A 53,261-nucleotide genomic window follows, 5' to 3' on the forward strand; every position below is an offset into this window, starting at 1 on the left:
AATAGACAAAGACTGTCACATCCCCTCCAGCCCACCCACTCACAATCTGCCTAAGTTAATAAAATCAGGGTTTCTGTCAGATGACTATCCAGCCTCTGCTTAAAAACTTCCAAAGAAGGAGAACTCACCACCTCCTGAGGAAGTCTGTTCCGCCGAGGAACTGCTCTTTCAGGAACTTCTTCCGGATGTTTAGCTGAAAATTCTTTTGAAATGATTTCAACCCATTGGTTCTGGTCTGACTCTCTGGGGCAACAGAAAACAACTCTGCTCCATCTTCTGCATGACAGCCCTTCAAGTCTTTGAAGATGGTTTTCATATCACCTCTTAGTCGTCTTCCCTCCAGGCTAAGCAGACCAAGCTCTCTCAACCTTTCCTCATACGACTTTGAACTCCAGGGACTAGAGTCCCACACGAATGCCTCAGTTGCTTTTGTTTTCCTGAAAAACATAGGCTGAGCAAAGAGCAAAAATACTAGCCCTGCTCATGGTTGTCTGTTCAGTGTGATCTTACCTATTAAACCTCCTTTCAGGACCCACAAGAGGACTACAGAACAATAACACAATTAATCTCATGGGCACTCAAACGTCATGATCAGCTCCTGAATCTGTCTTGGTTAGAAGCATTTCAGAGGACTGATCTAATTACAATAGTCAGTTTATTAATACTTAGCTAACTTTCAAAGCATAAGACTTTCATCTGTTGTTGGAAACTTTTGAATTGCCTCTGTTTATTGCATTTCATTGAACATTTGTATCCAGCTTTGCCTGAGTCAGTCCGAGTCAGTGGTTTACTTGTTTGTCTCCCAGTGGTTACATATTACATAAGACTTTATTGTTTCCAGCCATAGGCCATTGCAATGCGATCAATATCACATCAGTTGATATACAAACAGTAAAAGAATTAGAACAATACATGCGGTAGTCCATAGATAATAAAAAACAATAGGGCTGGAAGGGACATCACAGTCTTTGTCTATTATTATTATTATTATTATTATTATTATTATTATTATTATTATTATTATTATTATTATTATTATTATTATTATTATTATTATTATCTTTCGATTTATTGCCCGCCACTCCCTTACGGCTCGTGGCGGGTTACAACATTTTAAAACCCCCAATAAAAACCATTTAAAATCCCTCAGCATCAATTACAATATAACATTATCGGCTAGCAAGCTAACCTGGCAAGATGGCTAATCAGCCTCCCCCTCCTACTACAAGCAGGTGGAGAGGGGATACTGATGGTACTAATCCCCAATCTCAATCCCTGGTCCCGGGTCTTGGGGGGGGCATAGATGTTAGCCTCGGCCTCAACTGTAAACTTGGCAGAAGAGCTCCGTCTTGCAGGCCCTGCGGAACGTTGGAAGATCCCGCAGGGCCCGCAGTTCTCCTGGGAGCTCATTCCACCAGGTAGGGGCCAGGACCTAAAAGGCCCTGGCCCTGGTTGAGGCCAGGCGTGCTTCCCTAGGGCCGGGAACGACCAACAGGTTTTCTCCTGCAGAGCGTAAGGCATAGGGCGATAGGCAGTCCCTCAGGTATGTGGGTCCCAACTCACGTAAAGCCTTGAAGGTTAAAACCAGAACCTTGAACCAGATCCGGGCAGCAATTGGCAACCAGTGCAGCTGCCTCAGCACTGGCTGAATGTGGGCCCTCCAAGGTGTACCAGTGAGGACCCTGGCAGCTGCGTTTTGCACTAGCTGGAGTTTCCGGACCAGGGACAAGGGAAGGCCCGCGTAGAGCGAGTTACAGAAATCTATTCTGGAGGTGACCGTTGCATGGATCACTGTGGCTAGGTGTTCGGGGGACAGGTAGGGCGCTAGTAGTCGGGCCTGGCGAAGCTGAAAAAATGCCTGGCCCGCTACTCTTTTGACCTGTGCACCCAAGGTCAGGGAGGCATCAATGATCACACCCAAGTTCCTGGCCTGGGACGCGATGGTAAGGTGCGTCCCCCCCAGGGTGGGTAAACGCGCTTCCTGTTCCCGCCCCCTACGTCCCAACCACAGGACCTCCGTCTTGGAGGGGTTGAGTTTCAGGCGACTCTGCTCGAACCATTCTGTCACTGCTTCCAAACATCTGGCAAATGGTTCCGGGGGAGAGTCCGGGCGACCGTCCATGAGGAGATAGAGCTGGATGTCATCAGCGTACTGGTGGCAACCCAGCCCAAAACTCCGCACCAGCTGGGCCAGAGGGCGCATAAAGACGTTAAACAATGTGGGAGAGAGGACCGCGCCCTGTGGGACTCCACAAGGAAGTCTGTAAGGGCGCGAGAGCTCATCTCCCACTGCTACCCTCTGGGTCCGGTCCTGGAGAAAGGAGCGTATCCAGCATAAAGATGTGCCCCGTATCCCCGTTTTGGCGAGGCGGTGGACCAGTAGTTCGTGGTCCACGGTGTCAAAAGCAGCCGACAGGTCCAGAAGAACCAGCACTGCCAACCCGCCTCTATCCAGCTGGCGACGGAGGTCATCCAACAGGGTGACCAACACCGTCTTCACCCCGTGGCCAGGTCAGAAGCCAGACTGATATGGATCAAGTGCTGAAGTTTCTTCCAAGAATGCCAGGAGCTGGTCTACCGCGGCCCTTTCAACCACCTTGACCAGGAATGCCAATGCGACACCGGGCAGTAGTTGTCTGGGTCCCGCGGGTCCCGCGTGGATCTTTTCAGGAGAGGGTGAACCATTGCCTCCTTCAGCTGCCCAGGGAACTCCCCGGAATCCAGGGAGAGATTGATGATATCCCTGAGCTGGCCTCCTATCCTCTGGCCACCTCCCTTGAGGAGCCAGGATGGACAGGGGTCAAGGGGGCAAGTGGTCGCCCTAACTGAACATAGCAACTTGTCCACTTCGGGTAAAGAGAGCCGTCTGAAGCCATTGAATGTCACCTCCAAAGGCGGCCAACGGGTCTCCAGTTCATTTACTGTATTAACTGTGGCGGGAAGAGCGCGGCGGAGTGACGAGACTTTGTCCGCAAAATGGCTCGCTAAAGCCTCGCAGCCTAGTTCCAATTTGCTACTATTTTGGCGCCCCTCAAGGGCGGTAAGAGATCTAACTGTCCTAAATAGTTGGGCTGGGCGAGAGCTTGCGGACGCGATCTCCATGGCAAAATACTCCCGTTTTGCCACTTTCACCGCCATCTCATACGCCCTCATAAGCGTGCGATGAGATGTTCTCGTAGCTTCGTCGCGATTCTTCCGCCACACTCGCTCCAGTCGTCTCACTTCCCTTTTCCTCTCCCGTTTGAGTCGAGGGCAGAGAGGACGTTTAGGGGCGATCTCATCTATAGCAGCCGATAGGCGTGACTGCCAGTCCGCCACCAAGGCCGCTAGTGAGTCGCCAGGAGGCATCGGGTCCCGCAGAGCATTCTGGAATCCAACTGGATCCATGAGTCTCCGTGGACAGGCTAAAATACGCCCGCCGCCCAACTGGGGAGGAGGTGGCATCTTGAGCCGGGCCCGCAGGGTGTAGTGGTCTGACCACGGCACAGCTAATGCTGTATCCAGCTCCACTTCTATCCCAGCGCCGAAAATCAAGTCAAGTGTGTGGCCGGCGTGATGGGTAGGCACAGCAACAAATTGCGAGAGTCCTAGTGTCGCCATGGATGACACCAGGTCTCCGCCATGGACTGGAGAGGGCGCATCCACGTGAACGTTGAAGTCACCCAGGATCAGAAGCCTGGGGTACTGCAACACCCAGGTGGCCGCCGCCTCCAGCAGGCGGGGCAGGACATCTGGCGGCGCGTTGGGCGGACGGTATACCAACCAGATAGCCACACTCTCGACCGAGTCCCAACCTATACCGACACACTCTACCCCCTTGATTTCCGGCGCCGGGAGAGCCCTGTGGGTGAGGACCTCCCGGACCACAATAGCCACCCCCCCTCCCCTCTTGTGGGTCCGAGATTGGTGAAGGACCGAGTAACCTGGTGGGGCCAGTTCTTTCAAGGCCGCTGTCTCGCCTTCCCTCTCCCAGGTCTCGGTCACGTAAGCAAGGTCTGCCTTCGACTCTGCGATGAAATGTTGCAGAGTCGAGGCCTTGTTCTTAATCAACCTTGCATTGCACAAGACCATTGTTGGACCCTGTACCCTAGCCTCCACCCTCACATTCCTAGGGATGGGACGGAGGTTAGAAGGGGATCGAGCACACCCAGGACGCCGGCCGTGTCTCCACGGCCGGGCCCTATACGGGACACCAGTGCTCCCACCCCTTCTCTTGTCCAACCTCCTCCCCCGACCGTAGCACCCCTGGCCCATGATCGTTTGAATCCCGGCCCCAGGAACAAGCCCCCCCCCCTGTTTGGGCCTCCCTCTCCATAATCCTGCTCCCCAGAGAGAATAACCACTAATATCCTATCTACTCCCCCACCTGGCTGCACTAACCCACCCTAACCCTCCCTACCCTATTTAACTATCACCACCCAACCCTCCCTCCCCCCACCCTACTCTGACTCGCAGCTAGTGGGTACAGGCTATGCTGCAAGGGTGAGATCCCATCTGTAAGGGGTTTCTCCCAACCCTTACAGTTCGCTCCCCAGCACTGCTTAGTTTTTCCCTACTGTCTATTCCTCTCTGGGTATAATCCCTATCCCTATCTACTAGCCCATCCTGATACCAGGAGGGCTAAGCCAACAGCCACAGGAAGAAAGAAAAAGAAGAATAGGTTAATATTCTCCACTTGGCCACCAGATGGAGCTAAAGAGTGATTTTCCAAGCAAGTCCTTGTAGTTCGTCCGATCGCCACTGGGTGGTGTCTAAGGCCAGTTCTTCATTCCGAGTCCCGATCTTAAAGAGGAAGCACCGGTGTCTTCGCTCTCTTCGCAGCAGCAGCCCCACCGATCGCGATGGAAAAGTGGAGGGCAAGCCCCAATGCGCCGCTGTCAATGGGAGCCCCAAAAAGCCACCCACCGCCAGCTGATGGATCTTTGGCTGCAGGGCCTATGCGCCGCTCTGGGGCCTCGCGGCAGGGGCCGGGGTCCAAGTGAAGGCCCCGACCGTCGCCACGCCCCGCTGCAACTCTCTGCCTCGGCGAAGCCCAGGGTTGCGGGTCCGAAGGTCCTATTGTGGATCTTCCTTGCATACCCAGGGGATTACTGATGGCCACTGTGGTATGGTAGGTGAATTTAGGATGTTTAGGGTTGATCCTGCATTGAGCCGGGGGTTGGACTAGATGGCCTGTATGGCCCTTTCCAACTCTATGGTCCTATGATTCTATGATTCTATGAATTCAGGTTTCTAGTTCTCTGGTGGCGTCAATTTGGGCTCGAATTTTCCTTGCTGCTAATGCAAATAGTGAAACATTATAACTATTGAGGGGGGTTGGTATCCGATAATAAAAAGACTATTTTGTCCAAATTTGCAGGGAAGTTCTGGCCAGTCAAACATCTCTCAATATATTTGGTTCTTGGCTCCAAGTATAGTGGGCAATCTAAAACATAATGGTAAAGGTCTTCAACAGCAGGTTCTCCACAAATACATAGGCGAAGGGCAAAAGGGTACACCGGAAAAACGGACTGAGTGTAGGGCTGATGGCATAACTTGAAAGCATAAATGAGCAAACGCCATTCAAAGTTTTTGTGAAGAAATGGTTACTGATCTGAGATGGATTGTCTCTCAGTGTGCTGTCCCAATGGGATTGATGTTGTTGTTGTTGTTGTTGTTATGTGCGAAGTCGTGTCCGACCCATCGCGACCTCATGGACAATGATCCTCCAGGCCTTCCTGTCCTCTACCATTCCCCGGAGTCCATTTAAGTTTGCACCTACTGCTTCAGTGACTCCATCCAGCCACCTCATTCTCTGTCGTCCCCTTCTTCTTTTGCCCTCGATCGCTCCCAGTATTAGGCTCTTCTCCAGGGAGTCCTTCCTTCTCATGAGGTGGCCAAAGTATTTGAGTTTCATCTTCAGGATCTGGCCTTCTAAAGAGCAGTCATGGTTGATCTCCTCTAGGACTGACCGGTTTGTTCGCCTCGCAGTCCAAGGGACTCGCAAGAGTCTTCTCCAGCACCAGAGTTCAAAAGCCTCAATTCTTTGACACTCGGCCTTCCTTATGGTCCAACTTTCGCAGCCATACATTGCAACTGGGAAGACCATAGCCTTGACTAAACACACTTTTGTTGGCAGGGTGATGTCTCTGCTTTTTAGGATGCTGTCTAGATTTGCCATAGCTTTCCTCCCCAGGAGCAAGCGTCTTCTAATTTCTTTGCTGCAGTCCCCATCTGCAGTGATCTTGGAGCCCAGGAAAATAAAATCTGTCACTACCTCCATTTCTTCCCCATCTATTTGCCAGGAATTGAGAGGGCCGGATGCCATGATCTTTGTTTTCTTGATGTTGAGTTTTAAACCAACTTTTGCACTCTCCTCCTTCACCCGCATCAACAGGCTCTTTAGTTCCTCTTCACTTTCTGCCATTAGAGTGGTATCATCTGCATATCTGAGGTTGTTGATATTTCTCCCTGCAATCTTGATCCCAATTTGTGACTCCTCTAATCCCGCATTTCTCATGATGTGCTCTGCATACAAGTTAAATAGGCAAGGCGACAGTATACAGCCTTGCCAAACTCCTTTCTCAATTTTGAACCAGTCAGTGATTCCATGTTCAGTTCTCACTATTGCTTCTTGACCTGCATATACATTTCTCAAGAGACGAATAAGATGCTCTGGTATTCCCATCTCTTTAAGAACTTGCCACAATTTTTTGTGCTCCACACAATCAAAGGCTTTAGCATAGTCAATGAAGCAGAAGTAGACGTTCTTCTGGTACTCCCTAGCTTTCTCCATGATCCAGCGTATGTTGGCAATTTGATCCCTAGTTCCTCTGCCTCTTCGAAATCCTGCCTGTACTTCTGGAAGTTCTCGGTCCACATATTGCTGGAGCCTAGCTTGTAGGATTTTGAGCATAACTTTGCTAACATGAGAAATGAGTGCAATGGTGCGGTAGTTTGAACATTCTTTGGCATTGCCCTTCTTTGGGATTGGAATGTAAACTGACCTTTTCCAATCCTGTGGCCATTGTTGAGTTTTCCAAATTTGCTGGCATATTGAGTGTAGCACTTTTACTGCATCGTCCTTTAAGATTTTGAATAGTTCAACTGGAATGCTGTCACCACCACTAGCTTTATTGTTGCTCAGACTTCCTAAGGCCCATTTGGCTTCACATTCCAGGATATCTGGCTCCAGGTCAGTAACTACCCCACTGTGGTCATCAGGGATGTTAAGCTTGCTCTTGTATAGTTGTTCTGTATAATTTTGCCACCTTTGTTTAATCTCTTCTGCTTCTTTGAGGTCCCTACCATTTTGGTCCCTTATCATACCCAACTTTGCATGAAACGTTCTCTTCATATCTCCAATTTTCTTGAAAAGATCTCTGGTCCTCCCCATTCTATTGTTTTCTATTTGTTTGCACTGTTCATTTAAGAAGACATTCTTATCTCTTCTAGCTTTTCTCTGGAATTCTGCATTCAATTGGGTGTATCTTTCTCTTTCTCCCTTGCCTTTCACTTCCCTTCTCTCCTTAGCTATTTGTAAAGCTTCCTCAGACAGCCATTTTGATTTCTTGCATTTCTTTTTCTTTGGGATGGTTTTAGTTGCTACCTCTAGTACAATGTCGCGAACCTCCGTCCATAGTTCTTCAGGCACTCTGTCTATCAGATCTAATTCCTTAAATCTATTTGTCACCTCTACTGTGTATTCGTCGGGGATATGATTTAGTTCATACCTGAGTGGCCTAGTGCTTTTCCCTACTTTCTTCAATTTAAGCCTAAATTTTGCAACAAGAAGCTCATGATCTGAACCACAATCAGCTCCTGGTCTCGTTTTTATTGACTGGATAGAACTTTTCCATCTTTGGCTGCAGAGCACATAGTCAATCTGATTTCTGTGTTGACCGTCTGGTGATGTCCATGTGTAGAGTCGTCTCTTGGGTTGTTGGAAAAGAGTGTTTGCTATGACCATTGTATTCTCTTGACAAAATTCTACCAGCCTGTGCCCTGCTTCATTTTGTACTCCAAGGCCAAACTTGCCTGTTATCCCGGTTATCTTTTGGCTTCCTACTTTAGCATTCCAATCCCCCATGATGATAAGCACATCATTTTTTGGCGTTGCTTCTAGAAGGTGTTGTAGGGCTTCATAGAACTGATCAACTTCATCCTCTTCAGCAGCAGTGGTTGGGGCATAGACCTGGATCACTGTGATGTTGAATGGTTTGCCTTGGATTCGAACTGAGATCATTCTGTCCTTTTGGGGATTGTATCCCAAGACTGCTTTTCCTACTCTCTTATTGATTATGAAGGCTACTCCATTTCTTCTGCGAGATTCTTGTCCACAGTCGTATACCTGATGGTCATCTGAATTAAATTCACCCATTCCTGTCCATTTTAGTTCACTGATTCCTAAAATGTCGATGTTCAGTCTTGTCATTTCTTGTTTGACCACGTCCAGCTTGCCTTGATTCATGGATCTGACGTTCCAGGTTCCTATGGAATAAAAATCTTTACAGCATCGGACTGTCTTTTCGCCACCAGTTACTTCCACAACTGAGCGTCCTTTCGGCTTTGGCCCAGCCGCTTCATTTATTCTGGCGCTACCCGTACTAGCCGTCTGCTCATCCCCAGTAGCTTATTGGACACCTTCCGACCTGAGGGGCTCATCTTCCGGCGTCATATCGTTATGCCTATTGGAACTGTCCATAGAGTTTTCATGGCAAAGATACTGGAGTGATTTGCCATTTCCTTCTCCAGTGGATCACCTTTTGTCAGAGCTCTCAGCTATGACCTGTCCGTCTTGGGTGGCCCTACACGGCATAGCTCATAGCTTCACTGAACTACGCAAGCCCCTTTGCCACAGCAAGGCAGCGATCCTTGAAGGGGGTAATGGGATTAATGTTTGTTTATTCATCAACTAAGACCGATTCCGAACTAACAATTTCATTTGGATTTGCCTTTTTAAAGGGTTGACTTGTTTGTCCATGTCCGCACTAAAATTTGCCTCTTTGGGTGCAGTCCAGAATTGCCCATTCACTTGCCCCACAGCAAAGGAATCCACAGAAAACGGGATTTCATCTTTTCAAGTAGACTCTTGAAAAGGGGTCTAATTCAAAGCTGCCCAATGCAGAAATGCGTGCAATTTGTTTTTTCCTTGCACTTGTCATTTTGAGCCACTTGGCAACGTCCCTTCTCTCATCAGCGTCCTCCTTCCCCCTTCCTCCCTCTGTCTTGAAAATTCTGCCCTTAGAAAACAGGGGTGATTGTGTTAGAACGTTGTTTCTAAGTTAAAAAAAAACAACAGTCTTGCAGTCTTACACAGCAGTGTTATAACGTTATAACTCAGAGTCTTAAAAAGATACATTCAGGACACTATGTGGGGAAGCGGGGAGGCGATCAAGGGTGCAGAATGGTGGGATTAAGGGACACAATGAAAACATAGGTGCAAGCAGGAACCATTTGGCAAGAACCATTTTTTTTTTTAAAGGCAAGGGAACAAAGCATGATGGGAGGTTGCTTCCATCAGGCTCAGTGCAGAAAGCATGCTGTGAATTTCAGCCCGGGAAGTGAGGGGAGGAAGGTCAGGATTCCATAAAGATGTATTTGCCAAAAGTAAAAGGTAAAGGTATCCCCTGTCTGACCCTCGGGGTGACACCCTCTAGCATTTTCATGGTAGACTCAATACGGGGTGGTTTGCCAGTGCCTTCCCCAGTCATGACCATTTACCCCCCAGCAAGCTGGGTGCTCATTTTACTGACCTCGGAAGGATGGAAGGCTGAGTCAACCTTGAGCCGGCTGCTGGGTTTGAACTCCCAGCCTCATGGGCAGAGCTTCAGACTGCATGTCTGCTGCCTTACCACTCTGCGCCACAAGAGGCTCTATTATTTGCCTATTAACCTCCAATTTTGACATATTTATGGGACCCTGTATCTTGAGTTTATTAATCCTCTTTGGCCCATATGCTGCATACTGATTTACTGCTCAGCATCTACTTATATGGATGACTGCATCTGAGGAATGCATCTGAGGAAGTGTGTGTGCCTACAAAAACTTACAGCTTGAATGAAACCTTGTTGGTCTTAAAGGTGCCATCGGACTCAAACTTTGTTCTGCCTCTTCAGCCCATGATGTCTACCCACTTGAATTTCTTGTATGGTCCTTGAAGTAATAGGATAAGCAAGCTCAGAATGTGCACTGTTAGCAAGTGGGGCTATTGTCTGTTGTTAGGATAAAAGAATGAAATCCTGTAGATATGGGTCGTTAAAATGGATCAAGATTATTTTTCCTCAGTAGGAGCTCCTTGCCTATGACCTGCTTATCACTGGAGTAAGACACTCATGTATTTGCTCTCCTTTCATGATTTTTGTGACAAAGACGATGGCATAATTTTCTGTTGAGTTAGTTAAGATAAAGAATGAAATAATTATCCTTTACTACAAGCTTGTAAGAAATGGGCCGTATTAGACTTGTGCCCTATACCCATAAAAAACATAAAGCATAACTGACATGTACCTGTTGCCAGGAGTTAAATGATCTGATATATGCAAGGCTTCTAAAGTGCATACCTGTATCTAAAGCAAACATAACCGGAATCATCGAGGAGAAGCAGCAGGGAGAGCTGTATTTCCAAAGTGCTAAAAGTAGGGATGTGCAAAGAAAAACAATGGGTACTTTTCAGATTTGGCTCGAATTGATTTGGCCATATCTCAATCACCTGACTCAACCTGATTCGGATTATTCAAAGAATCATAGAATCATAGAATCATGGAATCATAAAGTTGGAAGGGGCCATACAGGCCATCTAGTCCAACCCCCTGCTCAATGCAGGATCAGCCCAAAGCATCCTAAAGCATCCAAGAAAAGTGTGTATCCGACCTTTGTTTGAACTTGTACGGCGACCAACTTGTACGACATTAAGGAATGAAAACAGCACCCAAAAGAGCAAATGGATATGTGACCCCATGGCCTCTGCTCATTTCAGTTTCCAAAACTTCATTCTACAAGTTTCTCCCTTGAGAGGCCGAATAACCTTGACTTCGGTAAACATTGGAAATAGGTTTTCTATCAGCCATTATATCACCCCCTGTGGACAGATTTTACTGAGGGATGAATTAATTTCATCTCCAAAGCTGAGAAGAATAGCTCCTTTTCTCTCCCAGTACTTATGCTGTATATCTCAGAAAGGTCTGACCATTCAGATCTTCTGCTAATAGTATTATTTACTTTGGGCTTTTCAAATCTCCACAGTTGATTCAGGCAAGATTTTCAGGTCTGCCGGTACAAACATCACCTTGTAGAATGCTGCCAAAGGTGGGTGAGAGACAACAGAAACAACCACTCGTTTCGTAGGGCTGATTTAAGACCATCATAGATGGTGGACAACTAAAGAGGAGAAAGAGATTGTAAGCAAGGTAGGTCTTACGTGCAGAAATCAAACCACTGCTGAGCAAAAATTATTTATAGATTCGTTGAAATGCAGTTTAGTTGCAGGAATGCAGAAATGCAGATTCATTGAAAAAATTGCCGAGCAAGGGACAGGACAAAATATTTTGTGTTGACATGTGAGCAAAAAGAAAGAAAAATAGGAATGTATTCCATTTGAATGCATGTGCAACTCTGGATTTTATTAGTTGGTTATTCAACACATGTACTTTAACATGTCGGCATGAGAAATCAAAAAATAGAAAAGATATTGGCTTTTTGAACCATTTTGCGGCTCATTCCAACAATTCAGAAAACATCAACCAAGAAAATATTTTTTTGTGTTTGTGAAAAAAATTAAATACATTGTAGTGTTACCCAAATTGCTGAACACGTGTCCTAAAACACGTATCTTTGAGCTTGTGGGGAAGATTAGCCCAAAATGCTGTGAGAGGGGGGTAACTTAGCACTTATCGGATCGTTACCTATGTCTACGAGGGTTGATTCCACTCGTACGAACTCAAGGCAAACACAGATGTAAATGGTAAAATATTAATATAAGCTTTTATTGAAAGGAAAATAACAAAAAGACACACAAATAGCTAACACACCTACAAGCAGTCCTATAGAGAAGGGGGAGGAAGAGTGGAAGGCTTGATAGTTACCTGTCCGAGGAGTGGTGGGTCAGAGGGAGAAGCACGAACCAGCGTGGGAGGTCCCGGGTTGGAAGACACTCAGAGTGGCTGTGTGAAGCCACAGTTTTTATAGGATTTTGGGAAGGGGGCTATGTGACAAGGCTCAGGTAAGCATGTGCTGGAAGTTTCCAGGGTCCCCAGAGATTAGGACAATACCTGGCCAAGTGGGGGGTGATGGCCGTAAATGGATTTGGATAAAGGTATTAATGGCTCTGAGGAAGAGAGCCATCAGGTCTAGCTGGCAGGATGTGGGGAGGAGATATCCCCTGGCAGAGGGGCCAAGTGTGAAGAATGTTGCAAGACAAAGGATTTTCCTAGGTGCCCTTAGGCAAACAGGAGGAAGCCAGTCCACTCACTTAGAAATACAATGGGGGGGGGGGGTGAGCTGATGCAAGCTTGAGTCCAGAGGCACCTCTGGGTCAGGCAAAGGCTGTCATTCCAAACCTAAGGCAGAGAGCAAGATTTCTAAGATGGAGTCTGGCCTGGCTTGGCCAACCCTAGCAGTGTCATCTTGGCTTTAGCTTAAGCCTAGACTATTGTGGGGTGCCATTGGTTATAGAAGACAGTGTGCCTGTCAATGAGGCAGGGGGGCCTGCCACACTTAACAATCCCCCCCATCTGGAGCGAATTTTATTTCCATTTATTCGCTCCAGACCAATGTATAATGCGTTAGTGGCGGCAAAGATTGAAATTCAGACTAGAAATTCAGAGAGAAAAGTGGGGCCATCTTCTGCCACTACAAAACTACAAAAACTTAAGCCAAATTAAAAACAAAACACATTTAGGAGGGGTTTGGGTGACTTAAGGAAAGCTGTGAAGTTGCTGTTCCTCTTTACCCCAACCACTCAAAACTAAAGGTAACATACATGAACTATGAACTAGCTAAGTGTGAGGTCTCCACCATATGAATAAAGCAATGAACCAATGCAAACTAATATGTCGAGCAAGGCAATCTAGCAAACAATAGACAAAAAGCAAATGCAGGGAAAACCAAATTCTAGGCAGGCAGGAAACTGTGGGCAGTACCTGAGCAATATTTTAGAATGCGAGCACTAGGCAATCCTAAAAATGCTGGCAATGAATTTCAAGCAATTACTATGAAACAGGCAGAAAGTGGTAGAAACTAAAAAGTTTGACAATGAACTAAGCAATGGCTTCTAATAAGCAATGCAATAAGAACAAGGTAAAGCTAAGCAATTTAGCAAAACTTATATACATAAACTAGCAAACTATTTAAAACTGATGATACAGGCACAATGCAATAGGCAGTGAGTTGAAATACAGGGCACAATAAAATTTGGAATACAGACAATACAGTTTGAAAAACTTCCTCCCCCCCCCCTTGTCCCATTGGTAAAGGTGGGAGTGAAGCTGGAGATTCCTTGAATAGTTGAACATGAGGATTGATGAAGATGAGCAACTGGTTCAGCAGTTGAAGATGTTGATATATATATAAGACATTGCTGGGTGATGTTTGCAAACACATAGAATGGTGAAGGAGGTTCCTCCATGGGGGTAAAAAGCAACTTTGGCGAGGATCCATTTTATGAGAGAGCCACTGGCAAGAGGTTGTGGCAACAAGCAAATAGCTGGAGATGTGTGCAGGTCCGGGTTAGCTTGCAAGTTGATCTTCTTCCCCCCCTCGTGACTGAGATGGCAGGGGAAGAGGCGATGAAGGCACTAATCCAGGTTGTCAGAGCGTACGCAGGGTCAGAGGTAGCATACAGAAGAAGAAGCAGGCCGGCTGGGCAGTGAGGCTTCAAAGAGCAGGAGCTGGGGTAAACAGCAAGCATCAGTAGTTCACCAGCTAGTAGGCTGGGGCAGAAAGCACAGAGCAGCAGGTCATGACCATAGGCACACATCCACAGGAAATGCAGGCAGAGGGTTGCCGTCATCTTTGACCAGGTCAGGTCTGGAGGTTGGCGAGCAGGAACAGCATACAGGCAGGACCATCAGGAATTGGTTGTGTGATGCACAAGCCTGGAGCCTCCTTAGGGCAGACTTGGCAGACGTGGGTTGCAAGAATGTTTGAGCGACCCAGAGCATTCAACAGCACAGTGGAGCTGAAGAGCTCAAGGGGGAGACACCCAATTGAGAGAAGGACAAAGATTGACAAAAGTTCAATGGAGAAGTGTGTGCAGCTGCAAAGAGTGAGGCTGCAAAGTCTGTTGAGGCTTGGCTCAAGTAGGGACACAGCCTGATGGATATACAGATTACGAAAAATACTCAAAAATTTAGAGCTTTGAAGACCATGAACTCAAAATGAAAGACTGAGGCAGAGGGGTGCCCCCATAAGTGACTGTCGAAAAGATCTACTGCGGTGGGTGCCCACCATGACCTTACAGAGACTGAAAATAGAATTTAAGAGGAGCTAGATGCCATCTCCAGGGAGGGAGATGGAGATTAGAGCGAAATTATAAGACAAGGGAAGGAGGATGTCAAACTCCTGGTGAGTTTGGGAATTTGAGAGAAAACTGATAGATTACTCTGGGTGACTGAAGCAAGATGCTTTGTAGAAATACACAAGAGGAGAGAAAGTCCTTCAAGTCCTGTAAGAAGATAGTTTTTGGAGGCTAGGTCTACTGGCCTTCTGCACTGTTGTGTAAAAAGAAGCATTCAGAAAAAGAATCAAAGAGCCAAAGTTAAAGGTTCCTGCAAACATGTTGCAAATGGCCTATGAATGAATAGATTAGCAGCTCAAATACACATATATATATGAGGGGGAAAAAAGAAGAATTGCTAGATAGTATCTGGTCAATTGCTTCCCAGTTAATAAACACAAAAGGAAAGCTTCAAAAACAAAACTTTGATTGTGATCTATAAAGATCTTGCTATAAAGAGCACAAGAGAGGACTCCTAATTAAAAGAGGACTCAAAAACATGGCAAAAGAATTTGCAAAATATTGTGGACTGAAATAAACAATCTAAAAAGTTAGAGCACATAAGCACAAATCTAAAAGCAAAGGTTTTCTTATAAAAATGAATAAAACAAATAACCTTAAAGAAAATTCAAGGGTTGAGGAATAGAAACTTGTTTTTCAGACTGAGATCTGCCTGCTTGTAGGCCAGGCTGATTGGATGCCAATTGCTTCTTTAAAAAGATACATCTATTGGAGTACTGCTGAGGATATGAGTGGGAAAGAATGAATGAGGAGAACATGAAGAGTCCCATTACACAATAGTGTGTCAAAAGAATTGTGTTTTTAAGGAGGAAAGACTGTTCCTCTGTACATACACAGAGTGCCTTTTCATAGGAGTCAGGCTTTGTGGAAGCATGAGTACCCAAATGAAAGGTCTGTATGAAGCTTTCTAAACATATTCAAAACATAAACAAAATTGCAAAAACAGATTTTTAAAACAAAATGGTCTTATGAAAAAAGAAAAAAAAAGTGTTAACTGCCAATTAAAATTTGAAATAGGAAGTAAAAATGTCAGAGGGAAAAGCTATGGAGGGAATGCTTTTTCTCAAAGAGAAAATATTTCAAATACTAAAAGCAGCCAAAATTGTCTTAAAATAAAAACTAAAACAAAACATCTTTTAGAACAGAACTATTTTACTGTACTCTACCCCCCCCCTTAGATTCTCTCTGAGGTAGGGGTCAGTCTTTAAAGAAACAAAACTTCTTCCCTTCCTGTTTTGGGAAGAAGGAATACTTTCAGTCCTTTGTTATGTGGATTAGTTGCTGGGATGGGGGAGAGCAAGGCATGAGTCATGGGGCTTAGTGCCTAGGAAGGCAGTTAGACAAAGAGAGTCTGTTTTAAGATTGCAAAATAGTGGCTGTTTCAGTGTGACTGCAACTATAGCTGGAGGCTCTACCAATTGCATCCAAATTTAAAATTTGAAAGTTTAAAAGTAAAAATGGAAGCACGCATGTTGAACCATTATTTTTCCTGTGTATATCATTGAATCTGTTAACTTTGCTTGCAATATTTACTGGGAGGAGGGAAGCTAAGAGAAAATTGAAAAAGAACGTTGTCCTTGCAACGAATTCTTCCCTGTTAAAACAATTGTTGTCAACTTGGATTTTGGAACTCTGTACAGGTTCAGAGGCAAGATTTCCTTCCTGACTCTGTGATGGGGGAACTGAGAATATTTCCTCTTCTTTAAAGACAAGAGGTGCAGCTGGGTTACTGGATCTGCTGTATTTCCTTTTTAATTTATTATCTGTGTGGCTTTGGAAATCTAGCACATTTTGCAAATGGGTTTTTACATTTAAAAGTTCAACCTGGAATTCTTTGTTTTTCTTATCAAGATCCTTAATTTCCAAATCTTGTTTCTGGGTAAGAGTTTTAAATTTCTCCATTTCCTTCTGCCAATCCTTAGGGGATTCAGAAGAAATTTCTGTGGGCCTAGTTCTTGTCTCCATCTCTGGCTCAGATCTGAGCATTTTCCTGGTTTTTCTCTTCCTCATGGCCTTCACAAAGGCACACATGAGCACAGCTGTGGGTTGGTTATCATACTGGGTCATGTCTGCCCCAGTATTTCTAAGTTCCCGCCACAGAAAAATCCGGTCCCTAATTTTATTCTGCCGCTGAGGGACAGAATCTCTATTAGGTTTGGGATTGTTCTGGGGGAAGTTACTGGAAGAAAAACCGCTCTGTGGCTTATCCCTGTTTTGGACAGGGGAAGGTGGCTGTGGGAACTCTGCCTGGCGGAGGGAGAGTCTCCCATATGCTAGGACCAGCTTGTCCAGAGGCTGCTTGTCAAACCTGGCCATGTCCAGTCCTGCCTCTTTAAGCCTAGCCCAAAGATGTTTCCGCAAAGAGGTATCTGAGCTCTGTTGCTGATTGGGGGCTGCTACGCTCGGCAAAGGATTCCCAGATGGGGGTGGAGGAGCAATAGCTTGAGAGCTTTGGGAAGTTCCTGTGCCCTGTGCAGGCAGATTCTTCCCTGCTTTGAAGCTATTGCTTCCGCCGTTGCCTCTCGGGCCCTTTTCCAATTGAGCCCGTGGTGGGTCCACGTTCCAGTTCCCTCTAGGGCGGGAATGGGGGCCATTGTTGGCATAGGTGACCGCTTGTACTGGCTCCTGACTACTCTGTCTCTTCCTCCCCGATGGGGGCGGAACTGGACCTGTCATAGAATCATAGAATCATAGAGTTGGAAGGGGCCATACAGGCCATCTAGTCCAACCCCCTGCTCAACGCAGGATTAGCCCAAAGCATCCTAAAGTCACTCTCGCTATGTCCGCGATTTGTCGGAGCCACTCCTCAAACTCACCCCAGTTCAAAGCGGCTGCATTGGTCGGGCCCATCATAATCCATGTCGGATTATTGATGCCGCCCAGGACGGCCTCCTTGAACTCGGGCGTGTTGTACTGGGGGGCGCCGTTGCCGTCCACCCGGACAAAACCAGATAGCAGACCCAAGAACTGCTTGCGGCTGCAATACACATCTGCACCCTCCTCCGCTTTCTGCCTGTCCATGTAAAACAAGCCAGGGAGCGGCTGAGCTGGCCAGAGTATTCTGGCTACCTCGCGGATCCACTCTGGACGCGAAAGCGTGTTCAGCCCTCTAGATGCAACTGCCGAGTTCAAGGCAGCTAGGTCACAACCGGACAAGTCGCGCTAGCTGGCACAAGTCCTCCGCAGTGGCATCAGTGTGCTGGTAATAAACCACCGAAAGCCACTGTACTCCGGTGTCCTTGTCTAGAGGTCCAAGCCAGTCTGCTACTACTTTAACCTCATGCGGTTTCCAAGCTAGGGCTCTCTGTATCTCAGATCTCTCCACGCGCCCCCCCCCTGGGTAGTGCGTTGGACTGCTTCCCTCTGGACTGGGTTTACGGGGGCTGGAGCAACCCAGTCGGGATTCACCGGTGGACTCTCGACGGTCTCTGCGGGTGCCGATATCGGATCAAAGGAGATCAGATTGGGCACATCGGGGAGGCCGTGGGGGTGCACCGCTGAGATTAGGGCTGTTTGGACTCCTAACCTTTCCTCCAAGGCAGCAATCTTATGCTTACACGTGTCGTGGGTTACACTTGCGTGTTTAGCCTGGTTGTTCTCCACGAGGAACTGCGCTGCTCCCTTGATCTTAACTAGCTCTGTTTCTAGCTCGAGAATGCGAGCCTCTGCTACCTCAGCTCTTTGCCTTGTGGCTTGGAGCTGACTTTCTAGTTCCTGGATGGTCTGAAGCTCATGAGCCTTCTCCACCCATGCACTCAAGCGCTCAGTTCTCATGTCCTCCATCACCTCAGAGAGGTGGATGATATGAGCCTCACGCTGTTCCAGGAGATCAGTTAACTGGGTCTCCCGTTGTTTCAGGAGATCAGCTGACTGGGCCTCCCGTTGTTCGAGACGGTCAGTCAGCTGAGCTACCTGCTCCTTCAATAGGGCATCCTTCTCCTCTAGGGCATGTTGCAGCTCAGCAATCTGGGCTACACTGTCCTGAAGGGCAACAAACATACCCCAAGTGGCATAGGAGTCCTTACTGCCACCCCCGAGCTTCCTGGTGTTACACCATTCTTGGAAAGCCTCGGTAAGGGTTTCCAGGGGGTTGGAGCTTTTGAAAGCTCCTGGGTGCCAGGGGTTCTGGCCGCCCTTCTTGGTCACCCAGAGTGTCAGTTTGTCTGCCGGTTCCTTACGGGCAATCAGGCTAGTCAGCTTGAATCTGGACGCCATTTCTTCCTATCAATTTCCAAGACCTTAAAAGGGACGGGGCTTGGTTTTCTGGCTTCTTGTCGCTGGGCAAGCAAGCACAGAGGGGATGAGTTTAGGGGCAGCTGCTGCTCGTCTCTTAAACAGCAGGGGAGAGAGGGGAAAGGATCCCGTGGAGTTTAACCTCTCACAGGTGTGGCTAGTTTGTTTTTGGCTGAGAATGGCCGGGGCTCTTCTCAGTTCAGGGCAAAAACTACCGAAAAACCAAGCAGATGGCTGATTTTTCCAATCAAGGTTGCCGGAGCGCACTTGATCCTCGGGAAAACCACCGAAAACCTGAAGGTATTTTTAGGGAAGAAATCACTGGGGGATTTTCTTGCGGCTTCTATATCCTTCAAAGTGGCAAGGGGAAAAGGGGGAAGGGCTCCCGTCAAGGCACGTCCTTACGGGGTTTGGCTAGTTTTCTTATTTTATACCAAGATGGCCGTGGCTATCTCAATTCAGGGACAAAACTACCAAGAAAACCTGAGGGTACCGGCTAATTTATTCGGTTAGGATCGCCCTGGCTTTCCTAAACACGGGGAAAATTACCAAAACCTGGATCATCTAAGCTTCGCAAAGCCCGCTTGAGTTCTTGTGCCACTCCCGACACTCGAAACTCCAACTCCTGCGGCCGCAGGGCAATTTGGTGCTTCAGAGAGCGACTCTGCTTGCACAGATTTTAGCAGTAGGGGGATTTTCCTGGTCCTTCCTACAGCTAAGAGGAATTTTGCCTAACGCCTTCCTACACTTGGCTAATCCCTAGTTGTTGGGTGTGTGTCGTCCACCCGCCTGTCTAAGCCTAAGAAAACCTTGCCTCGGTGTTCCTAGCCTTAAGAAAACTGTTGTTGGGTGCGTGTCGTCCACCCGCCCGTCTAAGCCTAAAAAAACTTTGCCTCGGTGTTCCTAGCCTTAAGAAAACTGTTGTTGGGTGTGTGTCGTCCACCCGCCCGTCTAAGCCTAAGAAAACCTTGCCTCGGTGTTCCTAGCCTTAAAGGAAACTAATCTCCAGCAGGAGCAAAACAATAGCAAAAGGGTAGAAGAGAGAGAGAGGCCAACCCTTTTAGAAAGCACACTTCCAAGAGCACATTCACACACTTATGCCAAGAGTTCAAACGGGCTTTTCCCCTTACGTCCGGGTTACTGGAGAGTGCCGTGCGTCCACTTTACTCCCGAGTAAGCCTGGGGCAATTGCCCGCGTGATGCACCATAATCTGTTACCCAAATTGCTGAACACGTGTCCTGAAACACGTATCTTTGAGCTTGTGGGGAAGATTAGCCCAAAATGCTGCGAGAGGGGGGTTACTTAGCATTTATCGGATCGTTACCTATGTCTACGAGGGTTGATTCCACCCGTAGGAACGCAAGGCAAACACAGATGTAAAGGGTAAAATATTAATATAAGCTTTTATTGAAAGGAAAATAACAAAAAGACACACAAATAGCTAACACCCCTACAAGCAGTCCTATAGAGAAGGGGGAGGAAGAGTGGAAGGCTTGATAGTTACCTGTCCGAGGAGTGGTGGGTCAGAGGGAGAAGCACGAACCAGCGTGGGAGGTCCCGGGTTGGAAGACACTCAGAGTGGCTGTGTGAAGCCACAATTTTTATAGGATTTTGGGAAGGGGGCTATGTGACAAGGCTCAGGTAAGCATGTGCTGGAAGTTTCCAGGGTCCCCAGAGATTAGGACAATACCTGGCCAAGTGGGGGGTGATGGCCGTAAATGGATTTGGATAAAGGTATTAATGGCTCTGAGGAAGAGAGCCATCAGGTCTAGCTGGCAGGATGTGGGGAGGAGATATCCCCTGGCAGAGGGGCCAAGTGTGAAGAATGTTGCAAGACAAAGGATTTTCCTAGGAGCCCTTAGGCAAACAGAAGGAAGCCAGTCCACACTTAGAAATACAATGGGGGGGGGGGGTGAGCTGATGCAAGCTTGAGTCCAGAGGCACCTCTGGGTCAGGCAAAGGCTGTCATTCCAAACCTAAGGCAGAGAGCAAGATTTCTAAGATGGAGTCTGGCCTGGCTTGGCTGACCCTAGCAGTGTCGTCTTGGCTTTAGCTTAAGCCTAGACTATTGCGGGGTGCCACTGGTTATAGAAGACAGTGTGCCTGTCAATGAGGCAGGGGGGCCTGCCACACTTAACAGTAGGGATCAAAGAACTTGTCAACAGATCCTGGGGATGACCTTTTGTAAGCATATTGTTGTTCAATACTTGTTACCTTACAGCAGCTCTAAGATCCGAGAGTGGTTTCCAGGAGCATTGGAACCCTGAACACACATAAACGTGAATGCAGTTTGTGCTGATTGTCATTTTTAACACTCCAAACACTTGACGGTCACAGGGCAGAGGACTCCGTTCCTCATCCTTAGAAATAAAGAGCACAAAATTACTATCCACATGGCCTGAGACGGCTGCCGTTAGGGGGGAAAGGAGGAATATGCCAACACGGAAGGAATACAAAAATACAGCATATTGTTCTAAATCGAAACTTGAACACCATTGGAAAGTGGGGAAATAGCTTTTTCCCGTCATTAGAAGGAAATGTGGCATGATTTCCTCCAGAGCTTGGCCCACAACTATTGCCCAGCAAGGGACAGGAAAAAATATTTTGTGTTGACATGTGAGCAGAAAGAAAGAAATCGGAATGGATTCCATTCGAATGCATGTGTAACTCTGGGTTTTATTAGATGGTTATTCAACACATAGAATCATAGAGTTGGAAGGGACATCATGGGTCATCTAGTCCAACACACTGCACTATGCAGGGCACTCACATCATGACCATGCCTGCATAAGACATCAAAAACTAGAAAAGAGGAATATGAATCAAATTTTAAAAGGAAGAAGGAAAAAGAATGAAAAGAAAATGTTGACATTTACTGTGATATGTTTTCAGTTGAGGAGCCGTGTTGGTCTGAAGCAGCAGAAGACAGTCTGTGTCCCATGACTTCTTCTAGACCAACAAGGTTGGGTGTTTTGTTTTGCTGCTTCAATAAGACAACGTTTTCCCAGCATTATTAATGAAATCATATTTTCAAAGTATGTAATGAAGAAGAAGCGTTTGTGATTCAAGGTCCAGAGAGACCTCAGTTCAAATCCTCATTTGGAATTTGCTCACAGTATTGTCATGATAATGAAATGAGGAGACAATGCTTTGCTACCCTAAATTCTTGGGAGGAACTGAAGTATCAGAACATACTGGATGCAAAGACCTCAAGGCCAATTGACTTTGGAAAGGACATCACTGGTGTTCTACGAATGCACTTCCTTTTCCTCCCAAATCAGGATCACTGATATGACCAGATCTTTTATGGCACTATCTTAACCGCGTTTCAGAGAATATCCCAAACATATCCAAGATGTGCAGTCTCCCAAGAGGTGTATTTCTCTTTTTTCCACAGGGTAGAAAACAGGAAAGGAACGATGGGGGACAGCAATGCGACTGTGGTGACCGAGTTCATCTTGCTTGGGATTTCCGATCACCCCAGGGCTCAGATGGTGATGTTTGTGGTTTTTCTCATCTGCTACCTCCTCACACTGATCAGTAACAGCCTTCTCATTGTCCTGATCATTCTGAGCCCCCTTCTGCACACACCGATGTATTTCTTCCTCTGCAACCTCTCCTTCTTGGACATGTTCTACATTACCATCAGCATCCCACAGATCCTGGTTAACTGTTTCTTCCAGCGACCCACCATATCCTACACTGGATGCCTAACTGAGATGTACGTCAGCCTCTTTCTTGGTATAGCAGAGTGTTTCTTGCTGGCTGTCATGGCCTATGACCGCTTTGCTGCTGTATGCCAACCCTTGCGTTACAACATCATCATGAGTTGGAAGGTGTGTACGCAGTTGGCCATCTCGTCTTGGGGCAGTGCCTTGGTGATGACTCTGATCCCTAGACTGGTTCAACCGACTCAGTTGTGTGGACACAACATCATCAACCACTTCACTTGTGAACTACAGGCATTCCTCAAGCTGGCCTGCTCTGACACTCGAGTGACTGGGATTGTCATCATGATCAGCGGTTTTATTGTCCTCGCAGCACCTTTTGGTTTCATCTTGGTGACCTACGGGCGCATTGCACAGGCTGTACTGAAAATACGTTCGGCCAAGGGGCAAGTCAAGGCTTTCTCCACCTGTGGGTCCCATCTGGTGGTCGTCAGCATCTTCTACGGTACTGCCATCTCTATGTACCTGGGGCCAAAAGATAAAGCCTTCTCTAACCATGACAAAATTGTCTCCCTGTTTTATGGAGCAGTGACCCCAATGATCAACCCTTTGATCTACAGCCTTAGAAATAAAGATGTGAAAGGAGCATTTTGGAGACTGTTTGGGAAGAAAATGTATGAGTGAAGAATTTGCCCTCCGTCTATCATTCTGTTTATTTATACATTTTTATTTATAAGAGGGTTTTTAAAATAATTTTTGTTATATATATTTCCGACTATTCATTGTTTTTACATGGTTTTATTTTCTTAATATTTTCATGTTGCAATACCGTTGTATTTTTTCATGGCATTATATTTATTGACTTCTATCATTAATTGTAAGAGCCTATTGTGGCGCAGGGTGGTAAGGCAGCTGTCTGAAGCTCTGACCGTGAGGCTGGGAGTTCGATCCCAGCAGCCGGCTCAAGGTTGACTCAGTCTTCCATCCTTCTGAGGTCGGTAAAATGAGTACCCAGCTTGCTGGGGGGGGGGGGTAAAATGGTAATGACTGGGGAAAAGAATGGCAAACCACCCCATATTAAGTCTGCCAAGAAAATGCTAGAGGGTGTCAGCCCAAGGGTCAGACATGACTTGGTGCTTGCACAGGGGATACCTTTACCTTTACCTTTATTATTAATTGTTACAGTTTTCTACAGATGTATCATTTATATGGGTCAATTGACCGAATAAACATACAACAAATATCTCTATCCCTCCCTATGTTCCTTCCTTCCTTCCTTCAGTCCATTTTTCTACCATGTTTCTTCCAGACTTTCTTCATTTGCCAACCCATCTTTTCTTTTCTTTGAAATCACACTAAATAGAACCACGTCAGGAATCTGTACTGTTTTATTTTTTCATTCACACCATGACTTTCTCCCAATGGGGAACCAAAGCAACTCAACTCATTCTCCTCTCCAAAACCCTAGTTGAAGAACTTCAGAAATGCAACACAGAAATGCTGTAGTACAAAGGTCAGTATGGAATCAGAAGCTGTTGGGTTCAACTCAACAGTCTCCCCAATCCTATATTGGTGTATTTAGTTTTTCTTACCTAAATTCAGAACTTTACATTTGTCCCTATTGAACTTTATTTTATTCAGTTTAGCCCAATTCTCGAGCCTATCAAGATCATCCTGTTATAACCCTGGGGGTCTGCTATAGTCCACCAAGCCAGTCAGAGGACTTGAATGAAATACTGCTAGACCAAATTACACAATTTTGAAAGAGGGGGGAAACAGTGGTCATGGGTGACTTCAATTACCCAGATATCTGTTTGAAGACCAGCTCTGCTAAAAATACAAACTCCGTTGAATTCGTCACTTCTCTTGCCGACAGCTTCATTTCCCAGAAAGTAGAGAGGGGAACCAGGGGCTCTGCTATTTTAGACTTGATTCTCATCAATAGGGAAGAACTGGTAGATGAGGTGGAAGTAGTTGGTAGCAGTGACCACGTGCTTTTGGAATTTTCAATTGTGGGAAAGAGAAAACCTTTCCGTAGTTAGACTATACGTCAGGAAAGCAAATTTTAACAGACTTAAAGGTATGTTGGGTAGAGTCCCGTGGTCAGAAAGACTTAAAGAGATGGGAGTCCAAGAGGGCTGGGAGTTTCTTAAAAGTGAAATACTGAAGGCTCAATCACAAACAATTCCCTTGAGAAGGAAAGATAGAAAGAGCCTAAGGAAGCCAAGGTGGCTCCATGATTTGAGGAATAAAAAAGAGTCATTTAGGAAATGGAAGGAAGGCCTTATTGTTGTTTATACTCATCCTTATAACCAAAGATGAGTATAAACAAATAACCAATAACTGTAGGGGGAGCGTTAGAAAAGCTAAAGCTCAATATGAACTTAGGCTAGCAAGAAATGCTAAACATAACAAATAAGGCTTCTTTAATTATATTTCAAGCAAGAAAAAGAATAGGGACACCTTGGACCACTGCTAGGACAAGAAAGTGAAATTATAACAGATGATGATAAAGAGAGGGCTGAACTCTTCTCTTGTGAGGGAAATAGTGCTCAGTGTGGAAAAGACAACACAACAGGGGAGATGGGAATGGTGCCCTAGGATCACTGTTGGGGCAGTTCACAAACACCTATTTTCTTTAAATGAAACAAAGTCTTTGGGGCCAGATTAATTGCAGCCAAGAATACTAAATTTTGCCTTTTCCACCTATCCTGGGGGCTGGGGGTATCAGATAAAGCCTCCAAACTTTCAGGGTACCTCCGGGAGGCTCTTCCCTGACTCCCCTCCAAATTTCAGAACAATTGGTCCAAGGGATCAACATCTAAGTGCTCCTAAAGAGGGTGCCCCCATCCCTCCATTATATCCTATAGGATGGCCTCTCCATTGGTAGGCCTTTTGTATTTATTATTGTGGTTGTACAAACTTATATCCTGTAGCAATTCTTCATTTGGTCTAAACATCTCTATAACTTAAGTAATTTTCCAGACTTGAATACTGGCCATGATCCAGAAATACAAACCATCTTCAAGTATTTCAAAGGCTGTCATATAGAGCAGGGGTAGTCAACCTATGGTCCTCCAGATGTTCATGGACTACAATTCGCATGAGCCCCTGCCAGTGCTGGATCAGAGTTGGATGGATGGATCATGGTTGTTCTCTCTTGCCCCAGAGGGATGGACCAGAACCAATGGGATGAAATTAATGCAAAACAAATTCTGTCTAAACATCTGGAAGAAGTTCCTGACAGTCAGAGCGGTTTCTCAGTGGAACAGGCTTCCTCGGGAGGTGATGGGTTCTCTATCTTTGGAGATTTTTTTTATATACCACCTTCGGGGAGGACTTGAATTCTATTGGGAAATTGGAGAAACAACTATGGACTGGGCTGTCACCAGTATGTGGATGACACCCAGCTCTACTTCCTAATGGACGGCTGGCCGGACTCCTCCCCCCCCCCATACATTTGCCAGTTGTTTGGAAGCAGTGGCTGGATGGCTCAGGCAGAGTTGTGTGGAGGTCCTGTGGCTAGGAAGAAGAGGGCAGGATCATGAAGTGCATCTCCCATGCCTGGATGGCATGCAATTAACACCTACGCTAGTTGTTAGGAATTTGGGAGTGACCTTTGATGCCCCTATTTCCATGGAGGCTCAGGTCACAAAAGTAGCCCGAATTGCATTTTTTTCACCTTCGCCAAGGCCATCTACTAGCACCCTACCTGTCCTCGGATCATTTGCTTTAGGATGCTCAGGGCTTAGGGCTGATCCTGCGTCGAGCAGGGGGTTGGACTAGATGGCCTGTATGGCCCCTTCCAACTCTATGATTCTATGATTCTATGATTCTATGATTCTATCATTTGGCCACAATGATTCCTGCAACAGTCACTTCCAGATTGGACTACTGTAACTCGCTCTACGCGGACCCTTGGGCGGCTGAATAACCTTGCCTTTGGTCTACCTTAGGGGTTAGCTGAAAGCAGGTTTGTTGCATCAGACTCCAGCTTGTTTTTGTAGCTCCATGAGGACCTGCCATCATAAAGCCAAAGATTCACAAGGCCCTAGAGCACAGGGCTAATTAAGAAATCACTTGGGGTTGCAGGTGGTTGGAAGAGATGCCTCAACGCAGTGGCGGATTCCACTTAGTGTCCAGCTATGACGGGATTCAACTCTTGATCCGAGCTGCAACTTTTAAACATTGGAAATAGGTTTTCTATCAGCCATTATATCATCCCCTGTGGATAGATTTTACTGAGGGATGAATTAATTTCATCTCCAAGGCTGAGAAGAATAGCGCTCCTTTTCTCTCCCGGTACTTATGCTGTATATCTCAGAAAGTTCTGAACATTCGGATCTTCTGCTAATCGTATTATTTGCTTTGGGCTTTTCAAACCTCCGCAGTTGGTTCAAGCACGTTTATCAGGTCTGTCGTTACAAACATCATCAGCCTTTTGCCATGTAGGGTGCTGCCAATGGTGGATGTGAGAGCAGAAATGACCACTTGTTTTGTAGGACAGAAGACCATCATAGATGGTGGACAACTAAAGAGGAGATGGAGATGGTAAGCAAGGTAGATCTTCTGTGCAGAAATCAAACCATTGCTGAGAAAAAATTATTTGCAGATTTCTTGAGATGCACGTTAGTTGCAGAAATGCAGAAGTACAGATTCATTGAAAATATTGCCCAGCAAGGGACAGAAAAAAATATTTCTTTTTGACATGTAAGCAGAAAGAAATAGGAATGTATTCCATTCAAATGCAAGTGAAACTCTTGGTTTTGTTGGTTGGTTGTTAAACACAGGTACATTACCACGTCTGCATAAGACATCAAAAAGTAGGAAAGAGAAAATTTTTAAAGGAGGAAGGAACAAGAATGAAAAGAAAATGTTTCACATGACTGTTATATGTTCTCAGGTGAGGAGCAGTGTTAGTCTGAAGTAGCAGAAGACAGTCTGTGTCCCGTAACATCTTGAAGGCCAACACAGGTGAATGTTCTGTTTTACACCTTCAACAAGATGTCGTTTTCCGTGCATTATTTATGAAATACTATTTTCAACGTATGAAATGAAGAAGAGTTTGTGTTCAAGGTCCCAAGAAACCTCAGTTCAAACCCTCATTTTAATTTGCTCACAGTATTGTCATGATAATGAAATGAGGGGTCAATGCTTTGCTACCCTAAATTCTTTGGAGGAAGTGAAGTATAAGAACATACTGGATGGAGAGACCTTGTCCAATTGAATATCCCAAACATACCCAAGATGTGCAGTCTCCCAAGAGGTGTATTTCTCTTTCTTCCACAGGGTAGAAAACAGGAAAGGACACGATGGGGGACAGCAATGCGACTGTGGTGACCGAGTTCATCTTGCTTGGGATTTACGATCACCCCAGGGCTCAGATGGTGATGTTTGTGGTTTTTCTCATCTGCTACCTCCTCACACTGATCAGTAACAGCCTTCTCATTGTCCTGATCATTCTGAGTCCCCTTCTGCACACACCGATGTATTTCTTCCTCTGCAACCTCTCCTTCTTGGACATGTTCTACATTACCAGCAGCATGCCACAGATCTTGGTTACCTGTTTCTTCCACCGACCCACCATATCCTATACTGGATGCCTAACTGAGATGTACGTCAGCCTCTTTCTTGGTATAGCAGAGTGTTTCTTGCTGGCTGTCATGGCCTATGACCGCTTTGTTGCTGTATGCAAACCTTTGCGTTACAACATCATCATGAGTTGGACGGTGTGTACGCAGTTGGCCATCTCGTCTTGGGGCAGTGCCTTGGTGATGACTCTGATCCCTAGACTGGTTCAACCGACTCAGTTGTGTGGACACAACATCATCAACCACTTCACTTGTGAACTACAGGCATTCCTCAAGCTGGCCTGCTCTGACACTCGAGTGACTGGGATTGTCATCATGATCAACAGTTTTATTGTCCTCGCAGCACCCTTTGGCTTCATCTTGGTGACCTACGGGCGCATTGCACAGGCTGTACTGAAAATACGTTCAGCCAAGGGGAGAGTCAAGGCATTTTCCACCTGTGGGTCCCATCTGGTAGTGGTCAGCATCTTCTATGGCACAGCCATCTCTATGTACCTGGGGCCAAAGGATAAAGCCTTCTCTAACCGTGACAAAATTGTCTCCCTGTTTTATGGAGTAGTGACCCCAATGATCAACCCTTTGATCTACAGCCTTCGAAATAAAAATGTGAAAGGAGCATTTTGGAGACTGCTTGGGAAGAAAATGCCTGATTGAAGAATTTGCCCTCCGTCTATCATTCTGTTTATTTATACATTTTTATTTATGAGAGGGTTTTTAAAATAATTTTTGTTATATTTATTTCTGACTATTCATTGTTTTTTACATGGTTTTATTATCTTAATATTTTCATGTTGCAATACTGTTGTATTTTTTTCATGGCATTACATATATTGACTTCTATCATTAATTGTAAGAGCCTCTTGTGGTGCGGGGTGGTAAGGCAGCTGTCTGAAGCTCTGACCGTGAGGCTGGGAGTTCGATCCCAGCAGCCGGCTCAAGGTTGACTCAGCCTTCCATCCTTCTGAGGTCGGTATAATGAGTACCCAGCTTGCTGGGGGATAAACGGTAATGACTGGGGAAGGCACTGGCAAACCACCCCGTATTGAGTCTGCCATGAAAACGCTAGAGGGTGTCAGCCCAAGGGTCAGACATGACTTGGTGCTTGCACAGGGGAGACCTTTACATTTACCTTTATTATTAATTGTTACAGTTTTCTACAGATGTATCATTTATATGGGTCAATTGACCGAATAAACATACAACAAATATCTCTATCCCTCCCATGCTCCGTCCGTACCTTCCTTCCTTCCTTCCTTCCTTCCTTCCTTCCTTCCTTCCTTCCTTCCTTCCTTCCTTCCTTCCTTCCTTCCTTCCTTCCTTCCTTCCTTCCTTCCTTCCTTCATGTCTTTCCATCTTTCAGTCCATTTGTCTACCATGTTTCTTCCAGACTTTCTTCATTTGCCAACACTTCTTTTCTTTGAAATCACACTAAATAGAACAACCCCAGGAATCTGTACTTTTCATTCACACCAAGGCTTTCTCCCCAATGGGAACCCAAAGCAGCTCACCTCATTCTCCTCTCCAAACCCCTAGTTGAAGAACTTCAGAAATGCAACACAGAAATGCTGCAGTACACAGGTCAGTATGGAATCAGAAGCTGTTGGGTTCAACTCCCATTGTTTATTGATATGGTGACTTTGGATCGGTCATGTTGTCTCAGCCTAACCTACTTCATACATGTAAAAATAACGTTACGCCAGCCTTCTCCATCTTTGGAGATTTTTAAACAGAGACTGGATAGCCATCTGATGGAGATGCTGATTTTGTGAAGGTTTAAGGGGGTGGCAGTTGACAGTGGATAAGCGATAGGGTTGTGAGCGTCCTGCATAGTGCAGGGGGTTGGACTAGATCAGGGGTAGTCAACCTGTGGTCCTCCAGATGTTCATGGACTACAATTCCCATGAGACTCTGCCAGCATTTGAGCTCACTGGAATTGTAGTCCATGAACATCTGGAGGACCACAGGTTGACTACCCGTGGACTAGATGACCCAGGATGTACCTTCCAACCCTACGATTCTACGATTCTACGACTTTCTTGAAATGCTTTTCTGTATCATGACATTCCCCCCCCCCCCAATTTTTGTCTTCTATTTCATGACTAATTATTACTTTGTCTATTTTCATGTTTCAGTTTTTGGAATCCCTTGATAAAGCCCTGTTTATCATTGGGAATCATTAAATTAAAGATATATTGCAAGGGTAGTCAAACTGCGGCCCTCCAGATGTCCATGGACTACAATTCCCAGGAGCCCCTGCCAGCGGGGCTCCTGGGAATTGTAGTCCATGGACATCTGGAGGGCTGCAGTTTGACTACCCCTGATATATTGTGTCAAAGATATTGTGTTGAAGATTGAAGATTCCTTGTGTGTCAACTTGCTACGCCGGATTCAGCGATTTTGTGCTTCCATAGAGGCATCTCCGTGTCCCCTGATTGATTGATTGTTCTGCATGTTTCATTGGGTCCCACCCTTGTATTGCATTCACAGAGTTCAACAGAGCTCAGGGGAAACAATGTTAAGTTTTATGGTACGTTAAAAGGAGTTGCTTTTTGTTCATTCTCTCTATAGGAAGAAGTCAAGGTGTCCATGTGGTGACAAGAATTCTCTCCAGGACTTCCCAGGGACTGTGAGGGAAGGACTTCCATGGCAGTTCTGTAGCAGATCAAACTCATCTACCGATTACCATCTCCCACACGGTTCCATCACTTCCTCGGCCACTCTTGCAATGATGGCATTGGACACTTGTCCATTTTGTATTTTCCTTGACATAATAGATTTTAAAGGGGTTGCGAGTTGTTTGGACAAACCTCTTTGTCTTTCCCTATAACTCTTTGTAAGGCTCCGTACTTGGGCAAACCATGTTTTCTCTCAAGGCCTGTGGTGTAATTCAACGTGTGGTGTACTTTGGTCAGGATTTTTTAAAATTGGGTTGATAGAAGAAGAAGAAGAAGAGGAAGAAGAAGAAGAAGAAGAAGAAGAAGAAGAAGAGTTGGTTCTTATATGCTGCTTTTCTCTACCCGGAGGAGGCTCACAGTGGCTTCCAGTCGCCTTCCCTTTCCTCTCCCCACAACAGACACCCTGTGAGGTGGGTGAGGCTGAGAGAGCCCTGATATTACTGAAGAATAAGAAGAGTTGGTTCTTATATGCTTTTCTCTACCTGAAGGAGTCTCAAAGCAGCTTACAGTCGCCTTCCCTTTCCTCTCCCCACAACAGACACCCTGTGGGGTGGGTGAGGCTGAGAGAGCCCTGATATCACTGCCCGGTCAGAACAGCTTTATCAGTGCCGTGGTGAGCCCAAGGTCACCCAGCTGGCTGCATGTGGGGGAGTGCAGAATTGAACCCGGCATGCAAGATTAGAAGTCGGCACTCCTAACTACTACACTAAACTAGCTCTCTGACTGGACCTGAACATTTTTTGAGACCTGGAAAATTGTGATTCACAATACACGTATGGTACTTGGAATTAGGATTTTTGGGAAATCCTCTTTTGTTGGCGCCCAAGACACCCAAGAGGAAAAATACCAGTTAAAAACAACAACAAAATAGCTCAAAGCTGAGCTAGCGGGGAACAATCTGCTCCTTGTGGTCATAACTGAACCTGGCTGGCCTCGCTTCTTCTGCAGTCTGGTTTAAACTGGGCTGCAGGAGAAGCCAAATTGGGAGAAGTGGCAAACAGCCCAGAAGATAGAGATAGAGTTCAATGAGATCTGTGTCAGGTACTTCTTCCGTTCCCCTCTGATCTCCCCAGGCCGCTGCTGCCTTACAACCCCCCCCCCCTTCCTGCTGGAAGTAGAAATTTTTACTCTCCGTCCCAGCCCCTTTGAAATAGTAAACTAGCAGATTTGTGTAGCTCTGATGCATCCATATGGCCAGGCGCTCCCAGCCTGCTTGTCTCCAGTGTTCACACCCAGATCGGATCAATTTGTACGTCTTTTATTCAATAAACTAACGGTTGTTTAAATGCCGAGTCGTGGTACTATTGACCGTGCGGGAGATTTGAGAAAGGACTTCACAGCTGCAACTTGCCTAAAGTCCATGACAATCTGAACCTGCTGGAAAAGTGGGTAAATGAGAACAAGATGCAATTTAAGAAGATTTCTCCATCTGAGTCACAAAAAATGAGAAGCGTGCACATGGGATAGGAGACACACTTCCGGGTAGCAGTGTGTGTGAACGAGATCATGGGGCCCTTGCGGACTGTAAGCCAAATGTGAGCACACAGTGTGATGCGACTGTAAAGAAGGCAAAAGCAGACTTGGACCGTATCAACAGGGGCATCACATCAAAATCACAAGAAGTCATAGTCCCCCTGTATACCCCATTGGTCAGACAAACCCTGGAGTCCTGTGTGCAGTTCTGGAAACCTCACTTCAAAAAGAATGCGGACAAAACGGAGAGGGGGCAGAGGAGAGCAATGAGGATGATCCCGGGGGCTGGGGACCAAGAGCTATGAGGAAAGGCTGAGGGACTTGGGACTGTTTGGCCTGTAGAAGAGAAGGTTGAGAGGGGACATGATTGCTGTCTTCAAGTATTTGAAAGGTTGTCAGAGGAGGGCAGGGAAAGGTTGCATTAGGTTGATCCTTCCTTGAGCTAGATGGCTGGTATGAACCAACTCTATAATTCTATGATTTTATGATTCTTGCACAGCTGATCCTTGAGCTGTTTCCTGCAGTCTCTTTAAATTTTAAAGGGACTGCAGTAGACTCCCAACAAACAGCTAAGAGGGGGGAGTAATGTGCTCCCATTTCTCTGCTTTTTTTTTTTGGATCTATTATAATATTATTATAATATTTTGATTTATTGCCTGCCATTCCCAGTGGCTCATGGCGGGTTACATCAGTCTGAACAAAACCCAGTTAAAAACCCCATTAAAACCCCGGACACAAAACATCACAATCCGGTGAGCATAATATAAAAGAGAAGAATGGCGGAAAAAATACAAACACCTATCCCTTCTAACAAGGAGGCCTCACTTCAAGAAGGACGTAGATAAAATTGAAAGGGTACAGAGGAGAGCGACAAAGATGATCTGGGGCCAAGGGACCAAGCCCTATGAAGATAGGTTGAGGGACTTGGGAATGTTCAGCCTGGAGAAAAGGAGGTTGAGAGGGGACATGATAGCCCTCTTTAAGTATCTGAAAGGTTGTCACTTGGAGGAGGGCAGGATGCTGTTTCTCCTGGCTGCAGAGGAGAGGACACGCAGTAATGGGTTTAAACTTCAAGTACAACGATATAGGCTAGATATCAGGGAAATAATTTTCATAGTCAGAGTAGTTCAGCAGTGGAATAGGCTGCCTAAGGAGGTGGTGAGCTCCCCCTCACTGGCAGTCTTCAAGCAAAGGTTGGATGCACACTTTTCTTGGATGCTTTAGGATGCTCTGGGCTGATCCTGTGTAGAGCAGGGGGTTGGACTAGATGGCCTGCATGACCCCTTCCAACTCTATGATTCTGTGATTCTATGATTCTATGAATACTAACTCATAGGGAGGTGGGAAGAGGGGGTAGATGAGACCATAGCTGCCGTACACACATTATTCTGGAGGGGGGCCAAACAGATCTTCCTTGCTGCCCAGCCTCAACCGTAGACCTGGTGGACGAGTTCCTTTTTGCAGGCCCTGCGGAATGCTGAAAGCTCCCGCAGGGCCCGTAACTCCTCATTCCACCAGGTAGGGGCCAGGACTGAAAAGGCCCTGGCCCTAGTCAAGTATTATTTGCTTTGGGCTTTTCAAACCTCCACGGTTGATTCAGGCATGTTTATCAGGTCTGCCGGTACAAACATCACCACGTAGAATGCTGCCAACAGTGAGTGTGAGACAACAGAAACAACCACTTGTTTCGTAGGACAGAATTAAGACCATCATAGATGGTGGACAACTAAAGAGGAGAAGGAGATTGTAAGCAAGGTAGGTCTTACGTGCAGAAGTCAAACCACTGCTGAGCAAGAATTATTGGCAGATTCGTTGAAATGCAGATTAGTGGCAGAAATGCAGAAATGCAAATTCATTGAAAATATGGTGCCACATTTGCTAGGAGTTTATTTGATTGTTTGGTTATCTCTGCCCTGAATTTCTCCTCAGTAGGGATTCACTACACCTTACAAAACATGACAAAAATCGAATTCAAGGGGCCCCTGCGTTTATGGAATTATGTCCTTCATTTCTGAATGGTTGTTATGCATTCCACATGACAGTTACAGAGACTGCTTTTGGCAGGGAAAGGAGAAATGGGTGCGTTAATGTTTTAAGAAGAGGCTAGACTGATCCTTTTCTTCTCATTTTGTTATCCATTGCCACTAAAATAGTACACATTTTGGCAAAAAAAGTTCCTTAAGTAATGGCACATTTTGTACCTGGGTGTATATGTTTCAAAAGGTCAAAGGTTCAGGACCCTGTGAATTGAAACCTGCTATTTCTGCAAGTTTGATCCTTTATTAAAATCTTCTTGGAGGTAAACCTGGATCTTGTATATTGTTTTCTTGGGATTTCTAAACCAGAGAGAAACAGACCTATCCAATGGCAATACAATAAATATATTCATAAAAGAAAGAAAAGTATCCTTTTTTGTAGTTTTCCTTATCTGTTTATTCTGTAGGACTTCTGTCAAAATGGAATCCAGGTAATATCCGTTTTCCGTGAGATTCTTTCAACAGTGACAAGTCCTTTGAGTCTTCAATATTTTTACCAATTTTATAGGTAGCAATAATTTAAACCTTATATATAATAATAATATAATACTGGCCACAGGCTCACATAGGTATGGGGATACTGGTCTGTACTGACATGTTCCTTGTTTCTTTGGAAAATTTCTATGCCAGGGATCCTGTCTGTGGTGACAATGAAAGATGAAATACAGTTAAAACAAAGCATAAAATTGTTAGAACTTAGCACTCAAATCACAGCCAGAGCATAAAATATCAAATCTGCAATTGTTTAAAATGACAAAAGAAGCCCCCAAAGGGGGCAACAGAATGAGGTGCCTTCAATTATTAAACTGTCCTTACCCCAAATCCTCACCAAAATAAAAAGATCGAAACATACAGCTGGAAGGGATCCCAAAGGTCATCTCATCCACCCCTTGCACACTGCAGGAAATTCACAGCCACCTCTCCCCGTCCCCTGCTTCCACAGTGACCTCTGCTCTATGCCCAGAGAAAGGCAAAAATCCTTTAGGTTCCCTGGGCAAATTTGGCCCGGGGAAAGTCTTTCCTGACCACAAAGTAGCAATTGGCATTACTCTGGGCATCCAAGAGCTGAGAACTCACTCTTTCCTTGCTGCTCTCCCTCTTATAATCTGCCTAAATTGATAGAATCAGCATTGGAGCAGATGCCCATCTCCTCTGCTTCAATGATGGGGAGCATGCCACCTCCCAAGAAAGCATGTTCCACCGAGAAACCATTCTAACGTTTAGCCACAAACTTTAAAAATATATTTTCAGTTCATTGACTCGGGTCCAACCTTCTGGATCACACTGACCCATTATGCACGGGGGGAATAACGCACATTCGGGGTGGAATGGCGGCGACTAAAATCACGGATAACGCACGGTGCCGGCTGCAACCAGCCGCAGCTTCGGTGCATGCCACCGAAAAGGCCGTGTTAGCGAAACGCGGAAGAAAGCGCAGCTTCCGGGTGACCGGGGCGCAACCAGAAGCGGCACCCAGATCGCCGCGTGCATAATCGGTTACTCTGGGTTTTGCCGCCGTTGCACCCCGTCCCGTGCATAACCAGTCTTCCCCCTCCGCGTTTTCCATGTGACCTGAAATCGCCGGTTCGGCGGCCGTGCATAATGGGCCACTGTGATTATTTGTGTATTGCTGAAGCAAAAAGGCATCCTTCCAATTTAGTCTTCTTCATTAATTAGTTTCCGTGGGACTTTCCAAAGACTGCGTAATCTGCAAGGCTGAGATCAGGAATTTTGACGTGCAGGTACAATATAAGTGCCAGGATACAATCGTGACTGTTTTTGCTGGAAGCCTTAGCTGACTGCAAGTAAAACGGTCATTTCTACTTTTCAAAGATTCAGATTTCAGTAAGAACTACCAGACATCTATATCCTTGACTCGCAAATTTCAGATAAGACTTTTTACTATATTAGATGGCTACCTTTTCAATGTTTTGGGTTTTACTATGCAATATTGACCTAAGGAATCGTGTTTGTTTAGTTTTATGTGTTACCACCTTAATGAAGCTTGATAGAGACTGTAGGCCAGAAACTAGCACTCAGATTTTTAGAAAAACATTAAAGTTGGAAATATTCTACAGCAATGTTTTGTTCAATAGGCAAGAGGGGTTTATTTTCTCTTTTAAAAATGCTCTTCCTGTAGGGAAAGGAATGTTATTCTTTGTCGACTCCCTGTCATACAATGAACTTGGTAACTTAAAGCTTCCACAACATTTTGACCTTGGTCTGGGTCTCTCTACTATCTCTATCTCTGCCTCTGAGTGTGTGTGCGTGTGTGCGTTAAGCACTATCAAGTTGCTTCGCGTCGTGGTTAAGAACGGTGGACTCTAATCTGGAGAGCTGGGTTTTATTGCCCATTCCTCCTCCACATGCAGCCACCAGGATGACCTTCGGTTAGTTACAATGCTGTTATTCTTGCAGAGTGGTTCTGTCAGAGCTCTCAGCCCCACTGACCTCACAGGGTGCCTGTGAGAGGAAGGGAAGGTGATCGTAAGCTACTTTGAGATTCCTTCAGGTAGAGAAAAGTGGCATATAAGGACCACTCTTCTTCTTCTTCTTCTTCTTCTTCTTCTTCTTCTTCTTCTTCTTCTTCTTCTTCTTCTTCTTCTTCTTCTTCTTCTACAGGGCTCTCTCAGCCTAACCCTTGGGTGACCTTGGGCCCACCATGGCACTGATAAACCTGATAAAACTGTTCTGACCGAGCAGTGATATCAGGGCTCTCTCAGCCTCACCCACCTCACAGGGTGCCTGTTTTGGGGAGAGGAATGGAAGGCGACTGTAAGCTGCTTTGAGACTCCTGTGGGTGGTGAAAACCAGGGCATAAAACCCACTCCTCTTTTGACTTATGGTGAACCTATGGATGAATGAATGACTTCTAAAATGTTTTACTGCTACACTTGCTCAGCTCTTGCAAACTGAGGACTGGTGCTTCCTTGACTGTGTCCATCCATCTCATGTCAGGTCTTCCTCTTTTCCTGTTACCATCAACTTTTCTAAGCATGGTTTACTTTTTCTTGTCTTCTCATAATGCGACCAAAGTACAGTAGTCTCAGTTGAGTCATTTTAGTTTCCTGGGAGAGTTTAGACTTGATTTGATCTAGAATCCACTGATTTTCCTTTTTGGCAGTCCACAGTATCCATAAAACTCTCCTCCAATACCACAGTTTCCAGTGTATCCACTTTCTATCAGTCCATACATGAAAGTGAGCTTGGTCACCAGTGATACATCCTAACACTTAAGAATCTTTTCTAACTTCCAATCTCAAAGTTCTTCTGATTTTTTATTGCTGATGGAGCAAAGGAATAGAAAATCTTAAACCATTTCAGTTTCTACATTGACCCATTATGCACGGGGGTTTTAGCGCACATTCGGGGTGGAATGGCGGCGACTAAAATCACCGATAACGCACGGTGCTGGCTGCAACCTGCCGCAGCTTCGGTGCATGCCGCCGAAAAAGCCGCGGTAGCGAAACGCGGAAGAAAGCACAGCTTCCGGGTGACTGGGGCGCAACCAGAAGCGGCGCCCGGATCGCCGCGTGCATAATCGGTTACTCTGGGTTTTGCCGCGGTCGCGCCCCACCCATAACTGGTGTGCGTCGCGTCTTCCCCCTCCGCGTTTTCCATGACCCGAAATTGCCGTTTCGGCGGCCGTGCGTAATGGGCCATTGTCAGACACAAAAGTGCATAACCTCCCTCCCACCCCCACATAGTCATTACTTTTGTGTTCTTGATGTTCAGCAGCAATTCAGATTTGGCAGTTTCTTCTTTAACCTTCACCAGGAGATGTTTCAAGGTTTCACTGTCTTGGCCCATGTGGGATCATCTGCATATCTCATTGAATCATAGATTTGAAAGGGGCCATATGGCCCATCTAGCCAACCCCTAGATCAGTCTTTCTCAGAAAACCAGAGTTTTGTTAAGGCATCATGAAGATCCTATGGGCCACTATCAAGATTGCTCGTGAGTAGAGGTGGAAAGCCTTTGGGCTGGTTTCAGCCTGTTGTATTATAACTAACTTTATTTAGCAACAAAGGGATGACAATCAGGGTGGCAATCAGAGAAGGGTTTTTTCACACCTTTAAGCACAAGAAAGATCCACAGAAACTAGAATATGCTGACGATGGCCAGAGGAAGGGGTTCAAGTCAAAGAAGAAGAAGAAGAAGAGTTGGTTATTATACCCCATGTTTCACGAACTGAAGGAGTCTCAAAGTGTCTTACAATCGCCTTCCCTTCCTCTCCCCACAACAGACACCTTATGAGGTAGGTGTGGTTGAGAAAGCTCTGACAGAACAGCTCTGCAAGTGTAGCTCTAACAGGACCCAGATTACTGCATGTGGAAGAGTGGGGAATCAGTCTTGGTTTTTCAGATTACAGTCCACCATTCTTAATCACTGTGCCATATTAGCACTCAATATCAAATAATTAGCAATATATCCTTTTAAGGTCTGGGAGCAATCGAGGGCAAAAGGGGATGACATAGAATGAGATGGCTGGATGGAGTCACTGAAGCAGTAGGTGGAAACTTAAATGGACTCCAGTGAATGGTAGAGGACAGGAAGGCATGCAGGATCATTGTCCATGGGGTCGCAATGGGTTGGACACAACTTCGCACCTAACAACAACAACAAAATAGTAGGAAAGAGCCTCTTGTGTCGCAGGGTGGTAAGACAGCCAACATACTGTCTGAAGCTCTGACGATGAGGCTGGGAGTTCAATCCCAGCAGCTGGCTTAAGGTTGACTCAGCCTTCCATCCTTCCGAGGTCGGTAAAATGAGTACTCAGCTTGCTGGGGGTAAAACGGTAATGACTGGGGAAGGCACTGGCAAACCACCCCGTATTGAGTCTGCCATGAAAACGCTGGAGGGCGTCACCCCAAGGGTCAGACATGACTCGGTGCTTGCACAGGGGATACCTTTACCTTTAAATAGTAGGATCCCTATATAGTTCATTTGGAAGAACACTGGAATGAATGAAGGTATAAAAAGACTGGTGGCTTTGGGCGGGTGTCAGTTTTGAAATCATCCCAGTGTAGAGAGGACAAAGGTCAGCCCGTCTCTGACATAATCAGGAGGAGGACAAGGAAAGATTGTGGACAGAAAGAATGGGAGAAATATCAAGATTCTTCAAGGGAAATGTGTTTTGCCAAGTTTGTTAGCGACCTTAAGCATACAGGTGAACATCTGTCAGTGATTATTTGGATTTTACAAAATGTGCTTCAATGTAGGCCTATGTACCTATGCTACATAGGTCATTCCAACGTAATCAACAGATGTTCACTGAAAAACACACCTGTTTTACATATCCATGTCAGAGTACAATAAACGCCATAGGTGGTGAACCAAGAGACTGGAATGTAACTTTATAACTATTAGAGCCTTTTTCTGTTTTTTTTTTCTAGGCAACATGGAAGACAGAGAAAATGGAACGGGAGTTGTGCTTCTGGGTCTTTCTAGACACCCCCAAACACAGGTTGTGCTGTTCTGTGTCTTCCTGGCTATGTACTTGGTCACTGTAGGTGGGAATGGCCTCATAGTTATGCTGATTCTGACAGACTCTCACCTTCATACACCCATGTATTTCTTCCTTAGCAACCTTTCCTTCATCGATGTATGCTACGTCACCACTTCCGTCCCACAGATGCTGGCGCACTGCTTCACAGACCGGCCCATTATCTCACTAGGCCGTTGTTTGGCCCAGATGAGCATTGCTCTCTTCTTAGCCGTAGCCGAATGTCTTCTGCTCGCCATTATGGCCTACGATCGTTACATAGCAATCTGCAGTCCCCTGCACTACAGTCTAGTTATGAGCCGGAAGGTGTGCATCCTTCTGGCATCTGGCTTGTGGGTCTCCTCCTTCCTCTTGACCATCGTCCCTTTCTTTAGCATGCCAGGCCGTGCGTGTGGACGCATTGTGGTGAACCATTTCAAGTGCGAAGTCCAGGCAGTGTTGAAAGAGGCTTGCTCAGACACCGGTGCCAGTGGACTGGTTTTGATGTTGACCAGTGTCTTCACCTTGCTCATTCCCTTTGCGTTCATCCTGGTGACGTACATGCGCATCGGTCTGGCTGTGCTGCACATTCGGTCAGGCCACGGATGGAGAAAGGCCTTGTCAACCTGTGGGTCCCACTTGGTCGTGGTGGGCATCTTCTACGGCACCACCATGGCCTTGTACTTGCGACCTCAGAAGAAGGTTTTCACGAACAGAGAGAAGGTAACGTCAGTGTTCTACGGAGTTGTCATCCCTATGCTGAACCCCCTAATCTACAGCCTGAGGAACAGAGATGTAAAAGGAGCTCTGTGGAGGGCCCTAGCCAGAAAGTAGAATAATAATAATATGGGTATCCACTGGACATTTTAAAAAGTCATTTCCTATATACAACTGAGCACACCTGTCACGTGTTATTTACTTTAACGCAGCCAAACGTATTTCAACCTCCAGAGCCCATGCAGGCAAAAAAACCAAATTCTTTGTTTAATGCTCTGTAGATCTTTGCCAATTTATGTTTATAGGAATATTGGGACAATACATGTGTATGTTAGAACATTCAAATGTTGTGTTTTTTTCTTTTCATGTTACTTGTAGACTTTTAAAAACCCCTGAAAAAGACTGTAGAGACAGTTGAAAGCAGACTTACCGGAGGCTGTTCCACTGTGGACTATGACTTTAAATTTACTTCGTGTATGACCAGGAAGAATAACCTACATTTGAAAGATTTGCTGACTGCATTTGACTGTGACTTTACATTTGCTTTTGTGTATCACTGACCGTTTATGCACTGGAGGTTTTATGCTGGGCTGCAGGCTGGAGTTTTAGTCGTGGCAGGTTGCCCCATCTCTTCCTGCACCCACATGGGTGAGCATTTGGCATGGAATGCCTCATCTGCCCCCGATTTGTGCTCCTACATGGAAGCTGGGGCAATGAAGTTCCCAATGCGTAAATGGTCACTGAGATGACCTTTATAGAATCACAGAATCATAGAGTTGGAAGGGGCAATGCAGGCCATCTAGTCCAACCCCCTGCTCAACGCAGGATCAGCCCTAAGCATCCTAAAGCATCCAAGAAAAGTGTGTATCCAACCTTTGCTTGAAGACTTTCATTGGTAAAATCTGTAGATTATATTCAAAGTAGTTGAAGACTTTTTGTTTTGTTTTGCATTTTTCACTTCCTCAAATGGTTTCATAATTATATCAAAGTGTACCACTTGTCCCTTTTCTTTGCTTTTCTATGAAGGCTAACAAGGTAAGAAGAAGAAGACAGCCTGAGCTCCTGGGTGTTAGGACACTGGAAACTTTGCTGTTCCAGCTCCCATATGGGAGCACAAATCCAGGGCAGATGAATTGCACCAGGCCAAATGCTCCCTTTTGTGGGAGCAGGAGAAGGCCGAGCAACCCGCCCTGACTCAAACTCGAGCATGCAGCCCAGCACAAAACCTCCAGTGCGGAAACAGTATTAGTCAAGATGAATTCAGTCACCAGTTTCTCATTTGGAATGCCCATGATATTGTCTGCCTGTTCTCTTTTGCGTGAAAGGAAGAGGAAGTCACATAGAAGTGATCCAGTTTCACTGACCCATAAAATGTCCAAGTGCTTCAACATCGTGTCTTGTGGTTGTTATGTAACAAATAGATGTGATTTATAGTGGTTCCATATTTAAAACCAGATTCTGAATTGATTCCCTGCAGACATATTTCGTCCATTATACACACACACACACACACACACACACACACACTCAGTTTGGGGAAGTATTTTCTTATGTAAAATCTGAAATATCATTACTTCAGTGCTGCTGCTTTTAAAGCGTGGATCACTGAAGTAGGTTATTCAAAATCCCTACAACAATAATAAGTTTGAATAAGAATGTTTACCAAATCGTTCCTTCTCCCCCTTTACAGTACTTTTGCAGTTTTACTCAGATGAAATAGTCATGAAACTTTTTGAATTTGAAACTACTAATTTGAAGTAATTCCCCAGAAACTCTATTGTAGACTTCTGTGTCATATTCCAGAAGGACCTCTAATAATGCAACTGGAATATATGGCAGTAAGATCTTCATTATCTGTTGTCTCCAGGAATGAGCAGTTTTGTCCTTATTAGAGAAAAAGAGAAGGTCTTCTAAATAACCTAACACCCTTCAGAATTTTCAAAAGGGGAACTTCACTTATCCTCATACTTGTTAAGCCATTCCTTTAAAGGATATAAAGGGCTGCACAGAACTGTGAAGGTCGTTTTAAAGTTAGAGAAAAGGACAAGTTGACCTTTGGTACTATTGGACTGTTACATATTGTAACTGCGTGCCAGAGATTCTGGGAGGGAAAGAATTATGAGAATTCTCTCACTGGGGTACACTTGGCAGTCTTGTCTAATGGTAAATATAGAGGTTGGTACCGGGATCTTGATTTCTATCAATATTTGAATTGTAAAAATGTGATGAGATCTTTGTGAAAGTTGGTTAACTTGCACTAACCTCCCAGACAGAGCTATGAGGAAAATTGTGTATTATAACTTCCACACAAAACAGACACTAACTGTCAAAGCTAACAGAAAATGGAAGTCTCCCATCATGCACCACTTCTGTATATGTGAGTGTGCATGCAAGGAGGTACAAACAAAAATTACAATAGGCAGTTGGCCCTAGAAGAAGAAGAAGAAGAAGAAGAAGAAGAAGAAGAAGAAGAAGAAGAAGAAGAAGAAGAGTTGGTTCTTACATGCCGCTTTTTTCTACCTGAAGGAGCCTCAAAGCGGCTTACAATCGCCTTCCCATTCCTCTCCGCACAACAGACACCCTGTGGGGTGGGTGAGGCTGAGAGAGCCCTGATATCACTGCTCGGTCAGAACAGCTTTATCAGTGCTGTGGGGAGCCCAAGGTCACCCAGCTGGCTGCAAGTGGGTGGAGCGCAGAATCGAACCCAGCATGCCAGATTAGAAGTCCACACTCCTAACCACTACACCAAACTACCCTCTCATCGGTCAGATGCTGAGCCTCTTTGGCCCTTGCTTGCCTGCTGTTTCATCTTTTATGGATCTCTCATTTACCTGGGCTTGGAGCTGTAGCAAGTTAACCTGTTTGAAATTAATCCATTCAGAATCAATCCATTCAGAATAATCCATTCAGAATACATTATATGTACCTACATGAATATATCCATCTCTGATTATGTGACTTCTTTTTAGATCGTTTCTTAATCCATAAAAAAATGAATATATCATGTAGATAGCGCTTCTAGTTTTTGCAAGTAAAATTGAATTCTCTTGTTTCCACTGGAGTCAGAACAGCTTTATAATTTGCTTGAATAGAATTTGTCCCTTAAATGGGAAAAGTAGAAGATTGGGGTTACTGTGTAAACTTTCTGTGCTTCCAAGGAAATTGATCCCCCCCCGGGGAGGGCGGTATATAAATAAATAAATAAATAAATAAATAAATAAATAAATAAATAAATAAATAAATAAATAAATAAATAAATAAATAAATAAATAAATAAATGTGAGTGCTCGCCTGAGGAAAATCCAGTTGTTTTTGTGAAGACGACTTTAAACTAACAAGGCATTGACTGATGTGGATTGATCTTAATTTAATTGCATGTGGGCGCTCTGGACCTGTTGTGGTATTGCAATGCTGCATCGTTGTACTATTTATTATACTGTTATGCTGTTATAACTATATTGTTATAGTTATACTGTTATTAATTACTGTATGTTTTTAACGAAGTCTGTTTCATGTATTGTTGATTAATTTAATGTAAACCGCCCTGAGCCTTCGGGGAGGGCGGTATATAAATCTAAATAAGTAAATAAATAAATAAATAATTCCCAATCTTAAAAAGGGAGGTTTGGTAGCTGGTGCAACAATTTCTTCATTACTTCTCTTTCAAAGTAGTTTGAGAGGACTACACATGATTCAAGATCTCAGTCTTTGGATTTTGCTGAGGAACTAGCACTAGATCAGCAAAACCTCCTGAATTAAAGCTCACAGTGCACCCCACCCCATTTATTACTATGTACATAGCTAACATATTTGCACCACTTCGACATAGTCATTAGAACCTTTAATAGATGAGTAGTATATCATATAGAGCATCTTGTGGCGCAGAGTGGTAAGGCAGCTGACATGCAGTCTGAAAGCTTTGCCCATGAGGCTGGGAGTTCAATCCCAGCAGCCGGCTCAAGGTTGACTCAGCCTTCCATCCTTCCGAGGTTGGTAAAATGAGTACCCAGCTTGCTGGGGGGTAAACGGTAATGACTGGGGAAGGCACTGGCAAACTACCCCGTATTGAGTCTGCCATGAAAACGCTAGAGGGCGTCACCCATGACTAGGTGCTTGCACAGTCGATACCTTTACTTTTAGTATATCATGATATAAAAGAAAGTCCATTATATATCTAATATCAAGAACCTATTTGAGATATTAAATTTGGAACAGATTTTAATTCTACTCTTATTTCATTGCAATATATTTGTATATCATATTTTCCTACTTTTTTGTTTCCTGCTAGCATAATACACATAATATATACTCGATCTGTCTTTACATTATGTAATACACCAGTTTCTCAAATAGGCTGTTAATTTTGCTAGTACTGCATATTCAGCAAGTTTATTTTCCTATTTTTCTAAACATGGACTGATGTCTAGTTGTCAATTTGCTACATAAATAGTTCTAACCGCTGTCACCATGTATTTGAATATCCCTTGTAGCATGTTCTTGACTTCCACTGAGAATTTAAACTGTTACATGCTTTGTATTGTTCAATATATTTCTGTCCAATATCTTTTTGCTTTTTCAGAAGTTTGCCACGTAAGAAAGAAGGTTCCATCTATGTTTTCACATTTCCACCTTTTTCCTTTGTAGTTCTTATGTTTTGACATTTCCAGCTTTTTCCTTTGTAGTTATTATGTGCTTTGGAGTTATATACCATCTGAAAAACATTTTGTACCAATTTTCTCTTATTGTTTGGTTGACTCCATTTAATCATATATGTAAAAACTTGTCCTATTTCTAACAAATGTAAAATCTTATTTATACATTGGAGTAAATGCTTTTGTTTTATAATTGGCTGCTCAAATTCAGTCTTAGAACTCTACCTTCAATACTCATTATCTCCTTTAGTCTTAAAACTAATCGATAATTTATCATCCATTGAATGTTTCAATTTTAATATCTTTCCAAGACTTGATTTCCCCCTGAATGTTTAATCATCATGCCATATGTTAAAAGACCATTTTTTATTCCTTGTGTTCTCACTGATCTTCTATTGGGGATTTAAATGAAGAATTTGAGGGCTCAATAAATTCCAGCATGTAAACCATATTCTCAAAAGTCCATCTCAGATTAGGTGACTTCTTTTTAGTCCATTTCTTAATCCATACAAAATCCATGCACTTAATCCATATATGTAGGTCTTCATCAAGACCTGCTTATTCTAATTTTCCCTATTTTTTGTCTTTTTCATCCAGTCCACAATCATGACCACACCTGCCGCTTGGTAATATAATTTTATAATTTGGTATTTGGGACTGCTAATCCTCCCCTCTTTTTCTCATTGAAGTGTATGCTTGGGATTTTTTTGCCATTCCATATACATTCATTTATCTGTCTTTTGCCACTCTTTCAATATTCTTTCATCTCGTCTTGTATTAAATTTGTGAACAAGAAGTGAAAGAAAGCAGTGCTTCTATTTCTAGATACAGAGAAAGCATATGATAATACAATGAGGTATTTCTTATTGAATGTTTTGCAAAATATGAGCTGTGATCCTATATTCTGGAGTTGGATCCTGAGACCAATTAACAAAGATTTTTAATTAATGGGAAAGTAATGGATATCATTTAAATTGAAAAAGGAACACACAGGGATGTCTTTTATCTCCTTTATTATTTCTATACTAGCAACAGAGATTTTAGCTATAAAGATTAGACAAGATGAAAATATTAAAGGAATAAAACTGGATTCAATGTAGAACTCAAATGGAAAAGTTATACAGACAACATGGTTCTAACATTCTCAAATCCCTAGAAATCACTGCAATGTGCAATTGAACATATTGAAGAATTTAGATCCCTATCAGACAACCCCACCCCGGAAAAAACCCAAAAATGATAACAATTTTTTTAAACATAAGATGATGAACAAGAGATTATAAAGAGCCCAAAGTGCTCAACAGCTACCAACACTATTAGACATTTGGAACTAAATATGACATGAGCAAAACTGTTAATCTTTTAAAAAATAGCTACCAGAAAACTTGGAAAAGAAGCGCAGTGATTCTTGACATCAGTTACTTTCTTGAGTCTAATTTAAAGAGTCCAAAATCAACAAGGTGTCAGGGTTACAGATCCAAACCCTTGTTTTCAATGGAAGTTGACAAGGTGCCCTTCAGCCAGTCACTTCCTTTAAGCCTAACCCAGGGATTCCTGATCAGGGTTCAGATGGCCTCTAACTTCACTAGATGTCACTGGAGCCCACTTCTCCTGTTCCTCTACATGTCTAGTCTCTTTCTCCACTAGCTTGACATGATCAAAGCCAAATTTTCCTATAGAACCACTGAGGGTCGGACACAACTGAACGGATAACATCATCGTCATCATGTATTCGATAACTGTTTTTCTTGCCTTTGACCAAAATCCAATCCATGATTTATGTACCATTTTGTCTATGAGTTTTAATGTCCTTAATGAAGTACCAGATTAAATGTCCCTGTGTCATTCTAACTGCAACAGGACTTGAGCGCCATACTATCCACTGAATTGAGCAAAGCCACATCGGTAAAAAAAACAATAACAACAGAATCCAAGAAAGCTTTTCATCATGTTATAGGAAAAATGAATGTTCGGCTAGTTCACTTTTGAACGACTGATTCTTTTTTTCCAGCAGAAGAAATAGTGATGTCATGGGAACAACGAATGAGACGATGGCGACAGCCTTCATCCTGATTGGGTTATCTGAACACCCCAGTGCACAGTCTGTATTCTTCTGCTTCCTCTTGATGGCATACCTCATCAGCCTTCTTGGCAACAGCCTCCTCATTGTGTTGAGTATTGTGGACCCCCGGCTCCATAATCCCATGTATTTCTTTCTCTGCGTCCTCTCTTTAATAGATCTCATCATTACCAACAACACCATGCCTGAGGTCTTGGCCAACTGCTTCCTGTACAGGCCCACCATCTCCTTCCACAGATGTCTGGTCCAAATGTACATTGGCCTGTTTCTCATCTCGATAGAATGTGTTCTTCTGGCCATCATGGCGTACGACCGCTATGCGGCTATATGCCAGCCCCTCCACTATATGCAGATCATGCGATGGCAACTTTGTGTCAGTCTCGTGGCTGCCTCGGTGGCTCTCTCCATCCTGATAACCCTCATCACAGCGCTGTTGCAGCCAACTGACTTCTGTGGCCATTACGTGATCAACCATTTTGTATGCGAGCTGCAATCTTTTCTGAAACTAGCCTGCTCCGACACCCACGTAAGCGAGCTCTTCATGCAAATGTCAAGCCTATTGATTTTAATACCCCCCTTTGGTTTCATTGTTGCAACATATGGGCGCATAGGCTCGGCTGTATTGAGCATCCGCTCCACCCAGGGTCGTAAGAAAGCCTTCTCCACCTGTAGCTCTCACCTCACGGTGGTCAGTATCTTCTACGGTGCCATCATGATCATGTACTTGAAGCCTCAGCAGAAATCTCCTTCTGAAGAGGAAAAAATAATCTCTGTAATGTATGGGGCTCTGACGCCCATGCTCAACCCACTGATATATAGCTTGAGAAATAGGGACGTGAAGGGAGCTTTCTGGAAAGCGGTTGGCAGGAAAATGTAGAGACTACAAAACAGAAATATACTGGGCGCAAAATTAGTAGATATGCTTACAATAACAATTATTTTCAGACAAATTCTTTCTTGCTTTCTTTTCCAAAAGGAAATGTATTGCTTGGAGACAGATTCTTAGAGGAATCAGGATAGAGTCTGCATGGTTTAGTGGTTAAGAGTGGCAGCTTCTAATCTGGCGAGCCAGGTTTGAGTCCCCACTCCTCCACATGCAGACAGCTTGGTGACCTTGGGCTCATCACAGTGCCAATAGTGCTGTTCTGACCGAGCTGTGCTCTCAGAGCTCTCTCAGCCTCACCATCCTCACAGGGTGTCTCTTGTGGGGAGAGGAAGGGAAGTTGACTGTACGCCGCTTTGAGACTCTTTCAGGCAGTGAAAAGCGTGGTATAAAAACAACTCTTCTTCTTTTAGTCTGTGATTCAATGGAACCACAAGGTATTCACACCCTCAAATATTGAACATAGTAGATCATTTGGACATAGCAGATTGAGTCGATTAAGCCAAGGTGGTATTAAACACAACAGAACTGAAGGTGTGATTTTTCTACTGAACCTTCACTGAACCCCAAGACACTTATCGCACCATATTTGAAGGTGTGAATATCTTTGAGGTTCCATTCATAGAATCATAGAATCATAGAGTTGGAAGGTACCTCCTGGGTCATCTAGTCCAACCCCCCTGCACTATACATTGAACCATGGACTATTGTAAATTGAAAAAGATCCATTTCAGATTGAAACATCTTCCTTTGCGAATTCTACAATTCTTTTCTGATTCATTTGAGAACTCTACGGGCAATGCATGTCCTGTGCCTGTTGCACAGTATATTCAGAGTAGTTCAGCAGTGGAATAGGCTGCCTAAGGAGGTGGTGCGCTCCCCCTCACTGGCAGTCTTCAAGCAAAGGTTGGATACACACTTTTCTTGGATGCTTTAGGATGCTTTGGGCTGATCCTGCGTTGAGCAGGGGGTTGGACTAGATGTATGTATGGCCCCTGTATGGCCCCTTCCAACTCTATGATTCTATGATTCTATGATTCTGTATTTCTCTTTGTAGTCTCTCCGATCCCTGTGTAATCCCTTTGTAGAAAAATGTAAAGCTGTTGTGCACAGTTTATGATCAGGTGATGGAGCAGGTTGAACATTACTGTTTCTGTCTTATACTGAACCAAACCATTGGTCCAGTGTACGTTTACTACATGATGCTCTTTGTACTAAAGGAACAATAGTTATATAAGCACATGTGAGGTACACATGCTTGAAAGTTGTTTATTACGAATGGGCTAAGATCTGCTGGGATTGCAATAAAGAATTCTCTTTTTTTGCAGTCTCACTGGTTTCGTCTTTAATTGGTGTGAGGGACGCCTGTGACTTGGAGTCAAGGCATCTCAACGATGCCACTATAACTCTGAAGAGCTATACAAGTTTAGTGATACCACACTTGACTTGTTCAAAAAAATCTGCAGAAGATTGAGTTTTGAGAGCCAGAATGATTTCCCCCCAGATTGTAGTTTGAAATGGTAACCACTATACTACCCTGGCTTTTATGGGATGACTGCTGTTGGACAGTAACAACCAGTATTCCTCAGGGTAGTTAAGCAAATGATATGGTGTAGCCAAGTACTGAAGAGTTCTTCCTTAAAAGCCAAAACTGGTTGGGGTCTCTCTCTCTCTCTCTCTCTCACCCGGGCTGGGAGGGAACCCGCTTATCGCCCTCCCAGCTCCGCCAACCTGAGGAGTGCAAGACGAGGCGACAGGCGCGCCCAGGATGAGGAGCCTCAAGACCCTGAGCCGCGGGCTGGCGCAGAAGGGACAGCAAGTCCCCCGTCCGGGGGGTGCCGACGGGGAGAGGCCTCTGCCGGGGCAAGGACCTGGGGCCGGGGATGGCGACCCGGGCCAAGGAGCTAGAGCCAGGGACGGCACGGGGCGGGCAAGGAGATGCCAAGGCGGCCATCCATGACCCCCTGTGCCTGATTGCGACTGGATGGATGCACAGGGGGGGCAGGTTGCCTCCACAGCTAAGAGGAGCAGAGATCAGACGGCTCTATCGCTTCAAGATCCGCTTCACCGGCAACCCCGATACCTTCCGGGGATTCCTCGTCCACCTCCAGGCGTACATGATGGACGTGAGATACATTTTCCTAGACGACGCAGAGCGCATCTGGTTTGTGGGCGACTGCATGGATGGAGAAGCGGCCAAGTGGTTTATCGATTTGTACTGGTACAACCCCACAGCGGTGCGGAGCCATGATTGCTTCATGTGAGCCATGCGAGAGATGTTTGTGGATCCGTTCGAGCGTGAGACAATACCCCTTCGCATTGCTTAGCTAGATGGGAAGTGTGCCCTGGGGGGAGAAGCAACGAGCAAGACACTTCCCTTAGAAATGGGCGTAGCAGAGCACTGGGAAAAAATACAGCCCGTAGTAGCTACTAGCTCTGCTTTTCTTTGTGTCTTGGGGTTGGATTGGCTGCGCAAACACGACCCTACGGTGAGCTGGAAAGAGGGCACGGTCAGTTTTCAAGACCCGGGTTGTGGGAAGCACCGGCGGGCCAAGTCACGCAAACTCTCGCGCGTTAGCATGGGAACCCCCTCGAACGAGAAAGCAGCTCCAAAGTTTCTTGGGATTTGCTAATTTCTACCGTTCCTTCATTCCCAACTTTGCTAGAGTTGCGCTGCTCCTGACTGATCTCTTGAAGACTAAGGAGGGGGGCAAGTCGACAGCACACCCGGGTGTGCCCTTGGTGTGAACACCGGACTGCCAAGCGGATTTTGACAAGCTGAAAGCACTGTTCACCTCTGAGCTGGTGCTCGCCCACGCAGACCCTCAAAAGCAGTTCACGGTGCAAGTAGACTCCTCGGATGTGGTCATGGGGGCGGTGATCCTCCAGGAAGGGGGGAGGGATGGCAAATTGCACCCAATTGCCTATCTCTCTAAGAAATTCTTGGTCCCGGAGAAGAATTGGGCAATTTGGGAGAAAGAGGCGGCCGCCGTTAAACTGGCTCTAGCGACCTGGTGGCACTGGCTAGAGGAGGCGGCCCTCCCGTTCATAGTGTGGATGGACCACAAGAACTTGCAGGTGCTCAATCAACCCTGCTCGCTGTCCGCCAAACAGATGCGGTGGGCAGAGTTTTTCTCTCGTTTCAACTTCACTCTGAAGCATCTGCCGGGCAAAATGAACTTTCTGGCCGATGCACTCTCACGCCTCCCCCAGTACGACAGCAAACGCGACCCATTGGTCAACACGGTGTTTATCCCCTCCCAGCTCGGTCTGACGGTCATGACACGCAGCAAGGCAAAAGGGGGTGGGCCGTACCCGGGGGGCTGGGTCCAGAAGGACATCCAAAGTGACGCTGAATTTGTGACTCTCCGCTCCTCCCTAGAGGAGAAGGGGGGCCTGTATTTTAAGGACGAGCGCCTATTCGTGCCTCAGGGTGCCCGTAAGGAGATTTTGAAATTGTGCCATGATTCCAAACCTACGGGGCACTTTGGGTTTGTAAAAACCCTCCATCTAGTTAGACGGCATTATTGGTGGCCATCTCTGCTCAAAGACGTGGAGTCATATGTACAGGGTTGTCCAGTCTGCCTGACTTCGAAACCCATGGGGGGAAAAAAGAAGGGACTGTTACAGCCGCTGACCATCCCTTCCCGCCACTGGTCGGATGTCATCATGGATTTTATTACTGATCTTCCCCTCACCCAGGGGAAGAGCGGGATTTGGGTGGTGGTAGACGCTTTCTTGAAACAAGCTCACTTTGTCCCTTGCGCGGGGATGCCCTCAGCCGTGAAGCTTGCTTCTCTGTTTGTCACCCATGTATATCGACTGCATGGGATCCCTTGTAGACTGCTCATGGATCGGGGGCCGCAGTTCGTTGCCAAGTTCTGGCGGGAGCTGTTGAAGCTCCTGGGTGTGAAGCAAGCTCTCACATCAGGCTACCACCCCGAGACCAATGGGCAGACGGAAAGAGTGGACCAGATTTTGGAACAGTATCTCCACTGTTTCATCAACCACCAGCAAAATGATTGGGTCTCTTTAATCCCGCTGGCCGAGTTCGCCTATAACAATGGGGTGCATGCGTCCACAGGGGTTTCCCACTTCAAAGCTGTCTATGGGACAGATTTGACTGCTGTGCCTACCTGGGAAATCTCCTCCCCTGACGCCCCCGATGTCCAGAAGTGGGCAAGTGGAATCTCCCAGGCTTGGCCGTCCATTGTTACGTGCCTGGACGAGGCGAAGTGCGCCTATAAGGCTCAGGCAGATGAGAAATGGACAGTGTGCCCGGAATGGGCTGTGGGGGATCTTGCCTACCTATCCACTAAGAACCTCCAGTGCCAGCAAGTCTCCCGAAAGCTGGGTGCAAAGTTTGTGGGTCCTTTCTGGGTGGCAAGACTGATCAATACAGTGACTGTGGAATTTGCCCTGCCTAAGACTTACCGGAATGTACACCCCATTTTTCATTCCAGCCTGCTGAAACGTGCCCTGCGTCCGGATGCTTGGCACCTCCCTTCTGCAGCGCCCATCCCTGTTTTCGTCGATAAGGACACGCACTATGAGGTCAACAAAATCCTGGACTCTCGTTGGCGTAAAGGCAAACTGCAATATCTGGTTGACTGGAAAGACTTTCCCATGGGGGACAGGGAATGGGTGGAGGCCTCCGATATCAAGGTTCCCAGACTCCTGCAGGCCTTTCACAGGGAGTTCCCACAGTGCCCTCGGCCTTGGGACGAGGGGTGAGGGGAAGGTGTTTTTGGGTTGGAGGGATGTCAGGATCAGCCCCTGCTCTCTGCCATGTTCTGTTTGGTGAACCTGTTTGACTCCATCTTGCCTGTTACATATTTGCTTTGTCCTTGTGACCCATGTATTCATACAGTTCCCATGTAACCAAACCTTGTAGTTGTCTCCTTTGATTTGCCTGCTTTGATCCCTGCCTGTTCACACTGCATACTCTCCCCCTTACTGTGAAACATTGTTACAAGGATCCTGTGGTTCCTGCGAAAGGCTTATCAGCTACCTGTGGTGCTGGCTTGACCAAGACCGTGTTAATTTCAACACCTCTGGCAGGAAGCCTGGGATGGCACCTGGGCAAGGGGGTGCCCCCTGCTATGGGAACATTCAAGTTTTGGGCAGGAGAAATGTATTGATGAGTACCTGTTGTGCTTGTGTTGGGCAGATTTGACTTCTAACGTTACAGTGACTAGATCTAACTTCCATTAAAGCTTTCTTTCCATAGAGGTTTTGTTGTGAGTTTTGTCAGCGCTTGACACACCTGGTCC

At 45.4% G+C, this 53,261-nt stretch overlaps 4 protein-coding genes across 4 annotated transcripts; all 4 read left to right on the plus strand.

Annotated features, from left to right (window-relative positions):
- The first annotated feature begins 22,147 nt into the window (after positions 1-22,147).
- On the plus strand, positions 22,148-23,080 carry LOC143831396 (olfactory receptor 13H1-like). Its single transcript, XM_077324388.1, has one exon. The coding sequence runs from the start codon at positions 22,148-22,150 to the stop codon at positions 23,078-23,080; it is 933 nt and encodes a 310-aa protein (XP_077180503.1).
- A 4,628-nt stretch (positions 23,081-27,708) lies between these two features.
- Positions 27,709-28,641, plus strand: LOC143831397 (olfactory receptor 13H1-like). Its single transcript, XM_077324389.1, has one exon. It carries the CDS (start codon positions 27,709-27,711, stop codon positions 28,639-28,641), a length of 933 nt encoding a protein of 310 aa, XP_077180504.1.
- Positions 28,642-38,094: 9,453 nt separating this feature from the next.
- LOC143831221 (olfactory receptor 13H1-like) lies at positions 38,095-40,559 on the plus strand. The gene is made up of 2 exons (XM_077324283.1): positions 38,095-38,128; positions 39,568-40,559. The coding sequence occupies exons 1-2, from the start codon at positions 38,095-38,097 to the stop codon at positions 40,488-40,490; spliced, it is 957 nt and encodes a 318-aa protein (XP_077180398.1). The 3' UTR covers positions 40,491-40,559.
- Positions 40,560-47,055: 6,496 nt separating this feature from the next.
- LOC143831398 (olfactory receptor 13H1-like) lies at positions 47,056-47,982 on the plus strand. The gene has a single exon (XM_077324391.1). The coding sequence runs from the start codon at positions 47,056-47,058 to the stop codon at positions 47,980-47,982; it is 927 nt and encodes a 308-aa protein (XP_077180506.1).
- Positions 47,983-53,261: the final 5,279 nt, after the last annotated feature.

Source organism: Paroedura picta, chromosome 3, assembly GCF_049243985.1.
Source record: "Paroedura picta isolate Pp20150507F chromosome 3, Ppicta_v3.0, whole genome shotgun sequence".
Classification (NCBI taxonomy): domain Eukaryota; kingdom Metazoa; phylum Chordata; class Lepidosauria; order Squamata; family Gekkonidae; genus Paroedura; species Paroedura picta.

Bases quoted from the DNA above. Each gene is read 5' to 3' on its own strand.
- LOC143831397 (XM_077324389.1), top strand. From the start codon at position 27,709: ATGGGGGACAGCAATGCGACTGTGGTGACCGAGTTCATCTTGCTTGGG.
- LOC143831398 (XM_077324391.1), top strand. From the start codon at position 47,056: ATGGGAACAACGAATGAGACGATGGCGACAGCCTTCATCCTGATTGGG.
- LOC143831396 (XM_077324388.1), top strand. From the start codon at position 22,148: ATGGGGGACAGCAATGCGACTGTGGTGACCGAGTTCATCTTGCTTGGG.
- LOC143831221 (XM_077324283.1), top strand. From the start codon at position 38,095: ATGAAGATCCTATGGGCCACTATCAAGATTGCTC. The intron at 38,129-39,567 runs GTGAGTAGAGGT...TTTTTTTTCTAG, and splicing joins GGCCACTATCAAGATTGCTC to GCAACATGGAAGACAGAGAA.